A 72,089-nucleotide genomic window follows, 5' to 3' on the forward strand; every position below is an offset into this window, starting at 1 on the left:
ATAAATACATATGAATGAATATTATATTAAAGGCATAAAATAGGTCCAGAAAGGGATTATTTTCCCCAAAATCATTTGAACATTCACTCCCAGCCATTTTCACTGAAACCACCCTCTTCGCTCCCAGCAATTTTACTGGATTTTGACAGATTTTGCAAGGCCCACACAATATTGTCTTCGATTACTATAAAAACATGGAACCTACCAAAAGAAAGATTAGAGTCTCTTCTTTTGTCAGGAAAAAAAAAAAAATTCTATCTGTTTCCGTTTTGCAATTAGCATTAGAATATAGCTACGTTTTATCATTATTCACAAATCTGTTTAAAACAGTGGGGAAAGAGCTTTTTGCAACATGGCCCTGGTTGATCTCTTAAACTCTGCTGCCACCTTCTGGCCGTTTTTGTAATAACTACCATTGCTTTAAGCATTCTCTTCAGTTCAGAGGGTGCATCAAAGCCTACTGCATGCTCTAGCATTAAAAAAACACACACAAAAACTTATAACTACGTCTTTGGGAATATGGTAATATTTAAACTAGAATGTATTTATATGTTTTTGGGAGCAAATGAGTTCATATTCTACTGTCATGTCATACAGATAGTTTTAATTTAACATGGAGGTGTATGTCAAAAAGTCTGTGAAAAATTGCATGTTTTATTTATTGTTCAGTACTGTACTTGTCTGACCATTAATAGTTAAAGGTTGAATTGTACAGTTGTTATAGAAGCAAACAATAAGGTTTTATGTCACTGGTTCGATGCTGGATTATTTCTGTGATTCCCTTTGAGGAAAAAATGCTTCCAAATCCAAAGAAATTGAAGGTCGGGAAACTTCCAACAATGGGATGCAGTGTCTTTAAAGGGGATATTGAAATTGTGCTTTCCATTTTCGAGAGATGTGCACACGCTTTGTTTTTGTTTTTCAGAATGTAATGTTTTTATCTTTTTGCAGTAATTTATGTTAATTTTACCAATAGAACTCAGCTGTATATCATATTGGATGCATTACACCACATGCAAAAAGGGCGCTGCGCCCCTGAGCTAAGTTTGGCGTGGGTTTGATTCCTTGCTGAAGGGTGGCGTGACACAAAGGCTTTTTTTTTTTTTATGGCTGGTCGATTTTATTTTCCGCCATGAGATGCAAATAAAAGATTATTTATATTCAAATGAATAATGTATGCATTGTTTCCTGTTGCAATGAGCACCACAGGTGGCTTTCCGCGTTTGATCATTCGTCTGTTTTAGACATTTCTTCCTGCGTTCGGAAGTACATTGAAGCTTCTTTGTGAGCATTCGATGATGTAAGCAAAGAAAAAAATATATTGGACCCCTTTGATTATTCGCTCTGAAGCCAGGAGGCAGCGTGCAAGACTTTTCTTAGTTTTGTAGAGAGAATAATTTTTAACCCGTATCCCCCAGGTTGTGAAAATACATACATAAAATCATTTCAGCAGCAGAGAGACATTATTCCTCCCCCAAGCTATTCTTCTAAACAACAAACTCTTTTATTGATGTAGTGATAATTACCTCAGTCACATCATAAAGCACCTGGAACCGATTGCTGGTTCAAATTATCGATTAGCCCAGGGCTACCCTTCATCGTTCATTGTACTGCGGCCATACATTACTTGATGAGATGTGCCTCGCTGTGCTTTGCCTTGCATTTCCTTTTGTACCTGTGCACTGACACTGACAAAAGGGGTCTACTTGTCAAAAGCGCTATTTAAAAAGTTATTTCTTATCTCTTCTTATCCTTGAGGTGATGCTACATGACACCGCAGCCACCAAGGTTTACAGTAAACCCATTCCAGTGTGAGTTTGTTAAAAAAATGTAATACATTTTTGTTTGGTAATAACTCAGCATTGTTGTTGCTTTTGGGTGTAATTTATTTTTCCGCCACTAGGGGGGGGGGTGGTGCACGAGCATTCAATACAAAATTTGAAAGAAGAAGAAGCCTCCTTTTTGCTGGTAAGAAGGAGATTATTGAACGTCTCAATCCTCTCCCATCTGGCGTTTTACGACTGTAGGTTCATTTTATATTGTACATCTTTGGGCATGATTATTGATGCATATTAAGAGATACATTTGTTAGTTTTGGGGGCAAAATTATTTAAGATGATGGGATTGGACACACTCCACTCCACTGTTTGAATAATAATGTTTATCGTATCCGTTTCTCTTGGTCTCTCTCAATATTGCTAAAGTAATTCAAGCCTATTGGTAAAATATAGGTCAAAAGCTAAAAACTGAGAATTTTTTCGACATCATGCCATAAGTTATTGACATGAGCATTTTCTATAGACCATGTTTAGTTAATTTTCACAGTTGGTGAGCTTTGTCCTGTCCACCTGTGAAGAGGGTTTAGACCCCGTGGCATTCTGGGAAGAAAAAAAAAAATTTAAAGCAGGGGTTCTTAACCTTTTTTACCTTGGGGCCCAACTTTTCCTGTAAAAAGTGGCCCGGGGCCCATTCAGAAATTATGATTTATGTTGACTTATTCTTGTTTGTATTTAATAAATTAATTAAATCCAGTAAAGGTTTATAAACTCATTATGGTTTAATTAATTAATTAATTAATTAATTACATACCTCAAGTTGTTAAAAACTGACAAGTGAAGCGTTTTTTAAATTTTGTTTTTATCCTATTTGTTTTCCTCAATGCTCCATTTATGATATACTCACTCTGACTGTTAAGATGTATTTTTTTTTTTTATAATAATAAATAAATAAAAAGATCTTGTGTGGGCTGACAATCCGTGCTTTTTTGACGTATGGTTGAAGTGACGTCAAAGTCGAGCAGTATTTGGCTTATTATTGCCGCCTAGAAGCTTGACATACATCTAAATGAGCTTAAAAAACACTTATTACAGTTTTTGTGTGCTTTTATGTGGATGCAAGTACTCCAAGATGGCCGCTGGGCCCACCGGTGGGCCGTCAGAAAGTTTTTTTTTTTCAACTAAAAATAATAATTTCAATTAAAATACCCTGCTACATATGTACAAAGCCCTTTCGGCCCACAGTTACAAAACTAAAATTACTTTGCAGCCCACGAGATTGCGCTCCCAATGGTTAAGAATCACTGGTTTAAAGCATTTAGCCTATATTTTGCGATTTATGTTCGAACAACTTTATCAGTACGTTCGAACCACTAACCTAGTCAAAACTCATTACTCCACATTTTGTTAAAAAAAAAAAATGCTGTAAAAACTTGCCAAAGGGATTTCAATAGTGTATTTCTATATCACGAATTTCACCTATTCCAGGGCTGGTCTGGAACGTAGGTTTACAGTACCTAATGCTAGCTAGCGTCCAAAGTAAAGACAGTCTCTTCAAAACAAATCCTGAACACAAAATGACCTTCCTTTTGCAGGCATCACTATAGGCGAGCCCTGGCAAGCACCAGCTGTGTCTAATGCTTCATTACACCCCTTCCTTGAGGCATGTGAGTGCACGACCCTGAAACCTCTGGCCACTGGACGCTCAGATGTCCGCCAGCTAAGTCCTCTACTGCAGTCACAACAATCGCTCTGACCTCCACTCAGGCCAAGTGACATTTTGTTGGCCAGAACCCCCCACACACACACAACCCACCCTCCTCACATCTTTCGTGTCATTTCAATAGAAAGGGAACCTGACTTAATTTACAAGCTTTAATAGTTTATAATACACGGTGCAAGCCTGTCACAAGTCTCCCTCTGCTTGTTTCCACTAAAAAGAGAACAAGACAACGACACGCAGGAAATGTTCTGCTTTGTGCATCTTTGTGCTTGTCTGGTTTATCAGACACTTCTTGGCTTTTCCCCTGACACCTCCGTCTTCAAACGGCATGGAAATACATCAGAATTTGAACCAAAAATGTCGAGATGGCTTTCAAAGTGTTAGAAATATGAATAATTTTTATTTTTTTACATGCCCACGCTCGTTAACATTAAGAATTGTTGACCTGTAATTAACACTGATGACGTGTGATAAAAAGATGATAAATCCTCCATCTCATCATTTTTGTTTTTTTACAAAGGAGTTTTGGGGAAAGACTAATGTCCGTCTCTGTATGTGCCCCTGTGAATAGCCGATGACCTTAATAAGGACAAGCAAGTTTCGCAGTTTTCCGGAGGAAACAAAACAGCTCTCTATGTTCTGATGTTCATCGTCATTCTAAACCAAGGGTAGGCAATTAATTTTGGGAAATTGACTTGCCGAGGGCCAAGCCAACATGCTAACCTAAACTTGGAGATTGTAGTAAAAAAAAGAAGAAGCATATTGTGTTGTTTCAGTAAAATGCTATGTGTGTAGATGTGTTGTTTCAATTCGGAAATCCAAAGACATGTACAAAGTTCTTCATCTTTGTCTTCTATTTAGAAGACGACGACAAAGAAGAAGAACAGTATTAATGGGAACACGTTTTTGGCTTCCACAACAAAGATTTACTGCACCAAAAGGCACATACATGAACCCACCACCATTGTACCTTTGGCTGCAATGTGACGCAGGAATCCGGTTAAGGTAAGCCATTTGAAACTAAAAAGAACAATTTTAATGTAGTTATTAGGGATGTCCCGTTCACACTTTTTTGGACCCGAGTCCGAGTCACCTCACTGTGAGATCGGTCGATTCCGAGTTCCGATCCGATAACTCTGAATTTTATTAAGGAGAATTATTTATTTATTTTTAAACAAAACTACCCCAATACCTTTTATTTGGTGAGTGGACAGTGGTTAAATTAAGTAAACCGTTTAAACCCCCTTTTTTGGCACATCTTTGAGTTATTCAAAGGGGCCATTATTAACCAGTATGTTAATTTTTCACAAGAGCTTTATTTTTGAGAACCTACTGTAACCGTTATAAAGCAAGCTACTTAACTCAAATTGATGAGCTAACCTAATGTTGTTTTACTTTAGGAAGAAAAAAATACTGTCTATATGTGTGTGTGTGTAACAAGCCAACTTCACAACAAACAAAAGGCTGCACTTGAAGAGCAAGCAAACAAAATGTTTTTAATCTTACCATATCATGACTTTGGGTCTAGACTGGCACCGGTCTAGACTGCCGGCCCCCGCTAGGACGTCCAACCCTTCGGATTCGCGCTAGGCAACGCATCTACTCTTTCAATCTACTCCTTCAATCTACTCCTTTCCGCCACACCAAACCGTCTCCTCTTTCCACATTAAAGATGATAATAACTTATTATCATCTACTTCCAAATACCTCGGCGCCATTTCCTTATTTAGCCCCGCCGCTCGATGGCATTAATGGTGTCACTGTAGTAAAGTGATGCCATGCCATGGGAAAAATTAATTGTCACTCTGCGCCACCGCCTAAATCCAGATTTAATAAAAAGTTATAAAAAAATAACCTCATATATTTATCTGATTCCTGATCGGGAGACAACGTCCGATTCCGATCACGTGATCGGATCGGGACATCCCTAGTAGTTATTAAGTGGATGTTTCATCATTCTCGTGGGCTGCGGGAGGCAGAGCGCACATTCATTTCTGAACACAGCCTATAGTCACAAGCTTGTGCTTGGGCTCCAGCACTCTGTTTTTTGGGGCACTCTGAATGACCCAATTAATTTTTTTTTTGACCGGTCTGAAAAATACGCAATATAGCAAAAATCGGCCGTGGCATTCCAGTCCAGTCCTGGTTACAAATGAAAAACCTGCCATAGAATGAAGCTACAATAACCGAACCGCAAGAGAAACAAGGGAGCACTGTATCTCTTTAAATTTTGCTTCCATATTTATTAACTCATTCACTGCCATTGACAGCTATAGAGGTAAAAATTTCATTTGAACTATTTCTATTAGTTTAAAAAAAAATCCACTTTTGTTAACAAGAGTATGAAAACCTAGGAAAAAAATGATTGGACATTTAGAACAGATATAAAATGTGTGATTAATCGTGAGTTAACTATTGAAGTCATGCAACTAATTACAATAAAAAAAATTAATCGCCTGACGCAATAAAAAAAAGAGAAAAGATTATTAAAAATTAGGGCCTTCAGGCGATTACATTTTTTAATCTGAATTAATCGCATGACTTCACTAGTTAACTCACGATTAATTACAAATTTTATATCTGTTCTAAATGTACAATAAAAAAAATCTAGGTTTTCATACTCTTGTTAACAAAAGTGGAAACAAATGCTAAACTAATAGACATAGTTCAAAGGAATTTTTGACGTCTATAGCCGTCAGTGGCAGTGAATGAGTTAACTTATAACTGGAGAAAAAGTGAATGAGAATAATTGCTACCTTTTGCAGTAGTATAATTTTTTGTTCAATTGAATTGAAAAATAAAACACAATTGTGAATTGTATAAATGATCAAATATCTTAACAAATACAACTGACAAATAACAAATGCATGGGCTGTAACAAACACTTTTTTTGTATTTAAATGCCAGCCTCTCCAAATGGCAAATAGCGAATAATTACCTATAAAGTACTTATTCACCCACAAAGTCACTCTAAGTGGTGCGTATTAGTTGCTTTGAATGGCTGCACAAATGTTCTGTTTCCATAGAAACACACACAAAAGCCTAATTTTTATGGAGGCAAGTTTCCACAGATTGGCATTCCTAAAACCATGGCTGGTTTTAACACAGTTGTGTGAGAAATGAGGGGACAATAATATGAACGTTTAATATAATCAAATGCAATTATGTATGAATATATATACGTAGGCCATGTGATTGTGCACCTGATTAATTTCTCCTCCTCTGTTCGTCAACAATAACTCTGTTTTCTCCCTTCATTACCATGATTTCTCATTCTCCATATTGCGAGGAGTCTATTGGCAAAGATGAATTGAAATATTGCGCTGCCTGGAGAGTCTCTTGTTGCTGGCTGCAAAAAAAAAAAAAACAATACAAAAATTGGAAAGGATAGTAAATTCACCTTAGCCATCTGTGGTTAAGCAAAGTGGCACTGGGCAGGTGTTCAACATGGCCAGGTGCAAGGCAGATGACACAGGCACAGCTCCCGTGCACTATTTGTCACTGTAAATAACAATTGTTTCTTCAATATTAAAATTGGACAGGCGCGAGCATCCAAGCCAGCCTTTTTCACTCCCCTTAATTTAGGTGATTAGAAAGAAAGGTCACTTGCAGAAACAGATGGCTACTCCTGAGGATGGAAGTCACAAGTGGTAGATTGCGTGCAGGCTTTAGGATATTTGGGAGACACTGTGAACATCTGGATGACTCTGCCTTATTTCCGAAGGCACCGAAAGGTACAAGAATACTGTAAGCGGTCATTATATCATGACTTTTTTGAGATAACGTTTGGATTTTTAACGAGTGAATCTTAAAACTACATTCAAAACCAAAGGCAAGGCAAAGCATCTTTATTTGCATAGCACATTTTATACACAGGGCAACTTAATGTGGTTCACACAAGCAACGAAACCTACTGATTTTAAAATGTTTAAAAGACCTTAATCATCGGTATCGGAACAAAATCTAAGTTTTTAACCTGGATTTAAAAGCGTTTACACTCGGGATTAATTTCCCTTCTGTTGGCAGTTTATTCCATCCGTGTGCATCATAACAGCGGAATGCCGCTTCACCATGTTTGCTTTGCACAGACAGATTTGATGTGATTGCTGAGAGACAGGTCAGAGTCTATCAATACCCCAAGATTTCAAACTTGGCCTTTAGTTGCTGGCTTGAGGTGTTTTCTAAAAGCAATACTCCTTTCTTCAGAAGACAATTAACAACTCCATTTTGTTTTGGTTGAGCTGAAGGATATTTTGGTTCATCCAGTTACATTTCTGTAGACAGTGACACAACGCTTTAATTGAACTGCTATCATTTGTGGGCATTGACAAATTTCGCTGTGCATAACATAGTTGCTCTAAAGCATTTTGACCCAAAGGTAACATATACAGACTAAACAAAAGGGGTCCAAAGATTGACCCTTGAGGGACCCCACATGCAATAGCCCTTCCATCAGATTTGAAACTTACAATGGTTACAAAATAACACCCTTCCTCCAATTAGGAAAGGAAATAATTACGAACCTATTTTTTAGAATCCTGACAGTATTATTTTTTAACATACGTTAATAATATGCAGCAGTTAATGGTTAATAATCTTATCTTTATCCTGATTATTTTCTTCTTGCAATGTCTTGTTAAAATCGTCTTTATTATTAGAGCAATTTTCTCCTAGTATTGATCCACCGCAGTGCGGTTTTAATGCTCCTCTGCACACAAGCACATTTATTTGCAAAGATGACAAAATCCTTTGAGATACGTTTCAGAACGCGACACATCTTCCTGTAATTTGCATGTTCAGTGAGCTCCCGCTGGATGCATTATAGGTTTCATCTTTGTAAAGCATACATCTCGTGATTTAACAGAGGTTAAATTTGTGCAATTCCGCAGCGCTGTCGAAAAGATATGGTTGACAGTTTATTCCAAGACAGCGTTTTCCTCTTTAATCATCTGCTGCAGAGGGAGTCTGCTGTAGTTGTTCAGATGCAGCAACTGTAAAACCAACAGAGAGTGCATCTGAGAGAAGAAAGATGATATCACCGTGCTCAGGGACAGGACAATTAAAGCAAAATAAAGTCTGCTAAAGTTAAAACAGCCTCGTGAAGCTCCCAGGAGTCGCATAAGGAGCTGGTGTTAGCAGTAAGGTGGGCAGAAGCAGCAAACACAACGCTGTCACACTTCCTTTCCCCGTGGAGCTCAGCGAGGAGGAGGCGAGCCGTGCACGCCACAGCGCAGCGCCCGCCTCAAGCTCTGGGTGTTTGCTGTCGCAGCATTTACATGATTCCGGTTGGTGACGTTCTCGTACAGGGATGTGCATTACTGTGAAAATGATAGAGTCACATCGTGTACATTGAAACTTACAGATGAGCGGCCAAGGTGAATTTCAATTTTATTTCAAGTCACAAAACATCCGAGTGCGAGTTGCCATCACAGCACTCAAAATGTCAGCATACTTTATGGGGCTTTAATTAAGAGCGTAAAAAAAATGGTTTGCTTCTCCATTGGCTTTTCGTGACTCATTCAAAAAGAATGAATAGCCTACTAGGCCGTTGTTATTTAAATCAGTGCTCCACTTTGGACCAAGCTATATATATATATATATATTAGGGGTGTGAATTGCCTAGTACTTGGCGATTCAATTCGTATCACGATTCATAGGTCACAATTCGATTTGATACCGATTAATCCCGATACGAATCTATAAATTGATTATTGCGATTTTTTATTTTTTTTACTCAAATTTAGAAAATACTAATCAGTAAACTTGTACATGTACACTGTAAGATTTGCATGAAAATGTATTTATTTATCTGAAAATTCAGGCTTATAACTGAGCCACTACAAACAGGTTGCAGTCTGTTTCATGTTTGAACAGCACTGAAATAAAAATATTAAGGCTTAATGTTCCATTAATATAACATTCTTCCATTATTAATGTGTGAATCCTAACCCTAAGTAAGACGTTTTGTTGAATATTCCCATAAAAAAATGGATGTTTAAAAATCGATCCGGCAGCATAGCGAGTCGATTCGAGAATTGCGCGCTGTAATATCGCGATATATTGCCGAATCAATTTTTTTCTAACACCCCTAATATATATATATATATATGAGAGAAAGAGAGAGAGAAAACCAACAAAAAATAAAATCTCACATTTTTGTTCTGAAAATAACAGCAGAAGACAGCAGTATCCTATAGTTGAATGTATTAGGATGAATGTGTGTACTTTTGACTCCAACATCTGACCCGCAATGTACATGCAGACACACTCTGCAAACTGTACTTGCTCGAGGGAATATGCGAGTGTCTTGCGGGGGGGCTGAGAGCTGACTTCCACGGTTCAATGGGCCATTTGAAGGGAGCGAGCGTGCACAGTAAAGATTTTGCCTCCGTGTGCTCATCATTTCACCTCATAACCTCACGGCTGCTGCATGGATTGTGGGATGGACGCATACCTCGTGCAGAATGCAGTCACACAGTGTTCAAATCCCAGAAAAAGGATTCTTACCATACCAGGGAGACTCTGGAGAATTGTCCGGAAAAAGTAAATAAGTTCTGATTGCAGTGTTTCCTCACTAACGCTGTGGCAAAAAACAACCCGATGTACAAAACTGGCTGAATTATTTAGTTGTTAATAAATTCTTAAATCGGAAAGTAGTTGGGACTGCGTGATATACTGTATCACTTGTCATTTCATATTTTTGTTTTTGTAGTAACAAAACGCAATGACAAATGGAATGTACGGTGTTATGTTAACAATGGTATGCCTGATTAAAAAAACAACAACAACAACATTGTTGGACCGCATTGCTGTGATGTTAATGAATCCCGTATTAAGCAGTGCTATGCCATGCAACAAAATAGAAGGCCACCTCCACAGCTTGTTTTTTTTTTATCTCTCAACTTTATGCAAAACCTGACCAATATCATCATGCAGCTCACAGCATGTCTCACCCCCCCCCCCCCCCCAATAAATCCCTGACCTTTTTGCTCGTTGTTTTGACTCTGCGCTGCGCATGAATGGCATGAGCGAATCTTATCAATCTTCTTACACTTAACAGTAGACAGCTGTCTTTTGCTTTATCATAAATACGGCACACTTTAAACATAGAGACACATTCGCTGTGTGGCTGTCTTCATTAATCATAGTCAAACACTTGCTGTACCTTGTTGTCTTTTCTCTCTCTCTCTCTCTTTTTTAACCACACATTATACAGTGGAGTCTCAAATGCCTCCAAAGTTACGATAAAGAATGCGACAGGTTTTGTTATTTTGTTGAAGTTTTCACTCGGGAACAGAATACTTGACATTATTTGTAATGGAACACTACTTTTTTCAAGAACGAGATATCTCCCACGTTGTAAAAGAGCCTAAGGTTCACGCACACATTAGTGATGAAAAATGCATGCGCCGCTATAAACCTTCGGCCTCGGCTACATGCATATTTGATCAGGAGTCCAACTAAGTAGGGTTCTTGCTACTGTGGTCAAGAATGATGATGATGATGATGATGATGATGATGATGATAAATACATTTAACAAGTGAAAGTGTGTGCAAAGGATACATTTTTGGATGACATGCAGTAAAGTTTATTCAAATATTCGGATTATTTTCTAGCTGCCAGTATTAGTTTTCTAAGAGTTTTGGAAATTCTTGGAAGTCTATAAGTCCCACCTCTAATATAAATACATACTAATTTATCTTTTTATACGTTTAAAAGTTTTATTTGTTAAACAATATAGTGGTTAAAAGGAACCCCAACTGTAATGATAAGTTTGCTCTATACTATTTATTTGTTTGTTACTAACATAACTATGAGATTCATTTTTCAAAAATAATTTCCAGTTGAATACATTTTTTAGAAACTTTATTTGTCGCAACGCATTCAGTGCGTAGCGACGTAGAATGGCGGCAGGCTCTCTGCCGAGCAATGTGAAACGCCTTTAAAGAAAGCAAGGTAAGCCTCGTAGCGTTCCTAAAGAAACAACATGTGATCAGGAGAGTCTTCCTCCCCCCGCGCCGTGCTCTCGTCATTCACAAGACGCATTCAAAAGTTTTGGGAATGCTACGGAGGCTTACCTTGCTTTCTTTATAAGCATTTCACATTGCTCGGCAGAGAGCCAGCCGCCATTCTACGTCGCTACGCGCGGAATGCCGGAATGCATTGCGACGTAAATAAACAATAACAAATGTAGTTTTTACAAAATATGTTAAACTGGACAAGAATTTTTTTTTAATTAATCTCATAGTTATTTTAGTTGCAACCAAATAAATAATATAGAGCAAACTTGTCATTACAGTCGGAGTTCCTTTTAACTTGTTTCTGATTTATGATTGGATATTATATAAATCCCTTTTATAGACAAACGTGAACGTTAGCCAACATTTATTATCCCCAATGCCTTTCTGTTCCCATTATTTCCTCGGAAAGTTTCCAGATTTTGCAACCCTATTCACCTCCCCACTAACGCGTGAGCTCTTCCCAGTAAACAAACTGGAAGACAGCTGGTAAGTGCGCATTTCTCCAGTCAGACCAGAAGCCCAGTGACGCTTAATTAACGCAAGAATGAAATTCCAGGACCAGAGGCTATAAAAAAAGACATCCTTGGATAATATGTGGGCCCTCCTCGAACAGAGAAAATAATTTGGACAAGTACTATGTTGGCCCTGTACTCCTTCAGTCTGATATGACCTTCTGGGTTCTTAAACCAGAGGAGCGGCTGCAGTCCATGATTCATTTAACACCTTGTGGGCCTTTAGGTGCACTCCAGGCACACACACTGCTGATTAAACGCTTTGTGGGAGAATTCCTATTTAAAGGCATACGCTACAAGAAAATTAATGATAACCGACCGAGCGGCAGAACACAGTTACCGGCCAGCGGTGATGGGCAATTTATGAGATTCACTCCAATTTACAATTCAGTCTGTAATCATCACTATGTTTCTCCAGTATACAGCATAAACTATTACGCACGTGGAATTGCAAGTAGCACGAATAGGCAGGTCGCAAAAACGATATAAATGTCATTAGAGTGCACTGAAGCAAGACACGGCGCACAGGCAAGTAAAGATTGTTGTGCACATGACCGTAAGAGTCAATGAAAGGGTTAGAAAACAAAGTCGGCTCAGTTTTAGTTGGGTCCATAACCGTTCACTGTTCTTGACTCGTATCTTGGGATAGACCGATATGGGCGCTGATATTGGGCATTTTGACGAATATTGGGATGATATAAGGGAAATTAGGAGTGTTAGAAAAAATCGATTCGACAATATTCGCGCAATTCTCGAATCGATTCAATATGCGGCCGAATCGATTTTTTAAAATCCATTTTTTTTATGGGAATATTCAACAAAATGTCTTACTTAGGGTTAGGATTTACACATTAAGCAAGGAAGAATGTTATATTAATGGGACATTAAGCCAAAATATTTTATTTCAGTGCTGTTCAAACATGAAACAGACTGCAACCTGAATTTTCAGATAACAATTTTTTCATACAAATCTTACAGTGTACATGTACAAGTTTACGGATTAGTATTTTCTAAATTTGAGTTTAAAAAAATCGCAATAATCAATTTATAGATTCGTATCGGGATTAATCGGTATTGAATCGAATCGTGACCTATGAATCGTGATACGAATCGAATCGCCAGGTACTAGGTAATTCACACCTCTAAGGGAAATCATTTTAATCGTAGGGAACTATTTATTTACATTTTCAGTTAACTTTATAAGAGATGCTGCTGACCCTGGGAACCTTTTGTACCTTATGTTTTTGTTCAACATTAAAACAAAGAAATGTGGAAGTTTAAGATTTCAGGTATTTTTTAATTTTGGAAAAATAAATATTTACTGTAGAAATCTATAGAGAGCTATGGTATTAACTTTTTAAGACTTACTGATAACCTTGATAACTACCTTGCGGGCTCCCTGAACATTTTGTTAGAAATTTAAAAGGATAACTATTGTCTAAGAATTTTTTTTTTTTATTCTACATTTTGAAAAGTCTGAAACTTTTTCAATAAACATGTTTTAAGACATTACAACAAAAAATTTAAAAATGGAATATCGGCTGGATGGATGATTATTTGACTTTTTTTTTCTTGAATTGTAGAGCCTTTTTCTTTTTTCCAAAGCTAAGACCTTGATTTCACCTACTTGCCGTAGCCATTCATGTGTTGAATGTGCCATCGCAACAGCCAGCAGCTTTTTTGATGGAAGAAATCCATCAAGCAGAGTTCAAAGGTCACACATGGGCTCTGTGTTTCACAATCGCGCTCTCACATCTAACAGCATGCCCTCCATCTCCTCGAGACCTTCTCCACCAATCATTTTGCATCTGGGTGGCTGATGCTTCTGTTTACTGAACCACATAAAATCGAAGTCGTTGGTTCCCCAGTTGTAAACAACAAGTTTAGAAGGCAACGGCGTCTTTATTGTAAAATAGGGTAAAAATGTATACAGTACATGAAGTAATGCTACAACGACAAAATACGCAAGCTGCATTGAGTCACTGCAATCACCCTCGATCATCCGTAATTGCCTTGCATTTCCCTGACTTTGGCATGCTTTATATGCACGTTGCCTACCCATCATGAACAAAAATCCAGGCGGATTTATCAGAATCAGTAGAAAGCAATTAAAGGAAACAGGAAACCAGTGTGTCTGCATTATCTGATGAAAATCCAATGACCCATATTGTCAAACTGTGATTGAGATAAAACAATAAATTCCACTCAATTGTTAGAATTCTCCACCAACCCTAATTTATTTTGTCACTACAATGGTTAAAACAGATTTTCGTTCAACGTCATTAACTCATTCACTCCCAGCCATTTTCACTGAAGCAACACCCTTCGCTCCCGGCTGTTTTACTGGATTCTGACAGATTTGGCAAGGCCCACAGAATATTGTGTTCTATTGCTATAAAACATGGAACCTACCAAAAGAAAGATTAGAGTCTCTTCTTTCATCAAGAAAAAAAAGTATATTTGTATCTGTTTCCGTTTTGCAGCAATTAGCATTAGAACATAGCTAAGTTTCATCTTTATTCAGATTCCTGGTCGGTGGCCCTGCTTGATCTCTTATACTCTGCTGCCACCTGCTGGCCGTTTTTTTGTAATAACTACCATTGCTTTAAGCCACCTCTGCTGCATCAAAGCCTTCTGTATGACAAAACAACAACATAAAAACGTATAAATACGTTTTTGGGAGCGATTGACAATGCATTAAAAAATTATTTACACGTTTTTGCGTTTGAATGAGTTAATATTCAAGTCTTTCTTGGTTTTATTCAATTATAAATTTACCAATAATTTGTGTCCATTGAGTGATTGTTTCATTCTGTTTCATGTTGAATCATCTCCCTGTTCATCAGAGGCAACATTTCATCAAGTTCGTACCCAAACCTCATGTTTTCTAAACAGAGCACAGGTGTCTTTTCTAAACAGAGCACAGGTGTCTTGGCAGCAGTATCAGAGCAATATAAACATGGAGTATCTGTCCAGCACTTGAGATTTGATTTACAGTATTTTAAATACTCATCCTATTGATGGCAGTGTTTTGAGATACCTTAATGATAGAAACACTTATCACTAAGACACAGCCGGGAACGTTATGAACAGCATATTACGAACAACAAACATCTGCTGCCGTCTACTAAAAGCACCTCTTTGAACTGCCCTTAGAATCTTTAAAAGACATTGCGTTTGATTTTGCTATCTACAGTATGTACTGTAAATGTATGCACAGGGGTTCCGGTCTTATCATAGGAAAGCAGCATTGTAACCTCCACCCTAACAATCTGACATCCAAACCACTTCGCCATCTGGCCTTTACTCATTGAAGTCATTGACAGCTGAGGGGATTAACAGTTCAACGGCATGAAATTGATTGAAGAATTATTCCTCTCTGCATGATTAAATATGCGCATGCACCATCCTTCAGCTGATTGGCAAATGCATTCTTATGCAATCATTTTGCGAAACGCTCAACTAATGGATGGCATTTGAATGTCCAGGGTGTGTCAGGATGCACACACGCATGTATGAATGATGCTTGCGTGTCTTTGGAATACAAAAAAAAGGTTGGAAGTAACAGCACAGTTGACTTGACTTAGTGTTTGATTCCTTTGGTTCAAATTGATGATAATCACAGGGTTCAAGCTCTTAATTCTTGGAAGCACGCAGAGTTGTAACAAAATGACTCGCAGCAAAATGCTTTAAGCCATTTGCTCACAATTGCGGATGATTTGGGCAGAGAGCATTTTCCACAACAGGACATCGTACGCCAACCGATATGGGAAGTGTCAGTACTGCATAAATCAAGAATGGTCTCGGGGCGATTTTGTTATCAAATATCCAATGGACAATGATGTGAGGTGACAAAAAAAAGTGGTAGAGTAGTTGTCTCCCAACCCAGAGGTTGTGGGTTCGATCCCATGCCATTGTGACCACGTCAAAGTATCCTTGAGCAAGATACTGCTTCATCAATAGGTGAATGAGTCGTCAAATGTAAGGCACATTGAGGGCCTTGTAAGGTGGGAAGCGCTATATAAAATACATTTAATAATAATTAATACATTTAGTGTCTCCGGATTTTTTCAGAGCTAAGAGAATAGAAAATTGCCATAAATGTCATGACATTTTTTTCATGCAATTTCATGCCATATAGGGATAATGGGATATATTGTTATTTCTTAAAAAATTATCTGCCATTGTTTTTTGGGCATTTTATGCATCAAACGTACTCGTGATATATATCAGTAAGTGGTATGAGTATCGTTGACTACTCAAGAATTGACTACTTGTACTGGTATTGGTCGGAAAAGAAGCGGTATGGAACATCTCCACCCTTCTTCTAATTATATATATATATATATATATATATATATATATATATATATATATATATATATATATATATATATATCACAATATAGTGATAATGTGACGGCCATGTGTGGTGGGGCAGCAGTGCTCTCGCACCCTCTACATACCAGCGCCCAATGCATATAAAAGTGTTTTATACTCCACCCATTGATTTATTGATGTATTAGTCCAGGAAACAGTCCTCAATACTGCATTTGTCAAATTCATTTTGCATTTAGAGAGAACCAGACAAGCTGGCTATGTTTTAGGGCACAGCCTCGTTGTGCCCACACTTATTGAAAGCTTTTATGTGGCATTAGTTGGATTAAAAAATATGTTTGGTTGGTGTGTAGTGCAAGCTATAAAATCAGATGTCCCCGAGGACGTACGATTTGGAAATTGATCAATATTTTGTATTCTCTTGGGAAAAATTGACTTAATTCTTATAAGACGGCAAGTCATGTAAGTATTGTATTTGTTTTAAGGTTGTGTTTTATTGTTCTTATGACTCAGACCTTACTGTGTGCAGTTTGTATGTTGACACTAAATTGCCCATATGGTGCCAATATCCTACCTCTTGCCCATACACAGCTGGGACAGGGTCCAGATGACCTGCGACACAAATGTGGTTAGGGAGTATAGAAAATGGATGAATTGATATTTTACTATTCAAGTGGTTAGCTAATTTTTACACTCATACGACAGCTGAATTAAAATGTTAATGACATTTCTCCCTTCATTTCATATTGTCCTCCAGGTCACACATAGGGTACATGTTGTTCCTGGGACCTTAACATGTCCAGATGGCTGTCAATGGATGACCTTGGCAAGACATAAAGGTATTAGTGACTATAAAGACTTCTACTTGGGAACAAATTAAACCGCCTGAATGAGACGAGATTGGCCTCCACTCATCAAATCCTGCTGCCTCAACATTTCCACATCCCCCAATAGCCTTGTAGACATTTTCCACTGTGTGTAATTGTAGGAGAAAGATCAGTATCACTGTGGCAGTATTGCACACCGCCTCTGCTTTGTAGTGGCAAGACAAGTGAACAAATTCTGCTCTGGATCGCTGGGAGTTCACCTTGGCAAAATTACTGTAGCTGAGGTAGGAAATAATTGGAAAGACTTTGATTTAGATCATCAATGAAGGAATTGTAGCATCACACACACAAAAAAAAACTCACATTTTCTTCTGTCACTCATGGTGGCATTCATTGTTGTCCAAGACTTTATATTGATGGGCTTAGTCAAATTTCATCACTACATTCCCCTCTCTTTTAATCTGCCAATCACAGTGGAAAAGTATAAATACTGTACAGCAGCTGCTCTCATCAGCCCTCATGACCCTTCTCCATTGCTCCGGAGTTTACAGTGTTGTATGCTTCGAAGCAAATTGAAGGGCCCTCCTGGATGAGCTTCATCTAACCATCAATTTTCAATGACACTTTTCCTGTTCAATGTCACAGCAGGGACTGGAGCCAAAGCCAGTGAGTGGACTTTGGGTGAAAGGAAATTTTCTTTTCATACCACAGTCATTCCACTAAGGTCATTGGTCATGACTATTTTTAATGAGTTTTAGTAATGATATAGACCAGGATGTTCAAAGTCATTTTTGTCATGGATCACATTGTAGTTATTGCTTTACTCAGAGGGTGGTTATGACTGCGAAACCATATCTATATCTGTCTCTGTCTGTCTGTCTGTCTGTCTGCCTGTGTCATCTAGCTAGCTAACTAGCTAACTAGCTTATCTATCCATATCTATCTATCTATCTATCTATCTATCTATCTATCTATCTATCTATCTATCTATCTATCTATCTATCTATCTATCTATCTATCTATCTATCTATCTATCTATCTATCTATCTATCTATCCATAACTATCTATCTATCGATCTATCTATCTACCTTGTTATCTACTGTATCTAGCTATCCATATATCTATGTAGCTAGCTAGCTATATACCTAGCTGTCTCTGTAGCTCACTGATCTGTATATATTAGGCTACTGGATAGCCGATAGGCCAAGACTTTTGAAGTCGCGAGGCCGCCATTTTACTCCTCCCAAGAAACATTTCTCGGCATACGATCCTATACATTTACACTATCGAAATTGGAGAGCATTTGAGACAGTACTTAGTACAAACAGCATGATTTATGACGTTTTACATTTGTTAAACATAAAGAAGTGGACTTTAGAAATTTTACAACTTTCCTTAAATAGATGTATAAATTACATGCTTAATGATGTTTACAGGAGGATTTTTTTTTCTTTTTACTAAAGAATTATACCTGTAATTAAATAAAAGATACCTCTGTCAAATCTAATATTGGTGTCTAAGGAATTGTGCAATAAAAGAAAGGGGGTCTTCAAAGCAGCACATATACCGTCCACTTGATTAAAAAATAGTGAACACCCCGTCACAAACACCCCCACCCCGGCCCCCCGGCCCTATACTAAGAGCCTACGAGCTGTATATGTCTAATCTATATATAGATAAAGATGACTTGACTTGGCTTGACTAATCTGTTCGTATACATATAGTTTAGTTTCCTCGCGAGATGGAAGGAGTAAGATGGCTGCCCTGTGTCTTGCACGGGTGTGTGTGGGCTATCGGCTATCCAGTAATATATACAGATCCGTGATCTAGCTATGTAGCTATCTAGCTAGCTAGCCATGTTGCTAGTTGCCTAGCTATATCTACAGAACGTGTGTCTATATCTAGTCCTAAGCACAAAAATCATGTTTGTTTTTTAATGAGTACTCATTGCATCATACCGATTTTAAGACGCCTACTGAGATATAACGATTGCTACAGTAATTAGAGATATACTTGCCTATTAAGTTGCTTGCAGAGTCAAGGGAGGGACTTTTCAGACAGTATATTTGTTCCAGTGAAATTAAACCAAATATACCTAAGGGTTTTTCTTAACAGCATCCATCTTGTGCCTGCACTGTTCGCAAATTGATACATTCCGATACATACCAGAGTTCATCAGAGAAACATACAGTCCGACATTGATTCGAGGCAATGACAAGAAGAAAAGTTGCAGAGTAAGCCAAAAACACACTCTCAACTGGAAGCTCCGGCTACTTGTTAATTGACTGTATTGACCCGAAACAGCCAGACACAAGTGTCTAGTTGTTTACAGTATTCAGTAAAGTGAGAAAGACTTGCTGTAAATACATGAGGCGGCATTTTACACTGAGTGAGAAAATTTCACTTTGTCGTAGCAGTGCGATTGCCTCTGAAATTTTGTACTGGTATTGAACATTATCAGTCACATGAATCACATGATGATTATTATTATTCAAGTTCGCGGCAGCCATTACTGTAAGTTGTTATTGCAAAGCTCAAATTTGCTGTGCTAATAGGTAGCAAAAACATACAAGCCTGTAAAAGGAAAAGTTACTCCGTAACATTTTCACTTTCAACAAAGTCAGTTTCCACATTTTCTTTATGTGTGAAAGTTTCTGAGTTTCTGCACTACAGCCTGTGTCTGGTCCTGTCAATGGCTTGTTTTTGTTCGTACAACCTAAGGCTAAGTGTTGTCTAAACTACCCATCAAGCTGAGTGACAAGCTGTGGCAAAACCTTCCAGCCTGTAGGTCCCAACAGAAGGATTCTCAATGCACTTTTATTGCCTCGAGGTGAGACGTGACATATTATTGCCAAAAAGTAGTGTAAAAGATACTTTTTATGCAACTTTTAGGATTTCTGCTTTGTCAAAATGCACACTTTTGTTTCATTTAGAACACAAACAAAAGCACTTTGACTCGTACTTGTCAGTGTTTCAGTACTTTCCCCCCACTCTTTAAGTGCAGTAAAAGATGGCCTATTAGCACTAAACAGCCGCAATACAGTTAGCACATTGTCTTGTGCATTAAATGTGTTAGCGCCATGACGTGTGAAGTGTTTCTCAGTGACAAGTGCTGTCGTGAAATTGATTTGAATTTTAATTGGATGTCAGAGACCTTTAGTAAGCCACCTGGGAACTGTCAATTAAATTGTGATAAAAATGCATGATGTGTTTCCTTTGAAATACTTCTCTGCTTTTCATAGAAAATTGGATAAACAGGAAAGACAAATCGGAATCTCTTCCATTGTTTGTCAAATGGAGGAAACTAGGTGGTCGGTTTGACTGTCTGATTGAATACAGAACATCCATCCATCCATTTTTTTTATACTGCTTACCCTTTTTAGGGTCATGGGGAGCTGAATCTATCCCATCTGATTGCGTGCGGAAAGCAGACGCTACCCTCGACTGGTCGCCAGTCAGTCACAGGGCACATATAGAGATAAGACAATTGATTGGGAATTGAATTCACGCTGCCTGCTCTGAAGTCAATGGAGTGAACCGTTAAATACAGAACTTAAACACTGAACGCTTCCTTGGAATTAAAGCAAAATGTGAACATGCTGATCTGTCCAAAATGATGTACAATTTATTTCTAAGTATTTGCTGTGCAACAGCGCGCCATATTTATTCTGAATTCATGAAAGCAATGCCTTACAGCCTTGTAAACAGAGGCGGCAATCTAAAAAATGAATGCGCTTGCTTTACCTTGACCTATTTGAGTTGAGTGAGAGGCAATACAATATGCTTGATGTACAGTAGCCGGGATCAGAAACCACAGCCATTGATCAAATGCGACTTTGTAGGCAGACACTGCATGCCGTTGGTTTATTCTAGGTTAAACTCATTGTATGTATGTGACTTACAATAATTACAGAATCAATTACTATTCATTTTTCATAATCGGCTTACACTCATGAATACAATGTTTTGTTAAATGTGTGTTCGTTTGAACAGAACAGTATGTGCTGCTTTATCAAGTCTTCTCACCATGGCAACCAGACCCTTCTCCGCTCTGGGGACTCAGAAAATACAACTGGAAAGCAAAGCTGTGGAAAATAGTTAAAACTTCAGATGCACTTAAGCACTGAAAGATTCCACTGTTTAACACACTTTTCATGACCCTAATTAAGCTTAATTTGGTTCAAGATCAAAACAAACACCCGTACTAGCAGTGCAGCTCAGGAAAGGCACACGCTACATAACGATGATTCCTTTCCCCTATTTGACACGGTTGTCACGTCATCATTTGTTGAATTACGGCAACAAGGAGCTATTCCTGATCTCAATGATTGAATCTGGATAATAATATGAAAACAGTTTTCATATCAGACAGTTGTTTCCTACGCATTATTGGACATACTGTAGCTGCTCTCCGGCTTTGTTCTTGTAGCTAGCTAATAGCTAGTATTTTAGCAACAATCGGAATAGCATATATGAAGACCGCGTCACCTGGTGCGTCAGACTTTTCGCTGCTCCATGAAGCCTTATAGTCAGACGACTCTGTAAATTGGCTACTAGAGATCCTGACGTTGACGTCACGCATCCCAAAACGGGCGTTAGCGCAGCCATTTTGGCAGCATAGAAAACGCGTCTGCCACTTTGACAAAATGGCAAACGGCACATTTTAACAATGATTGACAGCTGTTGTGGACCAGCTGTTACAACGAGAAGAGGCAAAAAAAAAAGAGGATCAAACGTTATCCAGGCTACCAAAAGAGAAACCAATGCATAGCCAATGGATCTCAGCAGCCATAAAAATGGTGAACAACAAAATGGAGGATTTGGGATCCTCCTCATTGTTTGTGTAGCAACCACTTCATATCAGGCGAGTCAATTACTGAATCAGTTAATTAAGTAGATGTGGCTTGATTGTATACTTATTAAATGAAGGCGAAAGACGTGATTAGCAGCCGCTAAGTTGCTAACATACCTAAATAACACTGCCAAGACTTGCGTGAAACTTCGATGGCACTTTGATTTCACATAAAGGGGAAATAAATCCGGATTGTAGAAAACTTGTAAAGCCTTTGTATGATCAGATTTGAAAGCACTCCCGGGCGTAAGAGAGGGGGTAATTCCACGTAGCCGCGTCGTCAAGTTGAAAAAAAAAAGCAAGCCTGACACTTCATCTAAAATCCCACCTGTCCACCTCACGCACGTATATCATGTCCTTTTCATCAAAGTGACTGTCAATGCTCTTGGGCGGAAAGTTGACGGATAAACGCTAGTTTTATCCCTCCTCATCATTGTAGTCCATTAACGCGGCGCCGCCACTTTCCTGCCACGGGGGACGTGTTCAGAGAAATAGTCACGTGACGGTCCGGATCTCTACCGGAAGACCAGATGCCGAAAACGTGACTAGCGATTAGTCAACTTAAACATTGATGCTAAGTAATAAAGTCATTTGGTTCAGTGTTCTTGTTTTTGAGTCGAATTGCAGACAGCCCCAACTGACAACGGCGCTTTAATGCAATGAGCACTTTATCACAGGGGTGGTCTTCACTCAGACGAAAACATGGAGTCTGTCGGTCACTATGTCCAGATGTAAGCGTACTCTGACAAATGTGCACACCTCCAGCAAAGTTGCCTGAGGGAAGCTGGCCTCGGGAGGGGGGGGGGGGGGTGCACATGATTATTCCTGTCTGCTTTATGTCACATTTCAAGCTGGAAGCACTTTCAAGACGCAGCTGTTGTTTTGTTGCAACCTGCTCACAACTTCTTTGTAAATGTGCTGTTTATCAAGAAACATGTCGAATCCAATTCCACCAATGCTGTGTTTAAGTCAAATTTATGGGTGGTTTTGATTAACCATCAAAGGATTGGTATGATAATTACAATTTTGATGATTAGGAATTATGGCAATCATGTGAAATATGATAGTGGGTTTTTGCATTGGGGTTAGTTTGTGCATTTACTACAGCTTGAAGCAACTGGAGCAGAGTGGGGGGGCGTTTCGTTTTTTCTGCCCATATTTAGCTGCTGTTGTCATCTTTTTTTATATATATAAAATTGTATTAGCTTTTATTTGGCTTTGTTTGACTAAATAAATCAGGGTTAAGGATGAGGCGGCGCCTATCGCATCTGATAATCAATGACAAACAGGGTAAATTGGACTACTCACCAGTCAGTTGCAAGGGCACATACTGTTTCATTTATAGTCAATTTCACATCTATGGACAATTTAGAATCTTCAGTTAACCTAACAAGAAGCCAAAATACATTTTAGGGAAGGACCTGCAACGCAAGCATGCTGACCACCAACCCACTTTGCTGCAGTTAGAGAACAATTTGGGAACAAATATTAAGATATCACGCAAATTAAGAATAAATTTATTTGATTTTATTTTTTTTCTATTTCTCTATTTCCATAATAACAGTCTGATGAAACACTGGCATATCCAATTAAAGGAGTAAGTGAAATTAATTCACATCCATGCTTGATTGATTAATTGATTTGATAGATAGGATCACAAATGTCAATCTTACTTTTCTCAGCTATTTAATATAATGCAATAAAAGTAGTTAAACGGTATTCACAATGAGGTTGGAAAGCAATTTGCTTGTGAACGTAGGAAGCTGAGATAAACGAAAAGCGACAAATGACCCCAGTATTATTATCTGTGCTTTGATATTTTACATCGAAAGCATCGGCATATTTACTGCGCACAGATCGCGATAAAGTGTGTCAATCTGTGTTTCGGGCAAAATTTTACTTAGTCTGCCTAAAACATTACGTTCATCACGCAGTGGTTTTGTTTACTCTTGGCTTATTAAAACAAATTAAGAATGATTGTTTTCTGCCTTGTTGGTCTCGTTAATTGGTGTTAATGTGTTGACACCGTACTGTGTGCGTTAGTGATCGAATGGATCACAAAATTCACATTCTTCACCCTAATTAAAAAAAAAAAAAAAAAAACACCCACCTCATGTTCTGTGTATTGAATGTTGATAAGAATTTTGTGGAAAGTTTTTAGGGTTTAATTATTATTTTTTGCCAATACATTTCAATAGCTGTCAGTTATACGCAAATTTTGGCTATTCATGGGGCGGGGCCAATCTCCCTCGAATAGTGGGGGTTGACTGTACAGTAAATGAGCAAGTTGTTTGAATAGATTGGATACATCGGCCAATTTTCTGAGTGGATCGGTGATCTTTTTTTATTATTATTATTTTTTTAACTACCTGTTCAGTGATCGGCTCCGAAATCCCAAGCCGAGCGCATACTGCAGTGAATACCACTGTATAACATTTTTGTTGTATTTTTGAGTCAAGCATTTTTGGGGGAATATGCGATTGCAAATGTTTACGGATCTTTGTTAGATTAACTTATTTCGTTTAATTAAGATGTACAGTATGGTTATTTTTTTAAACATTGATGCCCTCACTAATGTGCACTTTTTTTTTTATATCACACATACCGGCAAATGCTTCTGACTGTCTTGGCATTACATTATTGATAAACAGACGTCTAACAACATACAGTATGTATGGCCCTCACCTCTATTAACTATGCATGAAGTTAACAATCGTCTCTGTAAAGGGATAAAAGAAGCCGCGCTGTCAGCCATAAATTGCGAAGGTGTGTGTGTTTCCTCTGGACACACTCATTGTTTGCCTTCGCCAGCATGCTGCGCTCGTGTATTTTCTTGGCTTTGAAGGTGGCCTGGCATGCATGTTTGATCACAGGCTAAAACAGACACTCGCAAGTCCCCACAGTCTTGGCAGACAACACATGCATTTTCTCCAGCAGCCGATTACATTCCGCCTCGTGGAAATGCTGATCCTGTGCCATTCCTCGCTCCCATGGAATATTTGCTAATGATCCAACATACTTTTCCGAGAGGAGGCAGGAACAGACCTGTGACTCCCTGGGATCATTCCAAAGATTTAGAAAAGCTTCCTCCCGTCTTGTTAAGTATTTACACCATACTGGAAAAGCAGGTTGTCCTGGTAACAAGTGTGGAGATATTCTTAAATACCACACAATATATAGTTAGCGCCCACGCTAAAAAAAAAAATAGCCAGGAGCAAAAATCTATAGCCTTATTCAATTAACAGGTTATGCCAACTGACAAACAATTAAGAAAAGAGTTCAGAATAAAAGTACAAAACACCTCATGGTAGATTTTTCTGACAGTCTTTGGCTATTTCATATTGCAATATTATGTAACAGCACATTTCAACGATTTAACTCGCAGTTTCACTGAGAAGTAAAACAACACAAGATAAGCCAAGGACGCAAAATGCACAAATGCATGCCAGAAACTTTATATGCAAATCACAAGTTGAGCATCCATCCATTCATTTTTTTTATAATGTTTTTTTTTTTTACGGATTTCAGGGAAGTATGCATTCAGTCACACCAAATTGTGTGAAGGCCTGAAACGTCATCATCATATTTAATCATCATATTTATAAACAATGCACATAAATGTTGTGTTTTGCCATTACATTAATAGTTAAATATGTCAAGTAAACAAGACCGACTTTATTTTAGAAGTTACTAAATATATTAGTATTTTTTTTAAAGTGAAGTCTAGAATGAATGTCTTATTTAATCATCAAAACAAGTAGCAAATTTACATGAAATCCTGAAAAGTCGCATACAAAAAATATATAATTATTAGGCTAAGTCCAAAAGGTTGCTGTATTTATTTTTAATAAAAACAAACTTTGTTCTTTATAGTCACTGCTAAAAACATACAAAGTACTTCTAATTAAGTAAACTAAAAAAATGTAAACTTAGTTACTTTATCAAGCAAGTAATCAGTAAAGTAACTAAATTACTTTTTCAAGGTAACTGTGGCAACACTGAAAGAGACATTTTATTTTACAACGAACAAGCCAAGGTTTCCTTGCAAACTGTTAAAGCAAAGAAAAAATATTGGCCTTTAGAAATACAGTGAACGTCAATGCAATGCAGCAGGACGAAAATAGCTCGCTGGAGCATTTCTCAGAAGCTGTGCTGCATTCTAAATGTGTTTGTGCTCAGTCGCTGAACCATTCAGACATGTAAATAGTTGCAGTGTTTTTGGCAGAGGCAAACGGAGGAATGGATCCTTTCTGTTTTTGTCTTTCTCGGGAGCATCTTACTAAACGTAGTCTCCTTGTTGTAGAAGCGGAATGATACATGGCTTTTAATGTGCTGATACACATTCAAGTATGCTTCAACAATAACATTTTTGTAGGCCAGCAATCGGAATGTTTGTGTTATCGGGCACTACAGTCTAGTTTTGGCTTAAATCTTGTTACGAGTTAGAGTTCAGCAGAATAGAACCTGAAGTGAAAGTCGTGCCAAGAACGCACTACAAAGCCGACAGTTTTATAAGCGAACCCTCTTTTAGACATTGCAGTTTAGACGCCCGATGTTTTCAAGCGTTCGCTCGAACGGCGCATTCCTCCCTGCCAGTGTGCTGCTGCTCAGCAAAGCGAGATGAACGGCAGAGTGTAACGTAATGTTGCCTGACGGACAGCAGTAATGGATAATAAATCCCGGGTTCAGGTGTTGTTTGATCATAAATCACACTCAGACTGTGGGCCACAGTCAAATCTATCAGGCTGCCGTGCAACAGTAGGCTGAGAGAAGTGCGTATAAATCCCATTTTGCTTCATGGTTTGTCTTCTAAACTGTCTCAGTTTGCAGCAGAATATTGAGCAAACATAATATGAGTTTATATCATTTGTCTTCATCTGTTTAAAAAAAAAAAGAAGACTTTTTGTGTATTTACTTTTTCTAATTAGATTCAAGAGCTGGGGTGTGGATGCTGGTCCAATTCTCTATGTATCATCCGGGGCGTGGCACCAATCCAAGCTTCCAGAAGTCAGTCGGAAGGGCCACTAATATGTTTTGCGGCTTGTTTCATTTACTGCAAGGTCATCATAAAGACAAAAATAATCCCCTGTGACAAATTTGTTTTCCAAATGTTTCACTTTGCTTCTCTGTCATTGCTGAGAAATACTGCCCGATAGTGCTGACTTCGGGAGAACGTTTTGATCAAGGCCTGATGTATTACTCTGTCCTTCCTTTTTGGAATTCAAATGCATCTTCCTCCTGTTTGGACGGACGAATGGGAAAGTAGGTCTTTAGCAGTCCGACTAAAATGCTTCTTTTTTCCAACCTGCTATTGAAAACACGTGATTACTTCCCAAGTAAGATATGTTGCTACAATCTTTTCCTATATCAGCCAATTTTTTTATGCGATGATAATCGAAATTTTGGAAATAATCCACACATTTAGTAACATCAAACAATACAAAAACAAATTGAACAACAATATCAAATGCAGCAAAGTGAATAAAAAGCCAGTTTAAATTGGATCAGCAGCATTTAAATTGGATGTTTCAATACTACCATTAAACAATGCCCTATACATTTTCAGAGATGGCCGTTCTGTCAATATTGACGCAAGGTCTGCCAATGCCCATTTAGTTGACTATTAACTAATTCGCTCCCAAAAACCTATAAAAACGTTCTATTTTAAATATTGCCATGCTCCCAAAAACGTATTTATAAGTTTATTTTATGCTTTTTTTTGTGCTAGAGCATACAGACCTGAAAAGGTCGCTTAAAGCAATGGTAATTATTACAACAAACGGCCAGCAGGTGACAGAAGAGTATAAGAGATCAACCAGGGCAATGTTGCAAAAAGCTCTTTCCCCATTGCTTTCAACAGATTTGTGAATAATGATGAAACTTACATATATTCTAATGCTCATTGCTGCAAAACAGAAACAGATACAACTATACCCCCCCCCCCCCCCCCCCCACACACACACACACATTAATGAACAAAGAGACTCTAATCTTGGTTTTGGTAGCAATAGAACCCAATATTCTGTGGGTCTTGCAAAATCTGTCAAAATCCAGTAAAACAGACGGAGCAAAGGGGTTTGCTTCAGTGAAAATGGCTGGGAGTGAATGAGTTGATGATAGACAAGAAACTTAGAAAATCTGACGGACTATAAGCATTGCCACAGTGGGTTTTTGTCAGTCAATGTGATGATCACTAACCGGGTCGGAACTTGCGGATTTTGCTAACGAATGATAGAAACATTGACGGACGCGCATTTCGCTGAGGAATGACAAATGACAGATTGATGATTATTACAATTTTGTTTGCTGTGAAATATTGACAGATGACGTAAGGGTGGCACAACTGTTGACGACTGACGAATGATGGATGCTAAAAATTAATGGACCTCTGTAAATTAGTTATGATTTTGCCTTAATATATAACACACTCAATGTAATAAAAGTGTTGACCTTCAGCTTTAATTTAAGAGAGGCATGGGCTGGCATTAGGGGGCCGAGCCCGCCCTGGCAGTCAGCTGTGCCCGCCCTGGGTTTGAAACTGTTTTGAGAGGCCTCTCCAATCTGTTCTTCCTGTATGTCACGTAAACTTGCGTTGCTTCTGCTTTAAGTAAAGCATGGCTTGCCAACCAACCATATACTTCCTTTTAAATTCGGCTTTGATTGACAGCTAAAGATAGCCAATGACAATCGGGATGGGGGCGGTGGGGCGGCCAGACGCGCGTCCTTTTGACACACAAATCTACTTCCGGGTTAGCCAGCGCGCGCGTTCGCCCGCCGGACGAATGACCGTTCAGGTCATCTATGTAGCCTCTCCCGCTGCCTTTTTGTGGATTAAAAAAAAAAAAAGTGATGCAAAGCGACGTATTGTAATGGGAGCCACCAAACGTCAAACCTCGATCCGTGCTTACAAATTTGACATCGCTGGAATTCCTGTGAGTCCTCACGTTACGACGTTCACAAGTGAGTGGGAAACTAATAATCAGTCAAGCCACACGCACACACACGCACACGCGCGCACACACATACACACATGCATGGACAAAATTGTCGAAGAACACACGCGGTGATGCGGTTAAACAGACCCACACACGCACGCAGGCACAGAAGCACAACAAGAAAAACCGCAATTTATGTTACTTGTTAATGTTGATGACTGTCACCAAGTTCTAATAAACAATGCACTTTACACATGATCCTTTTAGATTGATATTTTGCTTAGTTTTCACTGAACCCTTATGATATTATTCTTGTATCATTATCAGTCTTGCAGTAGAGGCAAGTGAAATGAAATAACACAAAATACAATTAATTAATATAATAAGTAGGTGAGTATACAAGTAAATAAAAAATAATATTAATACATTAATAGCAAGGAATAGGGAAGTGAATACTTGTAAGTAAGTAAATAAGTATCAATATAATAACAAATTGCAGCATTGCAGAAGGCACAAAACACTGAAACGATGCAAAGTCTCATGCTGAGTCAAAGACCAAAGAATATAAATGTTGTCCGTATCGTACAGCCTTAAATCCAACCAGTGAAGGAAGGCAACTGTTCCCCACTCGCTGATTAAGGGGCTGGGTCAGAGACACAGAGTCATATTCCTTCGGACATAGTAGTAAACAAAAATGGCGTTTGGCTTTGTTGCTAATGAACTTTTTTAGTTGAATAAATGCACACAGAACTACACTATTGTTTTTCGTTTGTCTTTTAGATTTCATAACGAACTGCCGCTTTATTTCTGAGCACTTTTGCAGTTGTCACAACGCCACTGTTCAGCCTGAAGAACATCAGATTTAGGATTTAATTGTGCCCCCTGCAAAAAATGTAATTTCTTTCTGCAGCCGGGTCAGATGTGGCATTTACTATATATTTTAACTTATTCACTCTCAGCCATTTTCACTGAAGCAATCCCCTTTGCTCCCAGCTGATTTACTGGATTTTGACTGATTTCGCAAGGTCCACAGAATATTGTGTTTTAGTGCTATAAAAACTTGGAACCTACCAAAAGAAAAAATTACAGTCTCCTTTTTCATCAGGAAAAAAAAAAGTATATTTCTATCTGTTTCTGTTTTGCATAAATTAGCATTAGAATATAGCTAAGTTTCATCATTATTCACAAATCTGTTTAAAACACTGGGGCTTGGGGGCTGGACTTGGACAAAAGAATATTCCATCTTTATGCCTTCCAAAAGTCTTGTGTTTATGTAACGGCTGCCAACTTGTTCTGTGCAAATGTACGTTAGTAAAATCTCACTCCCCTGAGCCTTTTATAGAGGAGACTGGCCGTTGAGTTGGCGGCCCAGAACTCAGCGGTCAGCGTGTTTTGATTCTGTGGCGATGGCGTGGATTCAAATCACGAGTGGGTGGACTCCGCAGGAACACCACCAACATTACAGTGGTGCCATGACCCGGATTGGAAGTGAGGTTTTTGCATAAAAGAGGCTTATGCTTCTTAACTTTTCTCTCTACACGAAATAGTAATTGTGCTTATAAAACAAGTGATCAAAACAATAACTTTATTACTTGTGTGGATATAAAAAATTATTTGGCTAGTACAGTTGTACTGGTGACTAATGTTGAAGCCTTGGTGAGGTTTCCTCTCTTAACTCTTTGACTGCCATAAACGTTATAAAACGTTTAGCATAAACCTAGGGAAGGGCGCCGAGGACGTTAAAAGACGTCCCCTATGTTTTTTTTTTTTTTTTTCAAAAACGGGTGCAGGAAAGCCTTGGGCAGCTGTGCTGAAAGTATCAGGCAGATCTGATTAGTCAAAGACTCGTTTTGGCCCCTAGAGGGCAGCGATGACTCTCTTTGCACAAGGTTGGATGGGCCGCCCACCGTGGGCGTCAGTAGAAGACGTGAGGCGGAGCTAGAGTGTTGAGGAGACAATGGCTGATGAAGCCACAATGGCTGACCAAGCAACCGGTTGCAAGCAGCTCACGCTTGAGCATTTTTTTCAAAGACGGAAAGCATCAATCAATACTAAAAAGCGCATTGATGTCAACGATGATGATGACAACGAGCTCTACGCCAAAGTTGGAAGCTTTGGCGTGACTGTTATGAACACGTAGTAAGCCTCACCGGTAAGCGCGGCTAGCGCGGCTAGCGCTGCTAAGGCCGGAAAACGCGCACAATAGCCGGCCGGGTACTTCTACACAATCGGACATTCGATCGGGCGATGGAGAGTTGGCATCGACCAATGCAGATTGATGATGATGATGAGGAGGACTCCGAGCTCTACGCCAAAGTTGGAAGCTTTGGCGTGACTGTTATGAACACGTAGTAAGCCTCACCGGCTTAGCGCGGCTAGCGCTGCTAAGGCCGGAAAACGCGGAGCTGCACAAGCGGACATTCGATCGGACAATGAAGAGTACCCCGAGTCCAATGCATATTCATCGGAGGAGCGGGTACAGTCTGATCACGGAGAAGACACTGTTTCTGGACTACGATGCCACCATGAATGGAGTGGATAAAATGGATCAGAACATCTCCTACCACCCGGTATAGCAACTGAAGGACACGGGGAAGCGAGACGTAACGAAACCGTAACGTAACCGTAGCATGATCCTGATATTAGACTTGATGACACACTGCAGTATATACTTGCTATTCCCCGGAAAAAAACGGCCGGCAAGAAAGTGGCGCACGCGAAGAGGCAATCTGTTGTGCAAATGCTGTTGCGTCTCTTTGCACGCAGGAGAGTGTTACAAAAAGAAAAACTGTCGTTGAAACATCCACATATTTGTAAATAGCACCACAGTTGCACACATTTGTAAATAGTTTGCCAAATTGTTGTCAAATTGTTACACTGTTGAATGTAAATAAACGTATTTTGCTATCAAAAAACACTTTTTCATTCTTGGTGGTAGTGTTTTATAGAAGTAAAGCACTATTTAGGTGTTTGTGGCATCATTCATGGACAAAAAGAAGTGTCAAATTCACTAGAATGCATGAAATAATATCGTTTCACTAAAAGCTTGATTTCTCCGTATTTTGGTCCAACACAGGCGAAATTGGGTCAAACTAACCATTTTCTATTGTTGATTACTAAAGAACGGAATAAGGTAGAAACAAACTCTTTTTTTCTGATGAAAGATGAAAGTCCAATCTTTCATTTGGTAGTACGTGTGTTTCCATAGTCCAAACAGAACATTTTCTGTGGACCTTGAAAATCAGTCAAAATGCTTAAATCGGCTGGCACTGGCGGCATCCCTTTTCTGAAAACGTCTGGCAGTCAAAGAGTTAAGTGTTCTTTTTTTTTTTTTTTTTTTTTTTATGTGGCAGATTAAAAAAAAAAAGCGAAAGAGAGAGTGAAGCCAGTACTTGCCAATGAAAGTTAATTGTGCAAATGCAAATGCACAGGCCATTCATTAGTGCTACCTGATACTGCAAGCAGCAATTTGCTTGTCATGGCCCAGGTTCAAAATGAGATGAGAGTTCTGCTATTGAAGCTTCAAGCATTGTTGATCAATTCATAAAGAAGGTGATTGCAGTCAACACGCAAGATGGAGCCAGCGGAAATTATCCACTCACTGATTTGTAATGGCTCAATCAACTAGGATCTTTTTGTTTATGCTTTCACATTCCCTAATTTCCATTATAGTGTACGAGAGTTCTCCTTTGCAGGGAAGTAAATCCATTGCGGGCTGTTTTGGTTGTCTTGGAAGAAGTTTCGCATCTTATCCGAGCATGTTTCGTCAGTTTATGCCAAGGTTTAAAAAAAAAAAAAAAAAACTTTTTTTTTTCTTTAAATGAAACTTAACTGAAACGACATCTTACATGGTGAGAAAATTTATTCTGGTATTGCTGTACATCTGTAGCTGCAAAAGAATGAAGGTCAAACAGTTGTTTGAGAATTTTAGTTCACATTTAGTTATTGCACAATACTTAGTGACCTGTTTTGTTTTGTTTTGTTTTTTTAATCTTAAACTCACCTAATACTTCCTATATTAAAATAAATAAATTAACAATAATACTACCCCCCCCCCCCCCAAACAACTAAAAACTAAAATGGAGCATTTGGGGAGGGGGGGGGGGTTGACAAGTAATGCAAAGTAACAAAATTGCTCTAATACTTAATTAAGAATAACTGGATTACACCAAAAAATGCCAAAACGAAATAAAAACTAAATATAATGAAAAACATCACAATTAAAACCCTTTACTGCGTTTTCTGTGTTAACGGGGTAATTTCGGCTCACCCCAAACCACAAATGTTCACATTCTTCTGGGATGCAAATCGACATTCGTTAGGACACATTGAAGAGAGGCCTCGAGCGCCAACAACAGTTGTTTGGTTCAAATCACCTTGTACATTTTTCATTCAGTTGTAAAAAAATAGTGATAGAGGCACCTGAAAGCCAAAAGGCTGCTGTTTTTGTTTGTTGTTGGTTCAAGAGTAAATTATTTACTTTCTTTGGATGGAATGAAAGAACGATCAGCGGTGTTGTAAGCCTCCTCTGTTTAGAGAGTTTTTTTCTTCCATCCATCTTCTCTGTCCAGAATATGCACATTTTTGCAGTTCTGTATTTCTTTTGAGGCGCAGGTAGACAGCTAAGTCTTGACCTGAAGAGTTAGCCTTGTCTATGTTGTGACATGCGCCTGCTCAGAGCTTGCTTGGTTACAGCAGTGCATTCCTCACCGCACTTGACAGCATACAGCAGATTGTTTTCCTGGGTACGGGCTGTCTTAGCCTTTGTCTCAGGTTTGAAGTGTAGCATAATTTTGAGTCGGTTAAAAATACTCCAGTATTTCAAAGGCGCACCTGATACATATGGAATGATCATCATGTTGTGTCTGGCACTCTTCCTTCTTCTGTTGTTGCATCTCAAACTAGATGCGCATTTTACAAGCAAGCAGCTGTGGGGTAACCACATGTTTTGAGGGCCTCCCTCAGGTGCCGATGCTCTTTCACTTTTGCTTGTGGGCTGGTGGGAATGTTCTAATAACGGCCGGTTTGTGTTCCAGTGGGTGGTGTGAGTCAAAGAGTAAGTACTGGTCAGTGTGTGCGGGTTTTCTGTCAGGCCAATCAGAACAGTCCAGTTGATGCAGTGCCATGAGGATGAAAAGACCTGGATGGATAGCAAAAAATTCACAGGCAGTGTAAATACGGAAATTCCAGTATATAAAGTATAAACCTTCGATGTTGGTCATCATTAGTAACTTAAGACAAAATCCCCCAAAGATATGTTGGATGAGTTAATGAGCAAGACCACCACTTTCAATTTGTCCGATACATCTTTCCAGAATAGTCTTGCTTGTTAGGTTTATGTTTCCACATGTTCTCATCAGCCCTGTCCCTTGTGACAACCAATCAGCATCCAGATTGTTTGTATTTACTTCCTAGTTTCTTTCTGTCTTGGTTGGTATATGGTATAACGTTGCATTCTTTATTCTATGTTTCTTTGAACATTCATTTTGGACTTTCCTTGCGCTTCAGTCCATCTTTTGCCTCCGACGCCATGGAAACCTTCAGTTTGCGACAAATATAGTTAAAAACGATTCTCCTCTTGAATGTAACTTTTATTCATTTTCGCTCTCATTTTAAATAAGCGCTTGCCCTAAATGATCCCTCAAGATAAAAAAAAAATAAAAAATGCTTCCTTTTCCACATTTGAACACTTTTCTGCTAACACAAAAATGTTACTGCTTTGAAACGAAACCTTGATTACACAAGGTTGGCCTCTTGTCCTTCAAAACAAATGAGGACCTAGAAAATATGATGTGCTCCAGCTACAAAGTTGCCTTGACGGAAGCTTTCGACACGCTAGCTTCCATCTTTGCTCAATCAATTGATCACATTGAACCTCCCATCACTTAAGTACTTGTCAAGGCCAACACAAGTAAAATGGAAAAACTTAAAAGCAAACATTATTTTTTGCAGGAGGTTCTTCCTTTTAAAAGATTGTTATATTGTATATTCTTCCATTGCTTTGTTTTTGCTTTATTTCTGTTACTCTGTGACACTTCTGCACCTGTCGAATGGAGTTTTCGCTCATTCCTCATGATCAAACGACTCCAGCTGCCTCATATTTGAAGGGTGCTTTTTCCACACTGCATGTTTCAGCTCCTTCCACTGATGTTCTGGTCACTTCAGAATAGTCTCGTTTGTTAGTGTGTGCCATGACCTCCAGCTAAGACTCAACTTTCTGACAAATCAGCACCATTTGATCCTTAATGCCTAAATAATGTTGACATTCCATTGAACCCTGCACAGATTACAAGACAACCTCTTGTCGATTTGGTCAGCACAGTTTGAGAAACGACATACCTGCGTCACACTCTCCTCTATGCAGGAAAAGTGATTGACCCATAATCCATAGTGAGTTTTGCTTAGGTAAGCTTGACTTCACTGCAGAACATCAACAAGCAGAAGCAAGAAGGCTACACTTGTACAGCAGGAAAACATTGACATCTTGTAGAGTGATGGCAGTTTCACTATGAAGACATATTGCAAAGGCAAGCTTTTTCAGGAGCACATTGCATGGAGGTAAATGCTTTTCAATCTTCCCTGACTCAAGACAAAATACCATTTTGCAAACGGCCACGCCGTAAAAAAAAAAAGTGAGAAAAAAAAGCCATTGTGTTCACATCAGTGACTAAGATAACATTTGCCTTCGATATGTTTGTGATGTCAGGCGTATTGTGATCCCAAGTGCGCAGGGACTTGAAAAATATCTAGTAGATTTGAACGGCACAAAAAAAAATATGTTAGGAGAAGCTTTGTGTTCATGGTTCAGTGTTTGACACGGAATACAGTACATAGTGGCCTATATTTGGCCTATATTTTATGAATTAAAATTATAAAATTAACTCGGTAAACATTATTTATTTATCATTTTTAAGCATGGAGTGCATGAGTTCCGTCACGGGGTATTGACTTGCATATGCGCAAGTAAAAAGAAAAAAGAAGAAGCTTTTTTTGGGCCTACATTATACAAATATGTTCGAAAATTGAGTAAGTAAACATTATTCATTCGTAATATAATTTTTTTTGATATGTATGCAGTATTGACTTCTGCATTCCCTGTGGCGTTATGGGAAAAATGATGAAGGGAAATCATGCACTGCAGACATAATAATAAATACAAAAAATGCCCCCCCCCCTACCCCAAAATACTGACTTTTTTTTTCTAATGTTCTAGTATATTGTAGGCCAATTGTGTAGATTTAACCTTCTAACATACTTGCAAATATGTTTGAGCAGTTGCCAGATTCACAATGTAAAACAAATTTGAGAGGAATTTTTAAATTCTGGTAATTACCAGTGCTGCTAATTTAGGGCAACTGTGGCTTAAACCATATATTGGGGGTGTGGTCTAATACATGTGTTAGGCACTATGCAGTACACTTGAATTATTTACAATTTAGCAGCTGACAGTGTATGCGGAGTGGCTTTTGCTGAGTGAGTTGGTAACCATGTAGGCACGTGAACACACTTTGATGGCTCGCTTGTTTACTGATGGATGCATAATTGCTGACTCTATGACCTTTAAAGCTTCAAGCCCGCCTTCCGAGTGACTTGGATTCTCCACCACAACATCTTTTAAGGCTTGGTAGAGAAATTGTTAAGGCTTGGAAGCATGCCGGGGGGTTCTAAGGCCAATCAAGCAGCAGCACCCGCAAGTCCTCAAGAGAACGTGAGGTTCTGGCAGTCATTTGTTGGAGCAGACACATATGTAGTACTTATCTAGGGAAGAGCAGATGAAGACAAGAGCAGATAAGAGGCTACAACTTCTATTCTCATATACTAGTTCATTTTTTTTTTTGCCTTTCTCCTTTCTGCGCGTCTCTTCTATGCACCGGTTCTCTGGTGGAATGAATTGAGTGTATTTCTCCTCCTCTAGCAATCATCCTCTATGAGTTGGCAGAATTTTTCACACAGCTCTTGGCCCGAGATCAGTGAAGCACCTTGGGCAGAGAACAAAATATAGAACTGGGACACACAGACAGACACAACCTCCTCCAGCAATCTCCTCCCGAGCAATTTTGATCGCAGGGGTGGCAGCGTGGGTTATTCTTTCAGTAATACACTACCAGATTCCAAGCTTTGGGTCCCTTTGCGGTGGAGAGCGTTCGCCTCCCTCTGCTTGACAATCACACAAAAAGACATCCAATCTCTGGTTTGGATGATTACGCCACTATTGACCGTGACCTTAGCATTCATGAGAATTCATGCGGCATTTTACGGCGGCACGAGCACAGTCCAAGCTTTTATTCGCCGTCAACAAGGACGAGACAAACAGCTTGAACAGCTGGTGGTGATCATTTAGTTTTACGCGTGCCGTGAAACACTTTTTACAAGAAACTTCATCTCGATGTTGTTCTTGGAAAAGTTTCAACACAGGTTTATGGATGGTGGTATATGAATGAAAATGATCGATTAAATCAGTGAACTGTAGTTTGCAATTTCTTTGGGGGAAGAAGCAGCACAGCAATCAACCACATATTGTTGGTTATATTACTGAATTTGATTAGCTCATTCACTCCCAGCCATTTTCACTGAAGCAAGCCCCTTCGCTCCCGGTGGTTTGACTGGATTTTGACTGATTTTGCAAAGTCCACAGAATATTGTGTTCTATTGCTATAAAAACATGGAACCTACCAAAAGAAAGATTAGAGTCTCTTGTTTCATCAGGGGAAAAAAGTATATTTGTATCTGTTTTCATTTCATCATTATTCACAACCCTGTTGAAAACACTGGAGAAAATAGCTTGTTGCAACATGGCCCTGGTTGATGTCTTATATTCTGCTGCCACCTGCTGGCTGTTTATTGTTGTGATAACTACAATTGCTTTAAGCGACCTCGTCAAAGCCTTCTGCTCTAGCATAAAATGAATAAATACAATTGTTATGGATTTTTATTTATTTATAAATACGTTTTTGGGACCATGGCAATATTTAAAATTTAATTTGCTTATGCGTTTTTGGGAGCAAATGAGTTAAAATATTAGGAAAAGGTTTCATTATGATGCACACCCTTTTCATATTGTAAGGCAATACCGTAAAATGCCTTGACTAATATGCACCCGTGTATAATACGCTACCACCAAAATCTCTCTCTGTACTTGTGCATAATATGGCTCCCTGATTTGATGCTATCCTTTATAACACGTATTTTTTGTTAAGTTCGATCTGACAGCTCTTTTTAACAAATATTTGGGTGTGGAATCCAAAACCGACTGCAAGTTACGATGTGTATGAAATGATCTATGAATCCGTGATCTTTTTTTATTTTTATTTTTTGAACAACCCCTAGGTGCTGCTTAGGTATTGGTACATGTCTTCTTTTTTTCTTCTTCCATTTGTAATTTCTTATTAAGGCCCCTGTATAATAAAATAAAATAAATGTTTTTTTAATTATTATTTTGTGTGTGATTTTACAGTAACTCTCTGTGAATCACGTAATTATAGTTGTAAAAGCAGCATTTTTTCGTATAATTCTTATATTGGATATTCATTTGTGAAAGTCCTAATTTTGTGGCTGTTCTAGATGCTTCCTTTTTGCCTTTTAGGAAAAACAGAGGTAAGGTAACTTTAATTACCGCAATTTATTGACTTTATGTGGATTTTCTGGCAATTAACATTGGAGTTATCGCTTTGCTCGCAGTGTTATGTTGCGGACTGTTTTATGTTGAAGGTACGTGACTGTCCAGTAAACGTACATTATTAAACATGCACAGCATTTATGGTTGTAACTTAACATAAAAGTGTACTGGGGGAAATGGTTTGTACAAATAAAGGCCAATACCTAATCAACACCTTACACATAAAAAATGCCTGCAGCTGTGTAAATAAAGGGATGATGCTTTTGCTGTCTGCAGATGGTAGAAGCAATACATAATAAGATTCAAATGACTAAACTAATTCATTTTGACAAAAAACAGTGTAAATAAATCCAAAGGCACTTTTTAAGAGGTCAAAAACAACAGCCATCTTCCCTTTTTTATGAACTCTTTGAAGAGAACTAAAAGGATGGACTTGGTAAGTAGTGTCAGCCTTTTTTATATTAAGAGCATATTTTTGTTGTTGAAGAGGAAGCTCTATCAGGGATGTGCAGGCAATTACACCAAATTCTCTCATGCATGAAATCCCAGCTGGTTGTTATTGATAAATTCCCAAACACATCCTAAGACTTTTCAAATTACCTCTCCCCCTTATTAAAACTCGTCCATTTCATTTTTTTCCCCTCCATCATGAGTTTTGTTAAATGAATTTGTGGCAGGTTTGTGTGATAGAAGCCAGAAAATATGCTTAGGTGAGATTGAGTGAGAAAAAGAAAAGAAGGGGTGATAAAGAAGCGTGAAAGAATGTAGGGGCTGCATTGGTGGACAAGCAGACCGCATCCATCTATCTCGTCTTGGAGCACCGGTGAGCAGGACTTCATTATTAGCAGGCAAGCCATAAGCCAAACATATTTTGGGGTCTGTTCTGTATTCAAGCGGCGTAGCTCTGCATTAACACAAGCCATTTCTCTTTACATGGCTCAATGCGATTCCCTCTAAAGCCATTTGGAGGTCAAATGAATTGCTATACTCCAAGGGTATAAAAAAATGTAAAGTTCCCCTCCCTAAGTACTCCCTTGCCTCTATGTCATTCCTCAAGGATAGATCTGCTTATTTGAAACGACATCTTAATTGTTTAGAGTGAAGATGAATGGATTGCATCAATGGAAATGAATAAGTTAGCGCAGCGGTTGAATCATTTATTTCCTCAGGTGCAGCACAGTCTTAAAAGTGTATTTGAACCTCTCAAAACACTAAATGATGCAGGTTTTTAATTCAATTAACGGGCAATCGCTGGACCCACAATCCCCAAAAGTAATGTCACAGCACATTTATTATGAAAGTGCTACACTCATCTTGTTTTACAAGCGTTTGTCTGCACTTGTACAAGGTTTAGCAAAAGCTAATGAAATAACTAAGGCTGCAACTAACGATTATTTCGGTAATCGGATAAAAACAATGTTTAAATTTACTCTTTTTTTTTTTTTTTTTTATAAACTAAACATTAATTCAAATTGTCAGTGTAACTGGTTTGGTCTGTAATGTGAGGAAAAACGTCAAAAATGTTGATCATTGTTTCCCAAAGTAAAAAAAATTAAATTGTTTTATTGTTGTTCACAACAAAGAAAATCAGCTCGGTATTGGGGGGCCAAAAACTTTATTGGAACAACACTAGAATTTAGTAGTAGTTAAGTTTTTATTATTTTTTTTTATTGTTATTATGCACTCCACAAATATGCCATTAAAAACAAACAAACAAAACTAAACTAAAACTAATACTAAAACATTTTTGAATGAACAAAAAAATTACTTAAAAATGCAAAAATAATTAAAACTACGATGGCGTATTAGGGCCACGTATAAATATATATATATTTTTTTAGAAAATGGCAATATTTTAAGAAAAAAAAAACTCGCAAATTTGCCACTTGCGACTTTATAAAGTGGCAAATTTGCGAGTTTTTATAAAAAAGTGGCAGAAAAAAAACTTACAAGAAATACACGTAGCGTAGCTATAGTCTAATGTGAGGATTCGTTGGTGGTTAATGGTGCACTGTTTATAAAATGAAAAGGCAGGATGGAGATGGATTCATTCTTAATTGAAACTTTACTCGTTATGCACGGCAGCTAGAGCGACAACACTTTCTGATCCCCTATCAGCTGACTAAACACTAACTAATCAGAAGCTAGCATACTTTAGGTAAATACAAGTATATTCGACACATGATGATTTGACACATCAACTTAGCTACTTGTACGAAAAAATGTATGAATGTGTAAATAATAATTCTGGAAACATAAATGTACAAGTAAATATTTATTTTAACACATTTACTTAAATGCTTGATCCTCAGGGTGTGGCCCTTCGCAAAGCGAGGCGTCTGTCGCTGGCAGCACCCAACGCTTCAAAGTGTGAATGCTTAACATGATATGGTTAAAGCAATTACTATGTACTTATTTGAAAACCCGACCGAAAAGTATTGGCACAAACATCCGAGTTGTACGCTACGTGTATTTCTCGTAAGTTTCTGAGTTGTTGTTTTTTTATCGCAAATCTGCCACTTTATAAAGTGGCAAATATGCGATTTTTTTTTCTTCTCTCAATATTGTCCCCGCCCTCTAAAAAAATTTTTTTACTTGCGGCCCTATTACGGCGTTGTATAAGACTAACTGAATGTAAAAAAAACCAAACTGAAACTATAGGACAAACGTGTTCTACTCCTTTGTTTGCATGAGATTTGCGCTACCGTAAGCAAGCAAAAGCCCATTCATTGACCAACATCTGACAGGCTCTCCCTTGAACCCATCCTGCTCCTCCTAACCTATATGGAGCAGATAAGAAAATGGCAGCCATGAACGCATTTAAATGTAAATGTGGCTGTGGGGCTTTCTGGATAAAGACCCCCCCGAGCTCCAACAATGACAACCCTTTATTACGACGCAATTAATCATCTCATTGGGCCGGAGATTAATAGCAGCGGAAAATTAAACGCATCTCGGCACAGTGTGCAGAGATTGATTCGGTAAGCCTTTGAAAAATAATGAAAGGTGCAATGTGATTGGAACTGCACAATGTTCTGCCCTCAAATATTTACAGGGGGTAAATATTTATCAGCAAAGTGTTAAGGGACATAGACTAGCTGCCATCATTGGAACACATTTCAGGCTGATGGATGGGAATATTTTCTCTCTCCCCATAAGAGCAGAATAATGACACATGCTTTTATGCCAGTGGGCTCTTTTGGATGCCTGGGAATGCTACATAAAACAGCAGTCCCTTTTCAGCACACAGCAACCAACACACGTCCCGCAGAAGTACTCACCAGTGAGGATTTACTCATTCATGCCATTTCAAGGTAGAGGGATGTTTTGGTCTTTATATCAAAAGTTTATTGAAAACATAGATTTGGAAAAGATAAAGTCAGAGCCTTTCCCTGTTGCGAACATAACGGCGTATTACGACCTTGAATACATTTGAATGACAACCAAGGTTATTATAGTAAACCATTATAAAAGTACCTAAAGCTAAAATTGAAAATAGTTTTGTTAAATGAAATAAAATAAAAATGTTAATGAATTAAAATAAAAACGAAAATGCTTAAAAAAACAACAACTGAAACTACGGGTCCTATGTGCAACGTGACTGGGCAAGTCTAGTTTAGTGTGTTTATGAATTTGGTACAGTCGGCTTTCTGGCAGACTCCGGTGCCGCGCCTCCAGCACATCCAGCAAATTGGTGACACAAAGTAGATGAGACAGTAGACTCGGTAAAACCAGATCTAACTAGTAATGCAGGTCGTGTAACGCAGTTCTGGTGGATTTAATCAAGGCGCAGTCAGATTTAGCGCTCCCCAGATATATGTTTGTGTGTTTGTTTATTGAACATATAAACAAGTAGCAGACGAACAAAAATTTTAATTTAAAAGAAGAAAGAAAAATCTTATCATAGTTTACATGTTCAAAAGGGAGTAGGAAGAAGTTGAAAACGTATATAATCCTACCCCTTATTCTTTGTATGCTTGGACTTATTTCATTATTGATCCGATAAATTGGTTAATATATTTCAATGGGAAAAAAAAAGTGTAAACCTGCTGGTGTGGTGGATATCATCATATTTCATTGATAAATATGACAACTGCATGTGACAATCCCTCTAAATCATTATATAAAACATTTCATTGGATGAATTGTCACAATCTTAAAAATGCACTGCTGAAAAATTTTTAAGAAACAACGTGTTCCCTGAATTGTTATGATATATTTTTTTTTGCAGTACATATATACATAGCATATACACTGCTCAAAACAATTAAGGGAACACTTTGTTATTTTTATTTTTATTTTTTTGCAGTATGTGATAGTTACAGTAGTACAGTACAGTACAGTAGTATATGATAGTTACAAGAAACCTTATATATCCAAATAACTCCCAGCCATTTTCACTGAAGCAACCTCCTTCACTCCCGGCTGTTTTACTGGATTTTGACAGATTTTGCAAGTCCCACAGAATATTGTGTTCTGTTGCTATAAAAACATAGAACCTACCAAAATAAAGATTAGAGTCTCTTCTTTCATCAGGAAAAAAAACATACATTTCTATCTGTTTCCGTTTCGCAACAATTAGCATTAGAATATAGCTAAGTTAAGTTTCATCATTATTCACAAATCTGTTTAGAACTGTGGGTAAATCAGCGTGTTTTCAACATAGCCCTGGTTGATCTATTATACTCTGCTGCCACATTCTGGTCGTTTTTGTAATTACTACCATTGCTTCACCTGTTCTCTGCAGTTAAGAGGCTGCAGCAAAGCCTTCTGTATGCCCTAGCGTAACCCTCCTCCCATATAATACGTATAAATATGGGACACTTAGAACATTTAGAATATAACGTATATACACGTTTTGGAGAGCAAATGAGTTAATGTATTTTTTTTAATGTATTTTCCCCAAATCAATTGGTCTGTCCCCACGTTGTCATGTTATTTTTGAGTGTCATTTAACCTGTTCAAAGTGTTAAACAGCTTGAGACCACATCTAATCTTGAACAGTCTGAGAAATGCTGTAAAACTCCACCTCTAACTACACTCTGCGGGAGTCGTGCAGTGTTATCTTGCCTCAAGATTGAAAGTCTGGATGTTTTTTTGAAGAATATAGAACATTTCATAAATGTGGTATTGGTATTACATTTGGAGTTTGGGAAGATGATGTAACCATTGTTGTTGGTAGGTGTAATAAATTAGCTTCTTTTTTTTTTGCATATAAAATTAGCAATTGAAAAGGATTTTGGAGTGCTGACATGTTCATGTTGATGTCTAACGGTAAATGAAAGTAATAAAATGCATAATAATAACCTGTATGGTGAGTTGTTTAGTAATCCAAGCAAGTGACTCAAAATGACAATATGCAAATTATTTCTAACAAGCCACTGCAAATGTAAATAGCATGCAACTGAATGATTAGCATACCAATGAGCACAATTTTAGATTTTACATATTTGACTCAATTTCTACCTATAAAACACTATTTGACAGTATCATTCTGCAAACCACTCCCTGTACATGTATTTGAAGCATCAGTAAAGGGGAATTTAACCATCAACTTAATTTGAATTTAATGTCTCAAATTACGCATTGGAATGACGCTTACTAATAGTTTTATCAGACAGGCAGCGTGGCGCCGCAGTCCGCCTGGTCTTCTCTCCGACTGTGGCCTTAAAGGTGTTTTTAAGACCGGATTAGTATGCATTGGCTGTCTCCATCCATCTGTCTCCATCCTGACAAGGCACAGGTGGGAAGAGTGAGTGCGCAGACAAACCTGCAGGTACTATCTCCAAGAGTGGTCTCGCCTAAACAATATGCCACTTGGTCTTTTAGTCTTGTTCCGCCTCACATTCTCTCTATGAAAAAAAAAAGTGGCAGTGCAAAGTGGCACTGATTCTTGAGGGAGATATATGAATCTGTTGTGTAGAACAACCTGTTCTCACCAAACCAACATGATGGATAGCTTCCCAAATCCTTAATTTACTGGCTGAGTTCACTAAGAACATATTCTTATTCATAGTGACAAAACAGAGCATCCGTAGCGAGGAAACAGGACTAATGCACGGCCACATAGCGGGAAGTTGTAATGGATTTCCCGCTAGAGCTTAACACCTGTGGCTCGGTTTTCAGAGTAGGATTTTTTAGCGGGTGATGGTGATCGCACTGACAACGTATTTATTAATAATAGCCCTGCATGCCACGGAAGCCGCTGGCTGCTAGCGGCGATGCTGCGAACGTTACTTTTGGCACACCACCATATCTCTAACTGCTTCAGCCGCTGGATGCTTTGAGGCAATATTTTTATATTTAAAAAAAAAAAGCAGCTCTGATTCACGTTTGACCTCCATTCCACGCCGGCCAAAAGGGAAGTAAATATTCTAGTTACTATAAAAGTGGAATTAGGAAGCTCTCAAAAAGTTCACATAACGTTTGGAAAAGAAAAGCTGCTGATACATTTGATTCAGTCGTAATTAAAACAGAAATGGGTTTTATTTTGCCTCGAGACCATGTTAAGATCTGATTTGCATGGCCTACTTTTATATGCAGTGTCTTTTGACTGTGTTCAAAAAGATTTCTAGGTTTACTAAACCTTCTGCTTAATGCCCGAGTCGCTTTGATTTAATGTGCTTAACTCATTTGCTCCCAAAAACGTATACATACGTTCTATTTTAAATATTACCATGCTCCCAAAGACGTATTTATAAAACAAAATTGATGTTTATTTATTTATTTATACTAAAGCATACAGAAGGCTTTGATGCAGCCTCTGAACTGAAGAGGGACGCTTGAAGAGTGGTAGTTATTACAAAAATGGCCAGCAGGTGGCAGCAGAGTATACGAGATCAACCTGGGCCATGTTGCAACAAGCTCTTTTCCCCACTGTTTTAAACAGATTTGTGAATAATGATGAAACTTAGCTATATTCTAATGCTAATTGCTGCGAAACGGAAACAAATACAACTATCCATTTTTTTTCCTGATGAAAGAAGAGACTCTAATCTTTCTTTTGGTAGGTTCCATATTTTTATAGCAATAGAACACAATATGCTGTGGGTCAAAATCCAGTAAAACAGCCAGGAGCAAAGGGGGTTGCTTCAGACAAAATAGCTGAGCTAAACGCTTCCCAATCTGTATTCCTTGTCAAGGTCATCCCTGGCATGTGGTGGTCAACAACATGTCATCAAATAATGGCAACAATATGGTCCGCCTTACTTCCATCACGGCCAAAATGTATGCAATATATAAAATCTATATTAAATGTCATGACTCATAAGTGGCGGCCTGGCCCTAACAAAAGGCGACAGCAGATTGCATGCCTCTTCAGCGGTGCGCTCTATTTAACACAAGCTGACACACATACTGCAATTTGTTTAACATACACTCTTTACAGTGCTTTCCTTTGCCATCCTCAAGACAATACAGTGTTGGTACTCAGTGCATAGTTTTTACAGACGCCATTTCCCTGTTGACCTTGAGAAAAGGTGTCACGGGAAAATGTAACCCCCACAAAAATTAAATCGACTTGTGTTTGTAATTAGAGATACAGCAGTTATGAGTTGTTTTCATCAGCCTGTGAAACAATAATTACATATTGCCACTTGCGTGCTTCGACTGCCCGTTAAAGACAAACGAGCGGAATGCAGGCAGGCTGGTGCACGCTGTGTGTTGCATGACTGATTGCACATTTCAGGAGATGGGCCCTCTGTTGACAACCCCTGCCCACTAGCAAGCCCTATTCTCATTTTAATTTATATAAAGCAGGGGTGCCCACACTTTTTTTGCCCCAATATCTACTTTTCAAGCAGCCAACCTCCTCCGATCTACCTTTTTTTTGGGGGGGAGATCCGCGACCATAAAGTAAATACAATTTACCACCGCACGGAACGCTACCACAACCCCGCCGCACCGCACAGAAGTCGCGCCAACATTGAACCATATTTACAATTTCATATGGACCCCCGAGGATGAAATATTGCAATCTTGATTTCACGACCGGCTCGCAAAGCTATTTCTGAATGGAGAGCTCAGCTACATTCATTTAACTGCAATGCGAGCATCCCATTCAAGTGAATGGGAAGACACGAGCGGTGTGCACTCGCAATTTTTTTATTTAAACCACAAATTTAAACCATCCACAAGTACCTTTTAAATTGTAAATATAGTTCAGCCTTGTTGTAAAACATATTTATTGTATGTACATACTGTATTTTTATGACTTTGGTGAAGTCCAGTGGGCGCCTCTTGCCTCGCTTGCGTAAAAATAAGGAAATGGGCGTGTACCACGGCGATGCTTGCTGCGTTGCTGCCTGTGCGTGTAGTACTCTTGGTAGTACTGTATTAGGTAGTAGGGCCACAATACAGTACTATAGAGGAAAATGAGGGCCACCAGACCCAAAAACAAAGAGCTTGACAGCAAGCAATAAGAAAGCCTGGGCTTCCAAGACCCCCAGGCAATGCCACGGCGCATCGAGGCAGTAATTAAGGCAAAGGGAATCTAACCAGTTATTGAAGATTGACATATCGTTCTGAAAATTCCATCCATCCATCCATCTTTTTTTTCTATGCAAAACAATGGGATGTATGCATGGTGATTTCTTCACATTAATAAAACATTTTTTTGACATCCTGTTTTCATGGGTTTGATGAGCTGGATGCCCAAATAATGTAAAAAAATAAACAAATAAATACTTGAAATCACTCAAGTTGTGGACCCCGAATCAATAGTCTATAAAAGTATGAGTTTTTGAATGGAATTACGGAAATTATTAAACTTTCCGAGGATATAAAATTTTTTGGACGAGCACCTGTAAATTGCCACAGCACCACCGATCTGAAAAGCACGGTGTGATTCCCATTTATCTTGTTACTTGGTTATGCAAAATCTTAAAATAAGAAAACTCTTGAAACCCCAGTTCAGGGCCTTCGATGTTGGTTAGTTGCCATCTTAAAATGTGGGAAATGCTTGTTTTAATCCTCACAGTACTTAAAACTGGCTGTTAACACTCAATGCCAAGACTGCTTGATCAAATAAGATAATTAAGTAATAAATATATTAAAATAAACACAATGATCTTGTCTGACAATTTCATTTTAAGTAAAAAATAACTTTTCAAATCAAAATAAGCAAATTGAGGTTAAATTTAAGAAATGTTATCTTACTTAAGATTTTAGTTTTTTGCAGTGTGAATGTCCTCCACTAACTATGGATATGGTACAATTAACACTTAATAGTGTCACAAACATGTATGGTGGCTTAATTGGACACGCCGCTGTCGTAGCGGCTCACCCGCGATGCAGAGGGGACATTTCGGGGACGAACTTTACTGCCCTTTATTGCACTGTGTTATACAGTTGAGAGAGTCTATCAATTTGTGGATTTTGAATGACGTGCAGGACAAACATGCGGCGGCTGGGATGGACTCTTATGAGATGAGCACTGTTTGAGAAGTTGAACACCAGTTTATATCGATATGTAGATTGTGTCAGACAAGTGTAAAACAAATTCAACTATTCTTTAATAACAACTGACAAGCCAGTCAGCAGCTAGTGAGAAGTTAACGTAACAGTCTCCATGTTGACTCAGTGCTCCCTCTTGTCAACAGCATAAACAAATGGGACTCAAATGCACAACACTAGTCACAGAAGATCAAAATCAAAGTCCCCTTTTCCACACAAAAAAAAAGGCTGGCCATACTGAGTGAGAGTTGATGATTCTTTCCATGCAGCCACTGTGGGTTTGGTTCCAAGCCAATGACCCAGCACTTAAGCCATCAGGGCTCCAGTGTTGGTCCCAAGCCAAGATAAACGGCTGAGCATTAAAGACAACAACAAAGCTGGATAATGCAAGCTCTTCTTCAAAGTTGAGCTATTTAGGTAAACTATCACAGTGTCACAATATGATAGCCTACATTTTGTGGACCATTCAAGGCATACTTTCCCCAGAATCCAGAATGTGAGTTTTCTTTGAAATTTAAGACGAGTGTCTCGGTTCCACTGTCATAGGGCAACTATCATTGGTCTTGCATAGCAACAGCACCGGCGCATTCCTGGTGACGAATGCTTTAAGCGACCTTTCAGCAAAAGAGAAAATTGCGCAACTGAAGTACCACTTTCAAGGCAAATCATTTTCACTCACCACTCCGCGGATTGCAGTTTTATCAATAGAACATCTTCCCTGCAGTGACATTTTTTTCCTGAGGCAATGGCTGCTCGGTGTCGTGCTTGATGTTCAATATTTTTCCTTCAGTACATATATAGTCAAAATGTTGTCATTTCCATCAAGCTGCTCGATCCCAGACGCTGTGCCTGCTGTGCATTGGCTCGGGTGTTGAGTTGTCAGATTACATTATGGCGGCCGTACGCGGCCGTACGTTAGTCACACAGTGGCTGCAGAATGTTTGATTCCGACTACTGTGCAGCTGCTCTCGTCTCCCAAGGAGGCCTCCATGCTCTAACCATCAAGAGCAATCGTACACATCCATGGAATGGTAATTCTTCTCTTCACACCGACAGAGATCAACTGAGCATCAGGCAAAAAGGTTTTCGCAGAAAACGGCTCTTATAAGAGCTGTGCCGATGTTTATCATTATGGCCATTTGTATTGTTGTTTCACAACAAGCGCAGGATTGACGCACTTTGCAGTGTGCACTTTGACACCGTTCGGCATAGTCCCTTTGGTTTGTTCCTTTCTCATCACTACAAGCGTGTTTCGAAAATGTCGAAATAAGTCAAATGCACGCTGCACCACAACAAAGCTTGCCCGTTAGCTAGTAAACACAGTGACACATTTAGTAGCACAGCAACCATTATTTTTCCTCAGGAATCAATAAAGACAAATTCAGGCCTGAGAGGACCAGTTTGTACTCTGATATGAAAACTTTTATTGGTAAGTAGTAATCGAACGTGTTGCTATTTCCAGTAATCACACTGCAAAAAAAGGAAATCTTAAGTAAGATATTGTTTCTTAAATTGAACCCAAATTTGCTTATTTTGCTCTATTTTACTTAAAATAAGATTGTCAGACAAGATTATTCTGCTTATTTAAGATACGTATTACTTAATTATCTTATCTCATTTGATCGAGCACTATTGGCATTGAATGTTAACAGCCAGTTTTATGTACTGTGAGGATTAAAATAAACATTTTCCTCATAATCTATTAATAATATAAATGGGGAAAATATGTGTGGAAACAATCAGACAAAAGTGCAATTTAGCATTTATATTTCTTGTAAAAATCATCAGTTCAATCGTTTCGTTATATTTACTCAGCTTATTTTTCCAGTAAATGCAGTACCAGCTCAGTGGTCTACTGGTAGAGCGTCTACCCTGAGATTGGAAGGTTGTGGGTTCAATCCTTGGCTGAGTCATACCAAATACAGTACAATAAAATGGGACCTGTTACATCCCTGCTTGACGCTCAGGTTAAGTTGGGTCAAACGTAAGTAAATATGTATGTATTTTAAGAAAATAGTTCTATATATTACAGCTTTGAAAGTCAATATTACTTGTTTTTAGTCTAAAATGCAGGCTTTTCTTATTTTTCAAAATCTTACAGTTTTAATTTTAAGTAACATTTTCTTGTTGGCAGATAATTTTGCTTATTTGGAGTAATAATTTTCTCATTTTAATATATATTTTTCTTAAAATTTCTACTGTCCTCTTTGCAGTGACTTGTCAAAGGCACTTTGCGTTATTAGTTGTCATTTGTTTAATCTAAATCTGTCTCTTTTACAAAATAATGTCATATCACTATAAAATACATTGTTCTATGAAAGTCCATTAACAAGTTGGATTAATCAAAATAGAACTATCTGATAAACATACACCTCTCTTACAAAATTGCTAACTGGTTCATTCCACTTGGTAAGACCTGCGAACTAACTACACGACTCATTCGTAGTGCTGTAAGAAATTTAAGCGGCAAAGAATGCCAAAAGCAGGCAGCCAAATGGTTACTAAGTTTTCTTGAATGATTGATGAAATAGCGGTGTTTGCATTTACTAAATATAATAAACCAAAGTGTCATATAAAACCAGGTAATCAGTAAAGCAACTAAAAGTTACATTTCACTCATTTGCTCCCCAAAAACATATAAATATACGTTCTAGTTTAAATGTTTTAAGTGTCTCAAAGACGTTTTGTGTGTGTGTGTGTGTGGGGGGGGGGGGGGCTATGCTAGAGCATAGAGATGGCTTAAATGCACCCTCTCAACCGCAAAGAACGGTTGAAGAAATGGTAGTTATTACACAAACGCAGCAGAGCAAAATATATCAACCAGGGCCATGTGGAAAAAAAACCTCAATTGCAATTCTAAAAAGATTTGTGAATAATGATTAAACTTAGCTATATTCTAATGCTAATTGCTGCTAAAGAGAAACAGATAGAAATATACTTTTTTTCCTGATCAAAGAAGAGACTTTCTATTGATAGGTTCCATGTTTTTATAGCAATAGAACACAATATTCTGTGGTTGTTGCAAAATCTGCCAAAATCCAGTAAAACAGCCCGGAGTGAAGGGAATTGCTTCTGTGAAAATGGCTTCAAGTGAATGAGTTGATATCAAGTTATCAATGAAGTAACTATTAACCAAATTTTAACTTTCCACGGTAACTGTGGCAACACTGGATAGGACAGTCAATACTGGACTAAAGAAACTTCCACTGTGAGGCCAAAAATGTGGCTTTGTGGCTCGCTTGGCCAATTTATCTAGGATACGCTGTTTTATGAATCAAATCAAAAAAGTAAGACAAAAAATTGTGACAATACTTGCTGTAAATAAGAATATAAATGTAAATATTTTGATTCAGAACAACACACCAATGTTGCCCCCCCCCCCCCCCCCTGGGAGACTTTTCACAAGCTTGAAACGGCATCCAAATGACAATTCCCAGTGAAAGCTCATGGCATGATAAAAGAAGAGTTATGGTAAAGTAGACAGATGCCCTCAACACCGTCACCCCTGGGAATCGTCTGCATAGAATAACATAGTATGATGTATACTGTCCGGATCAAAACACATCACGTCGGCTGCTGTTTTAGCTTCGCTTTAATACAGCGCAGAGTGTGACCACAGATTAGTGTGATGGAAGGGATTTCTACTGAAAGTTATTCTTCATAAACACTCTAGGGCCTAAAAAAAGAAATGTGATTAAATACAAGAACTTCATCAGTCAACCCTGATTAGGACTTTAACAAGATAATGGTTAGTTTCGATGAAAATTTTTGGAAAGCTATTCATTAAAAATGAAATGGTTGATGTTGTAATTTAAACTGCATCACAATCAGAGTTTTATTTTGCCCCCTTCATGCTGCCCACCTCTCATCCAAAGTCATCTGGGATACGCTCACCAGAGACAGACGAGGATAAGCAGTAATGAAAATGGATGGATGGATTATTTCTTGTTTGTTAATTATTTTTTCCAATGGGAGCCCTGCCTGCTCTGTGATGGCGACTTCACAAGTAGTTTATAGCAAGTACGCGCATGGAGCCAATCAAGCCACCACAAGCGATTTCCCCCTTTTTTCTGCAGGCGCTCCAAGGAAAAATGCTCTCGAATCGACAGGCGACACCACTGCCAAAGCGGGACCAGTATGTGTAGTCAACTAAAGCTTCTCCATATGACGTTGACATCGCTTACCAATCCTCAGGCTGATGCCTGGAACTTGCCTGCTGGAGGGGAAAACAGACACCTCAGCTTGAGTCGTCTTAATGAAAAGATTTCAGAGTCTGAGCATGACGAGGGATCGATCCGCCGGGAATCGCCACTGCCTTGCCTGAAAAGAATGCAGTGCTCAAGTAAGTCAAGTGGGAAGAATAATGTGTTTGTCAATTGTTATTTTTCGTAGGTGTGTGACAATTACCAAGGAATTCATTTATTTCAAAGTTAGGATCATCTTGCAGTTTACCAACAAGTTTATCAAATCTTTAGCTTCAGATGTGTCTCTAAAAAGCTCTTTGGATTAAAAATGTGATTAAAAATAACCCAAATGGGGTCAAAAAGTGACATACTCAGCTTTGTGGGTTAAATAAACAGCCCAATCAGTTGGGTCAAGTCAATAACCCACAAAACAACCCAATTTTGGCGGGTTATTAATTTAACCCAAAAAGTTGTGTCTTTCGCTTTTTTTTTTTTACCCCAAACATTTTAAATAAATTTATTTTATAATTATTTTAATTAAATTGTTCACTCTAAAATTATAAAGATCAAATGATTTAATTATTTACCAGTATTTATTTTTTATATTATATATATATATATATATATATATATATATATATATATATATATATATATATATATATATATATATCCTTTTTGGGAGGAGTGGGGGGGGGTAATATATACGTGACCCAACTTCATTCAGAAAGTTGGGTTGGTTCATTTGGGTTATTTTTCAACCAAACATTACATTGTAAAATAACAAAAATCAAGTGCATTTTTTGGGGGTTATTCACTTGACCCAACTTGGGTAAACTAACTGACCCAAAAAGTTGGATTAGTTCATTTGGGTTATTTTTAAGCAAATACTTTTTTTTCTTAGTGTTCACTCTTAAATAACAAAAATCAAGTGCATTTTTTTGGGGTTGTTGTGTGCTAGATACATTTTGAGTTAAATAAATAACCTAGAAAGTTGGGTCAGTCCCTTTTGACCCAGTTTGGATTATTTTTAACCTAACTATTTTCAAAGTGTTCACTCTAACATAACCAAAATCAGAAAGTTGGTTTAAATTGACCAAATTAGTGGATCAGTCCCTTTTTGACCCAATTTGGGTTATTTTTTTAGCCCAAATGTTTTTAGAGTGCATGTGCTAATAATAGAATCAAGAAAGAATAAATTCCTGTTTGAGCCCCTGCATACAATGAGGAAGAAGACTACACTTCCCCCCCCCCCCTTCATCGTTCTGCAAATATGATACTATGATTTGAAAGTCAGATTTGAATCAATAATCACGTAAAAAAGAAAAGAAAAAAGCTTTCATATATTATAGCTAAATGTCAGAATTGGATTGTACGTTCCTTGAAAAATAAATCTTTGCTTTCACCATGAGGGGTACATGTGCTGATTGCGGTTGGGCTCAAATACCTCTGTCCTGCTTTTCTGTTCCATTTTGAGATAAACGTGCCACTGTGCATCTGCGCTTCACTGATCGCTGACTCTGAGCCACTATCATCCTTTTTCAAGTGACCAGGAATCTGAACCAGAAGTCTGTTCCTCTTACTGCTCAAAGGAGTGGATGTAGCTCGCTAAGCTATAAAGCTTTAACCTGCAGCTCAAGGAGTTGTTTTGAGCTCCCTTTGCAAAGCTGACATATTCAAAAAGCTGCAGGGGAAGGAAGGAAATCACTGATATCATACAGCAGTTGATGTAAAAATGATATCTTATGAAAATTAAACCGTGCAATGAAAGCTATGAATTTATCATATGACTTTCTTCTAAATGCTGATTGCATCTATCATGATCAGAAGTGGGTAAAGTAAAATTGTACTCAAGACTACTGTTAGTTAAGAATAAAGTGACTCAGGTAAAAGTACACAATTGCTATCCAAATGAGTACTTGATTTGGAGTTAGTACTCTGTGAAAAACAAATCAAGCACAGAGTAAATAATAAAATTAAAAACGACTCTAGAAGAACCATTTATCCAAAAAGTTGTTTAGTAAATGTAACTGAGTTAATGTAGCGCGTTACTACCCACAGTAATGGCTCTGTTTTGGAATTTAACGTACTGTTCAAATGAATGCTCTTATCCCGGAGAAACCTATTGATTTTTGTCCTTTTAACTCCTTTTAACTTCCCTTAGCCACCTGGAGGTCGTACTGCGGTTCACCTAACTCAGCGGCGCTCCAAATAGTTAGCATTATTGACACGCAGCCGAGTTGACCTGCTGTGAACTCTGAGTCAGAGCAGCAGCATGCGGCCCACCTGGACACCAACTTTAAAAAACAGAATATGTTTGTCATACTCTTTCTAGCGTTGCTCAAAAGGAAAATAATTGCCTAACTGAAATGGTTATTTCAAAGCCCAGCAATCTAGGGACTGATTTCAATTGGGGGGAATGGAATGCATAATAGGTCTCCTTTAACGGTGACACAATCTCTTCTGGCATGCGGGTTCACCTCAAATGTGTGTTGTAGTTGTTGTAAAAATATTTTTCGAGCAAAGCAAATTATACTGATGTGAGGTCGCTCAAGATATGCAGTATTTTTGAGTGATGTCAGACATATTGGCTTTCACGTTGTTATTGACAGCAGTTATAGAAGTTATTACAGTTGTCCATAGGCGATTTTAGATCAAGTTCCCTAATTTTGAGAGGAAGTGACTTGTGGTAAAATCATGATGAATTGTCATTGTTAGGCGGAGGGCGCCGATCTGATGACGGTGCGGTTGTCTTTAGAAAAATGACCTTTTTTGTTTGTTTTTCTGATGACAAGAAAGGAAACTCATATTCTTCAAAGTGTGGAAAAATGACCTAGCCCATGGTCATCGGGTCATTTTTAATATGCTGCCAAAGGGTTACCATTAGTGCAGACAAAAATGGTTCATCCAGCCCACGTGTACTGCAAGTGCAGTTTTTAGCTTAGAAACACAACACGATTTGCAGATGGGGTTTTCTGATGAAACCAATTTCGCAGCGTGTCGTTTTGTTTTGTCCGTTCATATAGATCGACTCTCCGTAAATGTGTATGTTAAATATTTCGTCAGAACGGAAAAGTGACACATGATGAATTACATGCATATCTCACAGTGTGGGGCGCAATCTGATTATTTGAGGTTATCAATGTGGTCAATGCAAGAACACAGTTGCAATTATTTGTTATTTTATCATACAACAAGATTGAATACATATATGTTTATCTATAATGACAAGAATACAAATGCACAAAGAAAACCAGTCAGTCTAATTATCACGCAGCTGTCGGAAGCCAAATGTCTTTCATGCTCTTGCATGTAGCACCTGCAACTTGTACCGAGGGCAGCGGATGTTAACTGTGATAAAGAAAGTATAAAAAAAAACAAAAAGGACAAAATGTGACTGTAATCCAAATCCAGTCTGATGCTATCTTGCGCATTTCCTTTTTTTTTGTTTCTCGGCTGGGTTCCACAGTACAAATGAAAAAGAAAAGAACAAAATATTTTCTCTTCTTTGCATTACACACTTTGTGGCCGTTGTTAAATATTTTTTTTATGAACACCATATTAGAGGGAGAGCTGGGAAGGAGCATAAACAAAAAAAATGTAGCTCATAATTTACAATACCATGCTAGAACTAAAGACTGAAATGTTAATTCTTTGTCACATTTGTAATCACGTGTTTTAAGTAATTTGGCAAACCCTTAAATGAGGGTGCTGCCTGTCAAATGTGGCAGAATGTGCATTCTCCCAAACACTTAAGTGCCTTTCCTCCTGCGTACTCCAGAGACGGTATGCAGTAAGTGACTGCGGATGAATTTTGCTGATGCGAGGGCACACATAGCCTATATATGCTCACCGACTGGCCAACAGCCGTAATGTGTCCGTACTCCATTACGTCGACGGCCTAACATCAAGATGATATCATATTAATTCATTTGTTCCCCAAAACGTAAAAATACGTTCCATTTTTATTACCATGCTCCCAAAGACGTATTTATAAGTTTTTTATGTGTGTTTTTATGCATGAGCATACAGAAGGCTTTGATGCAGCCTCAGAACTGAAGAGAATGCTCAAAGCAATGGCAGTTATTACAAAAACGGCCAGCAGTTGGCAGCAGAGTATACGAGATCAACCAGGGCCATGATGCAAAGAGCTATTTCCCCACTGTTTTACACAGATTTGTGAATAATGATGAAACTTTGCTATATTCTCATGCTAATTGCTGCAAAACGGAGACAGATAGAAATATACTTCTTTTTTTTTCCTGATGAAAGAAGAGACTCTAATCTTTCTTTTGGTAGGTTCCATGTTTTTTTATAGCAATATAACACAATATTCTGTGGGCCTTGCAAAATCTGTCAAAATCCAGTAAAACAGCCGGGAGCGAAGGGTGTTGCTTCATTGAAAACGGCTGGGAGTGCATGAGTTAATTATTGAATAAGTCTTTTTATTTTTATTTTTTTTGTGAAATGATTCCTGTGACATCTCTAAATATTATTTCTAACAACAACTAAAGCGCTTATTTTGTCACCTCTTCAATTTATTTTGTGCGTAGTACAAATTAATAGCATTTATCTGGAGTACATTATGATACATAAGTCCTCCGCTTATTTTTTTTTTTTTATTTGTGAAGTCCTCGCTTAAGTTTTCGATTGTTTGAGAGATTTTATGTTATTGCCTGCAAATGGATTTGCGAAATTCCTATCCTAATACTTTCCTTTGAAAGTCATAAAGAGACGCTTGAGAGAGGGGAAAAACACCTCCACCACTTTCCTCCTCTCACTGTATTTTTATGGGAGATTTTTATGGGCAAGAACAACAAGAGATATATATATATAATGATATTTTGTCTGTATAGTGGAGGAGTTTGGGTAAAATTGTTGTTGTTATGTCAGATAAGATTTATAAATGTTTATGTTTTACCAGACACACACACACACACACACCCAAAAAGTTTTTAGATCATTGGTGATTCTTAATGAAATTCTATGCAACACATACAGTAAAATACCCCACTAGTTGTGTTGCATGTGCGCATGCCAACAACGGCATTATGAGGATATGCGGTCAGCGAACAGATGCCTGCCGAAGTGAAAAAGTCTGCCTGGCTGGCTGGCTTTTTATTGTATGCATGTGCTTGACTGAAGGCGCCAGGCTGACATCGCATCACATGCTCGATGTGTGGAGCTCACTTTGAAGCCGTCTGGAATAGTTATGACGTTGCATTATTTGATGCTCCGATGCCTCCATAAAAATAAACACACACACACACACACACACACACACACACACACACACACACACACACACACACACACACACACACACACACACACACACACACACACACACAGGCAAATAGGTAGTGTTTCTGACAAATGCTACATTTTGCGGTACTTATACTCATAAAGTTAAGGAGATGTGACTTTTGGCTGAACTTTCAGGATGAATCTAAAAAGCATGACTGTATAATCATGGTGAACTTACTTTGACCTTCTCTAAACTTTTCCAGTCCACCTGTTCCTTGTTTCAGCCCTTACTGCACAAAAACGGGTGTTTGAGCCATGAGCACCCCAATACATTTCCTGGTTTAATAAGAATTGGTAGTTATAAAGTTCTCTTAATCATGCTGGTCAGATTTTGCCATTTTGAGACCAAGATGGCACCTAACTATTTACTTGGCTTTTCCAATGTAAGGGTTCGAGGCAGCCGCTCAGGGTGCCATTGGCAGGTTGCAACAGAGATAGAGAGGTCTTTGGAAAGATGCAATTGAATGTAAACACCAATTGGTGGATCAAGCACTTGTGAATATTGCTGTTCAGCTTCTTATTAGAGAACACACTCTAAAAATGGATTGGTTAAAAAAAAAAAATACCAATCTAGTAGGTTAAGCTCATATTTGCTTGATTCACCAATAGATTGGTCAGACATTGACCAATCCGGGTGGTTAAGGGCATACCATTTTTTGGTTAGCCAAACAATCAATGAAATTGGTTTCAATAGAAAGTAAGTCTCCTGAATTGGCTGGCGACCAGTTCAGGGTGTAATTGTGAGGAATAAGTGGTTAAGAAAATGGCTGGAAGAATGGATGGAGAAAGTAAGTCTAGAAAGATCACTTGAAAATATATTTATTGTATCAATTTATTGTATTCTAAATGTATTTATTGATTATCATAAGTGAATACAATATATTATAATATATAAATAATATAGTGTTTAAAAATGGAAATGTGTGTCTAGATAGATCACTAGGGCGTGACCAGGTCAGGGGCCGAGCGGTGAGACTGGGAGGTTGTGGGTTCAATCCCTGGCCGGTTCATACCAAAAGCTAGAAAAATGGGGCCCATTTGCCTCCCTGCTTGAAACTCGGCATTATGGGTTGGAATTGGGGGGTTAGATCACCAATTGATTCCTGAGCGCGTCCCCCGCTGCTGCTCACTTCTCCCTCAGGAGATGGGCCAAATGCGGAGAACGAATTTCACCCCACGTAGGTGGGCGTGGCAATCAGTGGTACTTTTTTTCAGGAATCCCGTGATCTAACATAGATTAGCCAATATCTTGGTCAAATTAACCAATTTGTATCAGTTGGCCCAATCGCCAACATATATTGGTTGAAAACACCTACCATTCTAGAGTAGATCTGTCGGACACATAACTACCAGCTACATTGGTCATTTGTAACTTTTTTTGGGGGTCAATTTGACCAATGTGGTTTTAGGGTGCAGTGAGGTGTGCAAAAAGATATGAAACATTGAACAGTTGGATGGGCATTTGAATGTTAGGAGAAGGTCCAATTAATGACTTTTTAATTAAAAGTATTTATTCTAATTTAATAATAATAATAATAATAACAATAATAATTGTCATTTCATTTGCATTTATTTTTATTTTTACTTGACTTTAAATTTCTTACTGCTCCCCATCAACAGCTACACTACACGTACTATATTATATAAAACAGAATACTGCACAGCACTTTTTGAATCTCTAGAGCAGGCTTGAAAGTGTGAAACAAGTCTGCAACATTGTGAGAACAAACTTTACTGGTGTCATTTAAACATTTAAAACAATGCGGTTGAAAGAGAAACGAAAAGCAAAAAAAAAAAGAGCACTTCAGAGAATGTATGGTAGTAAAAAGCTCTCCTGGTGTAACCAACGCAATTCTTGATGCCCTGAGATTATTATTTTTTGTTTCATATGAAATCTCCACTGAGACTGACGTAGTAAAACATTTACGTGACAGTCACTTCTTGAAGTTCTATTGGGGTGAGTGTCTAACTGCAGTAACACTTCTTACCTTGGGAGATGGAAGTGACAGTGTGTATTAAGCCGAGAAGCGGCAGAAGCAGCAAAGTTTAACCACCGCCGAACTGACGGAGCAAGGTGTCAAACTGTTGCCCCAACACACACACAGAGGGGTGTTTTGTTTGACATATCACTCACAATACGGAAGAGACAGTGTTTGGAAAATCACATTTGGACGGTGCTGTCGGTAGCAGTCGATTCTGTGGAGGCAGCGTTGGGCTGCTTGTGTTGCTTGTCTGGCACACAAACAAAGTGTGGCCTGTCCTTGAAGGGCGTAATCCAGGAAAACGATGCTGTTGTCACCTTGCATCACTGAGCCTCTCCCTGAACTGGAGGGGTAAGAGGGGGGGGGGGGGGTAAGCATCCTGTTAGCCTCTTTGTGTGTAAAAGCAGCATGGCCGGACAGGTATTGCACTGCGTATATTGGACAAGTCTACATCGGTAGACACAATGATTGGGGTAATGTCAGCTTGTATTCCATATTGTTATTACAAGTGTCTATGTAAAGTATCTGTCTCTGTCCATCTATCTTATTTGTAGTACCAGCCGCCCCCCCCCCACCCCCCCCACCACCGCCCCCTTCCTGTTCTGCTCAGTCATGCAGTGCGGTTGACCTGTATGCATTGCCATGCCATTTTCCTGTGCAACAGCAGAGCTTATACCGTCCCTCTGTTGCACTTTTGTATTGAGATATCTTATTGGAAATGCAATCAGATGGAACAAGGTTCGAAGCAAGCGACCCAGAGAAAAGAGACAACAGAGCAAAAAAAAAAAGATCTAAACAAAAGCCACATAATAATAGCATGACACAGGAATAACTTTATCTCGGAGTTGGACCAGGAAGGCTGCGCTCCACCCAATTTAGGAAGGAAAGCAATAAGCGGCAAATGGGACATGACTGGACATGACAGGAGCAGTGAGCCAAGCACTGCGACCGGTGTGTGATGAGAGTGGCTATGCCGTATCAATCAACCCTGTAAAGAATTAGATTACAAACGCAAGTTACTCAACAGGGCCGCGTATGCATTTTCCGAGATGACTGGAGTTGCAGAGCAGGGACACAATGTGGGATCGATGGATGGATAGATTGCAATTCTCGAATCGATTCGATATGCGGCCGAATAGATTTTTTAAACATCATTTTTTTTTTTTATGGGAATATTCAACAAAACGTCTTACTTAGGGTTAGGATTCACACATTAAGCTTGGAATAATGTTATATTAATGGAACATTAAGCCTTAATATTTGATTTCAGTGCTGTTCAAACATGAAACAGACTGCAACCTGTTTGTTAAATGCAGTGGCTCATTCATAAGTCTGAATTTCCAGATACATAAATACATTTTTATACAAATCTTACAGTGTACATGTACAAGTTTACTGATTAGTATTTTCTGAATTTGAGTAAAACAAAAAAATCGCAATAATAAATGGATAGATTCGCAACGGGATTAATCGAATCGAATGGTGACCTATGAATCGAATCGCCAGGTACTAGGCAATTCACACCCCTAATATATAGATAGATAGATAGATAGAGGGCAGCAGGATAGATGACACCCAAATGCACTCTAAACTGTTCCCTTCCAGGCCTTCTGCCCAGTGCACGCAACATCCCAAGCACTTTGACGAGAACAAGTAGGATTAAGAAAGAAAACACACTTTTTGACGGACAAGTGGCTTTGTAAATGTCACCACCATCTACTGACATCGGACAAATGTTTGAATGAAGCACAATGGAAGCCACTTGAAGGAAGGAAGGAAGGAAGGAAGGAAGGAAGGAAGGAAGGAAGGAAGGAAGGAAAGAAAGAAAGAAAGAAAGAGAAACGGCCAATGGTTTGTCTCTGTCCTTGTTAGCTCTTTTGTCGACTTTACTCCAACCTCACACGTGCCATCGTGCTGTTCAGTTAGCACTTCGTTTCCCTGCTCAGTTTACGCCAGCTCCACTGCATTGCGTTACAGTGCCTTGAAACTTACCTGTGCTGCACTCTCGTACTTTGTTCAGTCAGACAAAAAAGATGAGTCCTCCAGGATCCTGTGAAACTTGCTGCTTCGTGCACCTGCCTGTGCGCCATTGAAGCGCAAACAAAGAGACACAACAAAAAAGTTTCACTTGTTTTGAAGCTACATGAAAACAAGTATTTACGTAGACACGGCCCAGCATGACAAAGTTGGTAACAATGTGCCCACCCAAAAAGAGCGCTTTAAACAAATGAGTGCGGTTGAGTTAGATACAATGCCAAGGTTCCGTTTTTTTTCTGGTTCAGCTCAACCAATTGTGCTCAGCGAAGCACGTCGGTGGCAACTTGAACTAGAATTAAATGAGCTACGCTTTCAACAGTGAGTGTCAAAGCAAAAATGGCAACATCATTAATGAACTACGATGTGCTGTCAACAAATCGCATCAGATGCTCAGGACACACAGACTGCAGGTACACTTGATTCATTTGACACACTGTCTCTACTTGTGCACTAATCAATACTATAGCCATGAGGAAGCCCTCAACAGCGTCCTTGGTTTTCAGCCCTCTGGATGAGAAATGGCAAAGTCGACCTGGTCGCACTATGTAACTTATAAAGAGGCATCAAAAGCAGACTTTGGATTGGTCACAATATTGACTTTACACTGTAACTCTAAAATGCATTTTATTTATTTATTTATTTATTTTGCAACGTGTCCTATGTGTCCCTACTATTCTAAAAATGGTATTCTGACTATATTGTGTTCATGGTGTAAGAATTAAAAAATACGATGCATCAACATATAGCAGTGCCATTTTGAGAGAAAATGTGGCGAAGCGAAGTCACCATTACCATAGCTCGTCGCGTTACAAAACGGTAACTGTTTCAGGCTGTCGGCATCGAAGATAAATGAGTACGATTCATTCTCGCCTGTTAAATTGCTTTTGAAAACTGGCGGCTCGCCGGCCACCTGCCCTGTAGCTGAGTGCCGTGGGCGAATGTCCAAGGCATTTAGCTGTTAGCCGCTAGCCGCTAGCTGCTAGAGTTCTGCATCCGCCATTATTAGCTGGCTAGATAAATAAATCAGACCAATGTGTAGCTTATCTTTGCTAAACATTTGCCATTTAGCTACATCCACGCTTAGGACACGTGTCAAATCTTGAATCAAAGAGGTAAAAAATATATTTTAAATAAATAATAAAACATTACCGCAATTAATGAATCAATTGACTGATCATTGTCTCCCTAGTTGAGGAAATTTAATCAATTTGATTACCATAGCGACAGCAAGCATTTAATCATCTGATAAATTAGCTGGTAATTTGGCGGGTAATGAGAAGGAAAATAAACAGAAATAATCCTCATCTTTCATTTGACAGTTTAAGATTATATATTTAAGAGGATGTATGTGATTCAGGGGACATTTATGCAATCGTAGATTGATAACTATGTTGTGACATATCGCTCACACTTGCTTACTTTATCGACTAATGACTTATTGGACTGTTCTTGTTTTGATTAGAGTATGATGAAGTCAAAAGAGCATCTTCCTAAAATGGGAGAAGGCGATGGTAGTCAGAGCATTGTCATGATTTGCGTTCTGTTGACTTTGTTTAGATTAAATTTCGTTTTGTTTCACGTTTTTCTGCGTCCCTTGTTCATTCTTGTTAACTCGTTTTCATCAACCCTCTTGTCAAGTTTATTTATATAGCCCTTAATCACGCAAGAGTTTCAAAGGGCTTCACGTGCCCACAGTTGACAAATATCAACGACATCCCCTAATCGAACCACAAGAGGGCAAGGAAAAAAAAACAAACAAACAAAAAACAACAACTTAATTTTAGTTAAGCTGTTGTTGTTGTTTTTTCTTCATATATGGCGTGTTTGTCAAGTGCAAGACGAAAGAAAAGGGTTACTAACTATTGTTTAATAAAGTAAAGAACTTTTTGACCTTCAGTAGGTGTGTTAAAAAAAATCGATTCGGCAATATATCGCGTTATTACAGCGCACAATTCTCAAATCGATTCCATAAGCGTTTAAACATAATTTTTTTAATGGAAATGTTCAACAAAATGTCTTACTTAGGGTTAGGGTTCACACATTAAGCATGGAAGAATTAATATTAATATTTTATTTCAATGCTATTCAAACATGGAACAGATTGCAACACATTGTTTGTTAAATACAGAGGCTCACAGGTAAATAAATACATTTTCATACAAATCTTACATTCTACAAGTTTACTAATTAGTATTTTCTAAATTTGAGTCAATTTTTTTTTTGCAATAATCAATTTAGATATTTGCATCGGGATTAATCGGTATCGAATGGAATCGTGACCTTTTAACCGTGACACGGATCGAATCGCCAAATACTAGGCCATTCACACCCCTAACCTTCAGCCACCCCTATAATTATGGTTAGTTTTATAAACATAACATGTAGTTTGTTAGTTTTTTTTAAAGCATTTTTTAAAATTTCATTAACTAAAATGTGTTTTCAATTTAATAATATTCGACCCTAAAAGTATGTTGACTATGAGATTAAATATTTCATTGAGAATTAATATTTTGAAGTTCTATTTAAAAAAAAAAAAAAGAATTAAAAAAAATTCTACGCATCAAATACTTGTATAATTCTATGCTAATTTGCCGAGTGTAGTGCGTCCTTGCTTCTTATTAATTCATCTTGCTGGAAAGTCTTTAATCTCAAATGGGATTGGCTTCTGATGTATGCGTCTGATTTTAAATCTTCATCCATTTTATTTCTTTTGCTTTTCATCCAGCCCGCGCATATAACTGTCACAACTGAGGCTATTTGGCGTGGCTAATTGTTGCACCGCCACAGTTAGAGTCACTGGGAGGGGAAAATCCAAAAAGTGGGCCAGGAAAGGACTTGGCCATCTGGTGCATGGGGAGCGCTTCTGATGGACTGGCAGCCTCGACTTCACCACTTCTCATGAATTCATTATTCTTTGGAAGCCAACTTAATTCCATTTACCATGCACATTTCTGTTTGCGCAACTAAAAACATTACAGACGGAGTGAGTTTAACATAAGTTGTAAATAATAAATGAGGCTATCCTGCTTTCTGGCGCCTTTGATAAATTGAGAACATGCGCTGATGTAAAAGAACAGAAATAACATGTAATAAAAAAATTCTGTATTTAAACACATTTACTGTGTATTGTAATTAATAATAATGATATTTTTGACATTTGCATTATTATCTTGGTGTTTAAGGAAATGGGAGCAATCCTTTGAGAGTTTGGGTGCTCCTGACTGATGTACTAGTAATCCACAACACAAGCATTTGGATTTCATGTTGTTTTGTTTTCATGAGCCTGCTTAGCAAAAACACACCCCGAGCGATTATTAATATTTCCATAGGCCATGAGCGCGGCTGTTATTTCCACAAACATGTTTTTTTTATTTTTTTATTTTTTATTTTTTTATTTTTTTTATTTTATTTTTTATCACAGTCACGATAAACTTAATCAGTTAGCTTTTAAAATTCCATGATAAATTGTTTCTGCAATGTGTTTGAATTCTCTATTTCATTAATAGATTTTTCGTCATCTTCCTGTGTAACACTGGGAGAACGCAACTTCCAATCCCAGCCGGGATTTATTTTTATGTATTTATTTTGGCAAATCAGTGTACAGTGCCATTGATGTTTTATATTGAAAGGTTTTAATGATGCACAGCACGGGCAGGTATTACAAAAGTGAATATTCGTTATATTCGTCTTTCCACTGTTAACACAATCTCAAGCCCGCCCCCAAAATCAGGACCGATTCAAAGTAATTGTCCTGATGCAAAGCTAGTGCGGCAATAACGACTTGGGTTTCGAGTTGGAGAATGTGGTTGCCATCTGAAGTAGCAGCAGCAGCAGCAGCAGTAGAGCTAAAATTGGTTGCAAGAGAATGAAAAGGAGGAGCTAATTAAAAATAATGAGGCACAAAAATGTACCAGTCAGATTTAGGGAGGTCTGTGAACCTACTTTCAAAAATAACCAACATGTATTTTATCTATGTTTAAGAAGGTTTCACCGGAAAATAAAAATCCAATATAGTTGTATGGAGATGCATGCTTTTTCAATGTGTCTTGACTTGACTAACAATATCTGTCATACAATTCACAATGTAATACGATTTGGTTGATCGTCTTTTTGTTTCAATATTCCGATGATCTATTTTTTTTTTATAAATTTTGTTGGCTTAGAGCAGGGGGTGGCCAAGCTTTAGTCCTCGAGAGCCCCCTATCCAGCCTGTTTTCCATGTTTCTCACCACTAACACACCTGATTCATGATCAGGATCGTTAGCAGGCTTCTGCAAAGCTTGCCGATGAGCTGATCATTAGATTCAGCTGCGCTGACGGAGGGAGACATGGCAAACAGGCTGGATTGGGGCTCTCGAGGAGCGGGAGCTTTATTTACACGCAGACATTTAACAGTTAACTGGACAACCTTGTGACATTTCCAATGCAGCGGTAAACGGGGGCAAACCCTGAGGGTCTCATTGGCTGTGCAACTCTCCACCACACCTGCTCTATTTATGTTTTCCTGTCATTCACCTTGTGGATACTGGATAGTCAGTTGGAAAGAAATATAGACATAAAAATCCCATCTCGGAGTCAAACTGGCTGCCTACACACGTGTTGATAATTTCATTATTAGAGAAGCCAAAGCCCAGCTATACTGCATGTGACGTAGTTTAACGATTGTGCATCCAACATTGAGGGGGGGGGGGGGGGGGTTGATTTTTTTTTGTGTCATCTACATAATGAAACTGTACAGTTAATGTTGCTAACTGTGGTAGCACCACACTGCTGCAATACATGTGTAAAGTTATCAGAATTTACATGTGATCCACGCTGTAAAATATCTTGACTTGAGTAGGCGAGAGATTAGGTTTGGGCTGTTTGTAGCGTGCACAGTAAATTCTGTAGAGTAAAGTTGACTCTATTTAGAGAAGAACCAAATGAACTCAGTTTTAGAGTAACATTTACACTTGGAGGAGAGTCAAATAAAGTATTGTAACTAATAAAATAAGAGTTACTCAAGGGTTGAGGAAGAAACTCATGGCCCTCAACTTGGGAGACAGCCGATCTACTCCCTGAGCCACGCAGCTCCTGCTGTGTGTTAGTATATCGCTTGTGTCAGCTGGAATCTTCCTGACTCTGAGACCAGTTTTAATTTCTTGGAGATAAGCAAATAGTAGGAGGAGCATAGCTCAGGTGGTTGTGTGGCAGTCTCCCAAGCTGAAGGTCGTGAGTTTGATTCTCAACCCTTGAGTGACTATAATTTTTTTTCCAATTCTTTATTTTACTCTCGTCAAATTTACTGGGTACGGTGCAAAATAATGATTTTGCGGAACACACAATTGGCCTTTGATATATTGTGACAATAAAACACATCCGAGCATTAAGACATAATTGTATGTTTTTTTTGCGCTGAGCTCTTCTCATAATCAGGAATTGCAACTTACTTTGTAGTCTCCTTGAAAATATAAATAAAAGGGTATAACGAATTGGTCAATTGCTGAAAACGGCACCACACGCGTGCTACATGCTAATTTGATGGGGATGAATGAATGACGTGCTTTTTTCAGCTCGTTCTAACATTTAAAATATAAATGATCAGGATACCTTTCAATTTTACATCAGACTCCCAAGATGAGCTCAACTTGCGAAATGATCACTGTTTCTGGATGTTATGGGATGATTATCTTTAATTAACATTTTAATTAAAGAGTGAGCTTAACAGCTTGTAGCGCATGTTCTTTATTAAAATCTCACTATTTGACCAACGAGTTGAGACTTAATCACTGCTGGTTGCACTCAAGAAGTGCACTCCAGTTTGATCATTTTTCTTCAACATGCGATTAATCATCTATGAATTCCCACACATCATTCTTATTTGATTGAATATCATGCCCACCTTAGTTTGAATATTATTTCTAGATGCATGTTAATCAACAATTTTGGTGCCGCGTCTTTGGTGGACTGAAGTGGGTTCTTGTTGTTGGAGTGCCGTCAGAGGAACACTGCATTAAATGCTCGCTCACGTACCCACGCTCAAGAATTTCATCTCAATCCGTATATTACAGTGCAAAAGTGAAATCAATAAAAATGTTGAGTTGGATTGCTTGGAATAAATCGTATTCAGGCTAAAGAACAACACCCCCACCCCCCACCCCCACCCCCCACCCCCACCCATCTGTGGGTTGAGCTCCATCCACACAAATCTTGCTCCATAAGACACAAAAATTCCTTATCTCGCTATCTATGCATCTAAAATGAATACATGAATGCTCCAGCTCATTCACAGCCACAGATAGATGAATTCATTTCATGTTCACATACCTTTTGAAAGCTTTATAACAAACAAATAGACCTTTTTGCCCAGTAAAATATGTACTATATATATATTTATGTATTAAATACAGTCAAATGAAATTTACTGTTCAAGAACATTAAAAAGAGTCTTTTATGGAAAATGTATTAACGTCTGAAAGGGGGGCAGAACGTTCATCTGATAATTAATGTGATGGATTCTTTTTAAGGGAAGCGCCGAATAATGCAGGAAATTGCACGCCGCTAAAACGTTGATGCATTTGGACATTCTCAGCTAAAAACACAAGCAAGCGTCACATGGGGCGGGGGGTAGGGGGTGGGGAGAGTCAGTCCCCAGTCTATTGCATCTGTCCCAGAAATATAACAGTGTAAAAGCAATAAGCTTGAACGTCCCATAGGATGTCCTCCATAGGGAAAACATATGTTTATTTTTTTTTATTCTTAGTTGACGGCAAAATGAACGTGTGTTCTCTTTAGACCAAAAACACACAAACAAGCATTTTTATTTATTCTTGCAAGAGCGCATGCTTATATCAATGTTTTGTCCGTATCAAAGACTCTATGAGACTTTGATCCCCAAAAAGTTTTAATTGACTTCACTACTGGCATATTTTGTTTACTGAGTTGTTTTGACAAACTTGATTCAAGTCTTTTAAAATAAGCACTTTGAATTGTACTCATTTCCTAACGATCACATTAATGACCTTTTAGCCATTTTTATCATATTCTTATCAGAGTTCTTTTGCAGAGCAGGCCTACAATGGAACAATCTGTGTAGTAACATTCTTTATTGTCAACATGTGCGATGATTTGATAACTTTGTTTCACGTTAAGTTTGCGTATGGTGAACAAAGTATATATAGACATATTAAAATCTCAAAAGTTGCATCGTGTTGTTCGTAGACTACTTTCACAATGCATTGCTGGTAAATCAGCGGCATAACAGTGAAACCCAGACTTCGCTGAAGCTCGACAACGCCGTGTTCAAAATGCGCGATCACATCGCAGTTGCGGCTTTGATTGTGGCAGCTAAATTCCCAGGTCACCTTTAACCATCCCAATCTCACATCGGTACTTTACACTCAAGACCGTGAGATAGTCATAAAGGCCATCTTAGATAACCGGCTTGAAAGAGGATTTAAATTTGCAGCCACAAAGTACAGTGGTTCAGATGCCATCCAAAATGACAAATGCTCCTTTTTTCCTGCTGTCTTACAAGAAGATATTGACGGGTTTTGCTGCAGGATATTTTTCCGCTGCCCTGGTTGAATCCCCAACAAACTAGTGGTGGGTGGAAAGACGAAGAGGAACGTTTGCAGAGATGTCAAATGAATGCAGAGGTCTTGTTGTTTACAGGCCACATGTGGATGCGCAGGAATGCATTCTTTCTTTCAAAGGCAGATAAACACAAACACAGGCTGCAAATGTGTCTGCTGCCAACTATATCACGGTAAAGTCAATTGCAAACAACATGATTACAACCAGCAAAGGATTAGAAATTTTGCATTTCCATGCATGACAAAAAGTAGGCCAATGATTAGTCATAATAATTATAGTATCAACGGGTGGATAGAACTGGCACACAAGTTTGTTGTTTATTGTTTATTAAGCTAGGTAGCATAATTCTGTTTTTGTTTTGCTACATTAACATCTCACTGAAGTTTAAAATGAATTATGAGGTGACTACAGTACCGTTATCTATCTATATGTGCAGTACAGTGTCTCGAAGGTGTGCATATTTGATCTTTTAGTCTATTTATCCATCTTAATAGCCAGCTAGCTAGCAATTCAACTTAATAGCTATCTATCTATCTATCTATCATTTGCTACAACAACCCACTCCGACTCAGTCAGTGCATCTATCGCTTCTGTTACAAAATAGTACACAAGCTTACATTGTGCCACAGATGGTTGCTTTGGTACTGTGATCCCTCTCATATTTAATTTGCTCTTGACCCCCCCCCCCCCCCCCCACCCCTGTTTTTGGCAACCATACTCACATTCCTTACACAAGGGGAAGACCTGCTTTAGCATCAGGCACTCAAACCCAGGCAGTTTTAACTTTTTTCTTTCTGCTGCTCTCCACGGCAGTCACTGAATCAGTTCTGGGTTCATCCATCATAGTCTGATTGGTACAGCTACAAAAAAAGGACCCAAAAAGAAGGACAGCAGAAAGAATAATGGGACACTTCCTTACCCACTCTTGAGGACTTGAACTCTGCAAGAACCGAGAAGTGAGTATAAAAGTGGATCATCTCACACTAAACACAGCCTTTATCTGATTCTTGCCTTTTGCAGCCATTAGAGAGGCCCACATACTGAAATCCTCAGAATAAATAATATCTGACAAGCGTGGATTTTATGTCACTTACACACTAAAGGCATATTTTAATCTTCATAATTAATTGTGTATGCATTTTGCATATTTCCAAATAGTAAAATCTGCTTAATAACGAGAATGATATCGATGCCCAGCACCCAAAAATGTTTTTGTTTAACAACTTGGCAAATCTAATTTCTGCTATGCATCACTTCCGAGGTGGTGATGCCACAAGCAGCATAGTTTTATCTTGCTTAGAAATTAAACACAGTTTAAATCTTTAAGTACCTCTGATAAAAAGTAACTACAGTTTATAGTACAATGTTGAATGTTAATATAGAACAATTCATGCCATAGCACAAGCAAGCCAAACAGTTGGTTTGGCATCATCTAAATACGTCACAACACATATCTTGTACATTGAAAATAAATGACATTATAATTAGATATTGTTCAAGATCTCCGAGTAAATACATTTGATAAAAATGACATCAAGTGTCATCAAGCCTCTTAATACTGAACTATAGAACAAAACAAAAAAAGTCTTTCAAGTATGACTGTCAGTGACTTTCAAGGATAAAATTCTACATGGTTGATTCAACTGAATGAATGTTCATAAATACATTGGGTAGAGCCCCCCCCCCCCCCCCCCCCTCTTTGTGGAAAATAAGTGATTGTTTTTCTTAGGAGGCGCTGGATCGGACTAACACCTTTATCTTGGGTACATGCAATTATGAAGCCTTTATTAGCTCTTCATTGTCTTCCTCTTATTGAAATGGATTTTTTTTTCTCTCCTCAGCATTTGTGGGGTAGCTGATCCTTAATTTAATCTGGATGCTGCAGTCGTGTGAAAGGTCTCGGAGGCAGTGTATTCTTTCAGACCGAGTGAAACGGTGCTAACTCTCTTTCTAAAATAAATTCCCACGTTCACATAATTGGCGACTGAGGCTACCGTAGCTTTCTTTATTTTAAATATATACTTGATAGTGACTTTGCCACTATCCCCATGGCAACAGTAATGCGCAACAGCGCGCCCTCCCTTCTTCCGTCCTATTCACCTCGAGAGCCCTTTTTCTTAGGAAGACACGGGAGAGAGCAAATGTGTGCGGCATCTTCCCCAACCATCTAACAGAGGTAGCCGCAGAAGAAGGGAGAAAGAGTATCTCCCGTAATGATCTGTCAAATGAGAAATGTGCTTTAGTTCAGATGGTTGCTATTGGAAACTGCATGATCGTGAGCAAGAAGCAGCAAGCAAAGTAGTAGCAGGCTGGATGGCGGCGGTAAACGTCTGTCTGCGTCTATTGACTGTGATAAGAAGAGAAGGCTTCTTGGTCTTTGAGGGTTCTGGTCCACAGCCCATGGAAACCTTTTCAAATTGGTATCAGTCACTAAACTGAACTATGTCATAGTTGAAATTGTTACCACTATAGAGGAATTCAAAGGCAAGGCATGATCAGCATAGGGTTATGTTAACTTAGTTCAAGTAATAACTTTGGTGAATGTAACTTTTGTCGACGTCCACTAGTACTTGTAATTCTTCTCATAAACAGTGGCTGGGTAATTAGGATTACCCAGCCACTGAAGCAACCCTCTTTGCTCCCGGCTGTTTTACTGGATTTTGACTGATTTTGCAAGGCCCACAGAATATTGTGTTCTATTGCTATAAAAACATGGAACCTACCAAAAGAACAATTCAAATCTCTTCTCTCAACAGGCAAAAAAAGTATATTTGTATATGTTTACGTTTTGCAGCAATTAGCATTAGAATATATCTAAGTTCCATCATTATTCACAAACCTGTTCAAAACACTGGGGGAAAAAGCTTTTTGCAACATGGCCCTGGTTGATCTCTTATACACTGCTGCTACCTGCTGGTGTTTTTTTGTATTAACTACCATTTTCTTTAAG

At 38.5% G+C, this 72,089-nt stretch overlaps 1 long non-coding RNA gene across 1 annotated transcript; it reads left to right on the top strand.

Annotated features, from left to right (window-relative positions):
• Positions 1-4,369: 4,369 nt before the first annotated feature.
• LOC147168648 (uncharacterized) lies at positions 4,370-52,276 on the top strand. Its single transcript, XR_015095899.1, has 3 exons — positions 4,370-4,503; positions 17,128-17,209; positions 52,131-52,276. It is a non-coding gene; the product is annotated as an uncharacterized LOC147168648 (long non-coding RNA).
• The last annotated feature ends 19,813 nt before the right edge of the window (positions 52,277-72,089 follow it).

The sequence above is a fragment of the Leptonotus elevatus genome, chromosome 9 (assembly GCF_054856555.1).
Source record: "Leptonotus elevatus isolate MCC_2025b chromosome 9, RoL_Lele_1.0, whole genome shotgun sequence".
NCBI lineage: Eukaryota > Metazoa > Chordata > Actinopteri > Syngnathiformes > Syngnathidae > Leptonotus > Leptonotus elevatus.